Raw genomic sequence first — 60,948 nt, 5'->3', positions numbered from 1 at the left:
CGGCGCCTCGGCGAGGCCGGGCACACCGCGCTGCCTGGCTGCTACTGACCGAACCCTTCTCAAAGCCGAGTCCCGCAGCCCTGTGCGCATTAGAGACTCTTCATCACGGGGATGCCCCGCGGCGAGCAGCTCTTGGGGGTATGTGCAGGGGGGTGTGTGTGTGCATCACCCCCAATCCCGTGCCTCCCATTGGAGGAATAGCATGTGCCCCCCTTAGTGGAAAAAGATCTGGCGTTCTTCTTGGAGGTCAGCTTTCCCCTCCGCGTCACTCGTCCCGTGCCACGCTCTCCTCCAGGGCGGGCAGGGCCTCCAGGCTAAGCCCTCCGCCGGCCGCCCCGCTGCCGCCGTGCACGCTCGAGAAGGACACCATGGTGTGGAGAAGCATCAGAACCAGCACGCACAGTCTGATCCTGCTGCTGCCGAGGCGAGACCCTGCGGAGACCGGCAGCAAGGATGGGGAGTGGGGCTGGTGGTACTGGTGGTGGTGGTGGTGGTGGTGGTGGTAGAGGTGGTAGTGGTTCTGCCGCTGGTGATGGAGGTGGGGGTCATGGCGGTGGAAATGGAGGGACTCTGACGCTGTGGATTTGGGGGATGTGTTGTCGTTGCTGTCTGGGGGGTGGTCGCAGGAGTCCCATTGCACCTCGCAGCACTTGGCCTCCTCGTCAGGCAGCTGGTTCTCCAGCAGCCCTGTGGGAAAGAAGCAGAGGAAGAGGAGGGAGTCAGCGGGAGACCGCAGATGGGGCTGCAGAGGGACCGAGCCCCAGTGTCGGGCAGAGCCTGAGAACCGGGATGCCCAGAGACCCCCCGGGACCGGCCCCCAGTGCGGCTGTGAGCCTGCGCGGACCAGCGTGCAGGCAGAGACTGCAGCCCTGGCATGTGTTCAGGACACCCCAAACGCTGCTTGTAGCGGTTAAATGTCCTGGCCCTGCTTTAACCCCATCACCTTCAGCCCTGCTTTAGCTTTCAGTTAGAGGTAGGGCTTCCATTTCCCGCGCTAGGCTGTGGGCTGTTGCTGTGCCTCCATTAACCACTCACACCTCACCCCCAGACGGCCACGTTTTGGCAGTCAGGCAGCGCTTCACGTGTTTCCACGCTGTACCTCCTCCCCTTCCGCCCCAAAAACCCTTCAAAATCTGGCATATGGCTTGCAAAGCGTGACGGGGCTCATCAGCACCCACCCCTGCCCCGTCCCCGCGTGCGCCCCGGGGGGTGCAGGAGCCCAGCCCCGCTCCCCGGACCTCCTTACCCGTACAGATGAAGCCAGGCAAACCTCCATAGATCAGCTCGTCATTGTCCGGTAACACAAACGGGCACCTGGTCTGCACCTCCAGGCAGTATTGCTTGCATGGGATCCGGTGTCGGCACTGTTGTTGGGTCACGTTGAAATACTCGGAGCACAGCCAGGCCTTGTAGACAGCCTAGGAGAAGGCACCGAGAGGGACACGTCACCCTCCAAACGTCGGGGCAGCTGAAGCATTGCAAAGACACGGGGTGAAAGGGGAAGGGAGACCTCCTCGTAGCTCACACGAGATGTGTATCAGTATATCGGGGTCGCTTACTGAACTCACCGATCAATTAAAATAAACCGCTAAAGTGCTGGGACTGTGGAACTCGCCTAACAAACTAAACCCACCACAAAAATAAAGCTGATTAACCACATGGACTAACGTCCCCGACAGACAGACACTGCGACAGACCGCGGTGACTCTGCCAAGACCGGTGGCCCGAGAGCTTGGTCCATCACGCAAAAAATTCAAGCACCGCTTATCGCCTGTCCCAGAGCATCCTCCTCCTCCCCGAGACACCCCGCCGCTGCCCCGGGGCAGGGTAGGGATTTACGCCTCCTCTGGAGCGCTTTGGTCCCCATCAGCTCTGAACACGGGACAGCAAAACAGACTGGGGGTCCAAATTCATTGGGCATTTCCTAAGGTCTCTGCCTGCTGGAAAAGCTGCTGGCCAGAAGCAGGCGGGCACTGCTGGGATGCAGCGCACGCAGCCGCTGCAGCCGCAGGCTCGTCCCTCTCTGCCACCGAATAACACCTTCCTCACCTCCCCACCTGCCTGTTCTGGGGGAGATTCCCAATTCATGGAAACCTGGCCCTTTTCACTGCGCTGTTTCTTTTGGCTTCAAGGGGCAGACCCTGGGGGGAAGACGTTCATTTTACAGGCCTATTTTGACACTCCATGTACCGAACAGCAGCACCGGTACCCCTGTGCTCTCCGCTTGGTTAGAGCTGTGCCTGGCAACATTTCCAGAAGCAAAAGCAACCTGAGGGTTCACCCGCGACCGCAGATGCAAGGCTGTGCCACAACCCCTGCCTCTCCAGCCCTGGTCCCCTGTCCCCGGTCCCCCTCCCTCGGGTCCACCACCATGGACAACGGAGCTTTCATCTGCAGCTGAGATGACCGTCCTCAGCATCTGCAGCTGAGATGACCGTCCTCAGCAGAAGCCAGCTCCTGAAGAGAAAGAGGCAGTGGTTCCCTTCCACCCTCCGTGCGTTCGTGCCCATCGCAGCCGGCCGGGCACAGCCCAGATGGCTTCGGTTAGGACCCTATCTCCCGCATCTCCCTTTATCTCCCGAGCATCAGGCACGGGTGGAAATTGTTTGTCTTCGCTCTCTGTAAAAGGGAGGGAGATCTCTTGTTTCTCATGGTCAGCAGTCATTCCTCAGCCTGCAAGAACCCATGACGCCGCTGGGACGAGCAGAATCCTCCCTGGCGCTTCCAGCTCATCTATGAATGTATCTCGGCACTAGCGGCAGAGTGAAGGTCACGTTAATGACCACATCCAACTTCCTTTGAAACCAACTAGAAAGGACTCCCCGCGATTCAAAGGGAATGAATTTCCCTCCTCGGCATGCTTGGAGAAAACCCTCTGCTCCTCCTTCCAGCTGCAGTTTTATTTTCTGGAGGCTTTAAAAACATCGCTTCTTTGTTTCCCCATGTTCCCATAGATCCTTATCATCGTTTGTTTGGACCATGGTAGTGTCTCAGGATTAAAGCTGGTTGGGAAATTCTTGGCAAGTTATTTTAGTTTCTTTATTTTTTTCCTGGAAAATGCCAAATCATGAAACTCAGAATTTTCATGGAAGCATGTTAATTTTGGTGAAACTTTCATCACAAAAAGTTTAATCGGGACCAGAACACAATATAGGGAGCAAGCCTTTCAGAGCAGTCAATAGCCCTGTGGTCAGAGCTTTCAGCTGGGATGTGGGAAATGCAGTCCTGCTTTTTCTCCCTGGCCCATTAGATGTTAATTACTTAGACAAAGTGGAACGGCTCCAGAGAAGGGACTGAGCATGAGGACACAAGCGGGAGGGAGAGCTTCGAGGTCTGGATCTGCATCTGCCTGAGGTGACATCCCTGGGGCCGAGGAGGAGGAGGGAGATGGGCAGGGCGAGCACAGCCCCTGCTCCAGAGGTGCCACAACCCCAGCTCCAACCCACGTCCTCCCCACCGGCCTCCGCTCCCGCGGGGATGGCGTCGGGAGCAAGGGGACGGTGGGACAGCGAGGGGGACACAGAAGGGCTCCTCGGCGGGGTGGCACGTGGTGCTCCACAAGCACGATGAGCTTTTCTCCTTCGGGAAAGCATCTATCACTGCTCTCCACGGGACCTCAACAGGACGTGAAGGAGGGTCAGACATCTCAGTGGGCAGTGACACCTTACGACAGGTAGGACGGAGAACCAGAAGGTACCAAATGGGCTTCAAACCAGCCACCGACTGTCCGGGACTTAGCCAGATGCGACACATCCTTACTTCGGTCCGAGGACTCGGCAAGTCCCTGCCTCGACACGACACTGTTATTTACTCATGACTACAGACGCACGCGTAATTGGGAACAAAACAGAGAGGTCCCTGCCTCAAAGAGCTTGCAGCTGCAAAGACACGCTATGCGATAGCCTGAAACGTGGGGATGCCTCCAGGAGGGACGTACGAGGATGGCGACCGAGACACGCGGCCCCAGGAGAGCAGGCAGCCGCTCTGCAGGCAGCCGTCCCGCAGGCAGCAGCCCCCCACGCAGGAAGGGGCTCTGGCTCACCGGGCTGAAGGCAATGCCTTCCCCTTCTCCCTGTTAGAGGGCACAGGCATCCCACCGCAGCCCACCGGGCTGGGCAGGCAGCGGGCAGGCAGCGGGCAGGCAGACAGACTTGCCCCCAGCAAGCACTCCCATGGAAATTGCTATGAAACATGTTTTCCAAAGAGATTTTAGGTCTATTGGAGATTTAAGGCATTTGGAGTGGGGTAAATTTCCTTATTTTCAATCTTCTAAAAATTAGTTATTATTTTAATTATTAGTAATTACCTGAGTGAGTTATTTGGGCTGCCTTTATAGGCAACAGAGAGAGGGCATCCTGCGGACAACACATCCCTCTGAAGCACCAGGGTACCCCCAGCACCCCAGAGCGAGGGGGCTGGGGGTGCTGCTCTCTTTCCCTGTTGACTGCAGAGGATTTCTGACAGCAAGTGTCGATCAGCTGCTTGAATTTTAAATGGCTGAAGTTGGGTGGGATGAATTCCCCCCCAAGTAATAAAGTTTTCAGGATTAAACACTGGATGCATTAACTACACCACGAACAGCCTGCAAAATTAAACAAGAATTAAGATAAACACCAGAAAAAGATACCTTGCCACTCACTTTTTGTGATCATTTGGGCTTTTTCTACGCGTCTGCCAGTCACATAGCACCAACAGCGTCCTGCCACTTAAGCCTCTCTCTTGCACACGCTCTTCAGTGCTCCATAGCAATGAACGATAAATAGCAAAGAGGTGAAGCACATCGTTTAGACACAGCTCACAGCGTTATATTCGCTCACAAAAATTCTGCTGCAAATGCTGAGTGACAGCACATGCAACAGCAGGCCTCAGCATCCATCCACAAACAGGTCATGGATGGGAAAGGGGTCAAATCTGCAAGGTGATCCACAGCCAGCACCCTGCCCGGGGCCGGCAGCGGTGGGTGCTCCCCTCCCCGGGAGCTGCTCCACGCTTCCCCGGGTCCCGAATCCTTCGGCGGTGCCAAAGGGACACAGAAGGGCCACACGTGGACCCTCACAAGAGAAAAGCGATGTCTGCAGGGTGACTGCTCCCTAAGGACAAGGTCACGCGTCCTCCCGCCCAGCAGCCCCAGGGGACCTCCCCGAAGCCCAGCGCAGCCTGCGTGGACCCGGACGGGTACCGCCGGCGGCCCGGCCCCATCTGCCAGCCCGGACGGGGCGGCTGGAAGGCCCAGACGGGACCCACCAAGTCCATCCCTCCCGCTCACCCTGTTTTCCAGGCCCTCAGCTGGCTTAGCGTTAAACGTCTCCATCAGCGGGACTTTCTCGCGTTTCCCGAGGAGGTTGTTTAACGCTGAAAGCACTTATCTCGCTGCCTACAAGTTTTCCTTCATACTTGACCTACATTTTTCCATCCAAAAGTTCATTCCCTTCAATCATTCCGTAAACCATCCATCTCCCTCCTCTGTGTTTACACATTTCTAATATTTGCAGATGTATCACGCTCCCCGTTTAGTCATAACTTAGGCAAGCTCGACTGATTTACTCTCACATTTCCTGCGAATCTCCCTCCCAGCCCTTTAATCATCTCTGACTCTCCCCCGCGCTGCTTCCCAGGCCCCGGCCGCATTCACAGCTCCTGCCTGGGGACACGTGGAGCCCGGCGAGGAGGGGTGCTACACCGGGTCCCCTGCCAGGGGACTGTGGCTGTCACCTGCACTGTCCCAGCTCCGGCTTTGGGCCGCAGCAATGCGCGGTTCGGCCCCGCAGGGAGAAGGGGCAGCCGGCACCGGAGATTCCCAAAAGCTTGGTAGGAAGGAGCTTGGGCTCACAGCATCGTTTAGGTTGGAAAAGACCTTCAGGATCATCAAGGCCACCCGTTAACCCAGCGCTGCCAAGCGCACCACTAAACCACGTCCCTAAGCACCACATCTACCCATCTCATCCCACTCTCCTGCAGAAACACAGCTTGCACAAGCAGACTCTGCGTGAATCTGCACGTTTTTGCCCCCAAAATGTTTCTGTTGACTCCTATCAGGGAAGTCTGGCAGAGGGTTGGGGTCTCAGACAACGACATTCCCTTGAATTTAATGAAAATACTGAGTGAAAGGCTGCAAAGAGCTGGTGATGCCTCAGCCACCAGAGAGGGCAGAGTTGGGGCTCTCACCTAGAAACTGTGACCGGGCGCCAGGATTTCCCGGCTGCCTTCCCTTTTCCCTTTCCTTTCCAGGCACCCACCTGCCCAGAGGGAAGAACCGGGGCCGTGCGGCTGCCCTGGTACCAGCCGGCCCTCGCCTTGCCGAGCCGCGGGTCCTCCGGGAGTTGCGGCAGGCGTTCCCACAGCTGTGCATGATGGAAACTGCCCACGTCTCTTCAAAAATAAATACAGCGAAGACCCGCTGGTGCCGCAGGGTTGGCAGCTGCCCCGCTCCACCAGGCTGAGATTCGGGCAGATCTCTAGGAGATGCCGGCATCCTCCCGTCACGCGTCTGCAAAGATCAGTGTCACAGGCAAGGAGCAAACTCCCCGGGATGCTCAGGCAGCAGCCTTACGGCTTCAGTTTTTCAATATCTCTGAGCTTACCCCACGCAACCTGCTTTCTCTTGCCGTTATAAATTATATAAACACCATATATAAAGAATTTAGGACAAGCAGAAATTTATTCTCTGCTTAAATCAACGGGGAAAGCTCGCTGTTTTCCATCCCGGCCCTTTACGGTTTCCTCAGGAAGTGAGTTTGGTCGCAATCAGCATTTCTTCCATTCTGTTTTTGCTTTTGGCTGATCTCCAGCCTGGCCAAGTAAATATAAGTGACCTGAACTCTGAGAAGCTCTATTTCAGTGCCCTCTTCCTGCATTTTTAGCTCAGAGGACTGGCTAGGTGACTCCAAGAAAGCACAAGGAGTTGTGCTGCCTAGGAAAGCGGCCAACTTCAGACACCCAATTTATATATGAGGAGGAGGACAGGCTATCTATCTGCATCTGAATTTTGCAGGTGTGCCGAAATACCCCATCATAAAAGACATTAAAAAGAAACAAAATGAACTGGATTTCCAATAGCGCTCTAATTAAGCTACCTGTCTGCTCACGCTTCCACTGATATCTGAAAGCAGCAGTCAGACGGATGGCCTTTTCGCAGGCGCTTCTGTGCCAGATTGAGTTCCTTGCTGCCTGCACTTCTGCTGCCTGCACTTCTCCTGTTGCCTCCTGCCAGTACCAGGATAACATCCCCCATCAAACAGCTTTTCCAGAGTCCTTCAGCGTTCTTAGTATTTCTGCACAAAAGAACGTACTCATTTTTTAAAGTAATTTGGCTGTTTCAATGCCAATTTAGTTGCTGCCAGTGGTTTGTAAACACTGGCATTGCCTGTTGAACCACCCCAGCTAAATTTCGGGAGAACCAAGGGGCAGGGATGGAGGAGCATCCTTGGGATGCAGCACCTTTGCAGAGGACGCAGTGCCTGGGATAATCTGGATGCCCACCGGGACCGCCAGCTGTAATTAACCCAACGAGCTGCTGTATTCCCATTAGAGCAGGAATACTTGGGAGGTTTCCCCCAGGAAAATTCTGCTAATGGCACAGGGAGCCTGGCCCAGCTGCAACGACCCCGCCTCTGTAATTAGAGGCAGGGGCAGCTTCTCTGCAAGGGGGATTTGCAGACCGGAGGGGCATAACGAAGGCAGAGAGGGAAGCAGGAAACCTTCCCCTACAGAATAATCTCATTCTGCATAGAAAAAACAAGACTTGGTGCTCGCCCTCTGCTAACCTCAGGCCTGAGCATGGCGGGGGTTTCCCCCATCCGACTGCCCGGGGCACCCCCAGCACGGTGCTCCTGGCCGATCCCCCACCCGCGCTGCACCCACCAAGGGACGCCGAAGGAGAGCGGAGCTGCCGACCAGCAGCAATAAGAGTTTCCCCCAGGTGCAGGCGAATCAGATGCTTTGAGAAACCGAGTGTGAGTTTATAGCTTGGCAAAGCTGCCCGGGGCTGTATTTAATTGCAATAACATTGGGCTCTGCTGACTAATCTGAGGAAGCGCTGGGGTCAGCTCTGGAAGGAGACCCGGGAGCGTGCTCCGGCCGGCGGCTGGGGGGCCACGCTGGAAGCTGCTGGGCTCTGCCGTCACGCCTCTCCTCCTCCGTGCTCGACCTGGCTGCAGCGGCGCGGGGCTGGGGTGGTGCACGAGCATCCCGCGCTCCCCGCCAGCCCCACCGGCCTCGCTGCTCCCTCGGACCAGGCGCCCCTCCGTGCCAGGGAACCTGCCTGAAGCCCTCCTCCCAAAACCACCCCGTTCGCCTGCGCCCGCAGGGAGCTCACTCACGTCTTGCTCGTCGGGACGCCGTGTGTGCCCAGCCATCAGCTCCCGGGTGGGCCGAGAGGAGAAATCCCTGCCTGCCCCTGCCAGACCCCTGGCCGAGAGCTGCCCCCTCCCCTCCCGGAGCAGTTCCTGGGACTCACATTTCCATCATGGCCTGAGATGAGCATCTGGAGTGGCTGCGCCTCATTAATCTTGGACACAGGGAAATGAGTACTGCCAATGAGCCGCTCGGGCATCTCTCCAAGCTCTGGCACATCAGGATGCAGCGCGGGAAGGACGCGGGGGGGGGAGAGAAGAGCCCCCTTGGATGGCAGAGGATTAAGGGAATGCTAACGTCCACGGCTGGCCAGGAGGAGTCACAAACACAAGCTGCAATGTCCAATTACCATTGTATTCAATTACTGCCGCCTGCAATTCTGACATTAACAATGTTGAGCTTTTTAAACAGCTTTTTTTTTTTTTTTTTTTAATTAGCCTTGCTATAGGCTGTTCTAACATCATATCTGTAACAGCTGTTTTTTTGGTAACTTCTTTGATCGCTCTGGAGCTGCGTTATCCCCGCCTCGCCACATTCACATGCTCTCGTTTAGGGGGTAGGAAAAAACCAACCCAACCCCAAAACCCAACAACTGTGTGCAATTTTTTTTTATTGTTTTTTACTTTTTTTTTTTAATACATAACGTTGACTCGTGCCTGGCGATGACAGCGCTGGAGCCGCGGATCCTCCGTTTCACAACCAGGGGAGGCGAGGGCTGGGGCGCCTCTGCCCATTGTACCCCAGCACCGTAGGGCACGGAGGGGAGTCAGCATCCGCGGCTCCGGGCACCGTGACGGAGGCTGCCAGCAGGAACGGCGTGGGATGGGGCCGGGTGCTCGGTGGGAACGGGGCCGGCCGCACGCAGGCTGCGGAGTGCTGGGAACAGCACCAGTGCGAACCCCGGCCGCTTGCCAGAGCCGGTGTTCCTCAAACATGGCTGGAAATGCCGTGCCGTTGGACTGGCATCCCGGCTGCTGCCCACCAGGGCCGGCTGGCATGTGCCCGTGCCGGGCTCTCTGCTCCCCTGCAGCCTGCCCATCTCCAGGGTTTGCTTTCCCGTTAGTTTTCCCCCAGCCATCCCATGCACGACAGCAGTTTGCATCCCGGCTCGTCCCCCCAGCGCTGTGACCGCGCGGCGTGCCGGGGCACAACGGGCACCGGGGAGGCTGTGCCGGGTCCGGCGCCCATCAGGCTCGTCCTCAGGGAGGGTCCTGGGCAGGGGAACCCCCGGGCTCCCCAGCCACAGCTTCCCACCCACGTCTGGGACCAGATCCACGTCCCCTGACCTCACTGATGAAGTCACTCCCAAATTACTCGGAAGCAGCATAAATCAGAGCTACGCACTCACAACTCCTTAGTGACTTCATGAAGAAGCTCATAGTTTTTAGCATTTTAGTGTTAATTCCCAGTTCTTGGATTAAAAAGACTATCCGAATGACCCTTCTTTTATAGGAAAAAAAAAAAAGCCCCCCCAAATAAACCCCCCTCCAAGCTACTCAAAACAAGTCTGAGACACACACAACTCCCTAAGCACTCATCTCTCAAAACTAAGAGAAAACAGCTTTACAGCGTGACCTCCACGCACCTTACACGCTCAAGGCCCAGGTAACAATCCTACGGCACTAAAGTTCCTGATACCGGCTAGCTCGACGCACACCTTGGGAACACCTGGAGCGGGCAAAGGACGGGAGAACAAGCATCTCAACCTGCCTCTGCAAACACACGCACACCTTCAGCACCCATGGGTGCGCTGGGCCCGGGGCAGCCCCAGGCACTGGTTAGCAGCCCAGCTCCCAGCCCAGGGATGCTATCAGGGGATGGGCACCACATTTACAGGCTCATTTCTTTGCTAATCTGCTCATTGCAACCGAGGGCTGCTGCGTGCAGCGGCCAGGGAAAAGCCTGCTCTCATCCCAGCAGATGCAACTCTCGCCTTGGAACAAACCCAGGAGGAACAGCCCGTAATTGCGGATCGTACCGAAATGGGAAGCATCCCCGGGAATAGCGGTGCTCGCGGCCTCGCTTCGGACACCGGACAGCCCTCGGCAGCACCACGGCCGGGACTGCGCTTAGCAGACATGGCACTTGGCATCCCAGCGCGGCTGTGTGGCTGCATCTATCTATCACACAGCCAGCAAGAAAAAGAAATAATCCCACTAATTAACGTCACAGCTGGACAAATGGAAAGGCAGCGACCACTGCCAAGCCCCCTCGCTTTCCACAGCTGGTACCTGCGTGCCTGCATGTTGCAGGTCCCCCCATTTCCCTGCACCCCCATGCACCCTCCAGCAAAACACCCTCTACAGACCCTCGCTGGGCTGCAGGGTCAGAGCACCCAGTGCAGGAGCCGGCACTGCAGCCACAGCGACGCCGGGTGCAGGGGCAGAGGTGCGGGACCCCGGGCCACAGGGCAGGCAGTGCTGCCCGCTCCCTGCCCAGCGCTGCCCGGAGCCCCTTCCCTCCCACCGCAGCTCCCGCTTTGCCCGGTGCAGGTTTGCTGCGGTGGCCCCGTGGCCATCGGGACCCGGACGGGGCTTATCCCCGTGGTTCAGCTGCCTACCTGCAGCCACCCAGCCCTGCACGACCGCTCCTGCAGACCCCAGCCCACTGCAGCAGGCTTTTGATACTGTACCACTGCTTGAAAACATTACAATTCCCATGAAATCATATTTTCATTTAATTATCAAACTCCACCTTGGGGTTCTTCCTCCAAGGGAGGATGATGATGGGGCAGAAGGACTCTGCTCACTGCTGCCCACAGAGCCCAGCTCTTGCTCCAGTGTATGTGATGGCGGTGTGTTCGGTCCCCCCTGCACCCTGGGTCTGTCCCCTCTCTTCGCCCCGTGATTTCTTCTGGCAGCGACTACCCGCGCTTGGACAGCGTCTAGGACAATGTGGCCCCGGTCTTGGTGGGCTGCCTGCAGGCGCTGCTGTTAAACAAATGTATTGAAACCAAACAAAATGCACATGGAGCCTGCTCCTTCTGGAAGTGCCTCGGAAGGAAGGACTGGGCCCCATTGTGCTACAGGCTGCACAACACCAGCAGTAGATGGCCTCTGTCCTGAGAAACGCCTGATGCACACAGGCCCGCCAGCACAGGAAAGGCAGAAAGGACCAGCACCCCCACGCTGAGCCTGCCGAGCGAGAGGGGCAACAGTAAATCCAGACCGCTGCTTCTGCTTTCCTTTCAAGAAGGGTTTTGGCTGGGGTTTAGAGAGAAGACCAGCTCACCAGGAAGGCAAGGCCAGGGCAGGAGCATGAAGGTATGCCTAGGAAGGGCATGGACACCAGGAGAGCCGGCCAGGAGACTGGGACAAACCGCCAGTGGCCAGGGAGCGAGCAGCTTCTCCTCGGCATCTGGAGGGCTTTGTCCTTCTCCATCTCCCCTGTGACACCGCATGGCCAGGACCCAAGGGGAAAGGGTCGCAGGGGACCCTGCCGGCTCGCGAGGGTTGTGGCACACCAGCACAGGCATCATGGCCCCAGCCAAGGGGTGGGAAACACCAAAACAGACTGGCATCACCTGGCCCAGACACACCAAACCAGACTGGACAGTCCCCAGCATGGGTGCACCCACCCATGTCCTGCTCCTGCGAGTGAGCCACAGAGGAGCAGGGAGAGGGGACAGCTTGGTCACCCAGCCATCACTTTCTGGGGATGTGCCAAGTCCTCCCTCCCAAAAACACTCCGGTTACTGTGCAGCCAGGGATGCCTTTCGGCAGGTCCCCGGAGCCCCAGCCCTTCCCTCTCTCCTGCCGCAGGGGTGCGACGCTGCTGGGATGCTCCAGCGTGGAGCTCACCTTCCACCTCTGGGCAGGGGAGCCCGGCGCCCTGTGCTCGCGGCCAGGCTACGCCCCTGCACTGGGGCTAAGCCTTCGGCCTCCTGCAGAAGCTCCTGACACCACACTTTTTCATGGGAAGGCCCGTGGGAAGCAGACGAGGCAGAGTCCCATCACCGGTGTGCGGCCCTGTGGGGAGCATTTCTGCGCTGGCCCCTGGCAGAGCGGGGCTGGGAGCGTGGGATGCTGGAAGGGGTCACGGCAGCAACAAAACCCGAATAACCCAGTAACAGAGGATGAGCGACTCCAGCTACCCACCTACAGGCTGGTCAGGTGTCATGACAGGACAATGGTGAGAAATGAAGTTTCTCCCCAGCAGCCAGCCCGAGGCCACGGGAGGCTCGAGCAGCTCCAGCGACGCAGATGCTGGCTGCAGGAGTCACCGAATAGCCGCTCCCTCCCAGCCCCCAGCACACGGTCCTGCCTGCTGCCTGGCAGAGGCAGCCGAACTAAACACTAATGCCAAGAGATGGCGAGAGCAGAAAGAAGAGCAGCAGAAGGCAAGAAAAAGCCAAGCAGAGGCTGGGAGAGCAGCATTTCGCTCCAGTGCAGCACTTTTTAAGCAGCTACAACCACGGCTCAGCTATAAAAACAAGGAGAAAATGTGGATGTCGCTGGGGGAAGCATCCCATCCCAAGCGCTGCTCTCCCGCAGGCAGCGGGAACTCAGCTGCAGGATGAGGGGATCCAGAGGACCATTAACCAGCATCCTAAAAGTAACTCCTGGGGGCTTCAGAGCACCTCGGAAGGTGTTAGGGCTCAGCGAGGCTGGCAGGAGCGCTGCTCCCAAGCCGGGATTTCTTTGCAGTAGTTGCACTAGCCAGCACGGCTCCTGAAAGATGCGTGCCCATCACCTGCCGGCTAGCCCCCCGGTGAGGCTGCAGGTAACCGGTGGGTTAGTTAGCAGCCTAGTCTGCTATCAGCTCAATTAGTTAAAAAGTAATTAAAGACTGCTATGAAGCTGAAGATGAACACGATCAAGTCGGGACAGAGGGAAAGTCAGGTCCCTGCAATCTATTAGCATCGCTTGAGGAATTCACTCCCATTAGATACTGCTGCAGCCAGGAGCTTAGCAGGATTCAAAAGTAGATTAAACATTTATACGGATAATGAGAACATCCTGTTACATCAGATAGGATATAAAAAAATAAAGGCTAGACACTTCAGTGCCACGAGTCATAAATTACCCACCAGCTGATGGGGGCGAGGAAGAAGTTTCTCCAGCAGAGCGGGTCCATCTACCTTCCAAGCAAGCACTTAGGCTGGAGCATCGTTTCTGGGAGGGTGCAAGTGCCCAGCCCAGCAAGGGCTATGCTGCAGTGTCACGACAGGGCTGCCTTCGCAACTGATGCATGTGGAAGGGCCCGATCCTGCACATTGCCAGGAGCCCCTTGTTCTCACTCAAGTGCTGGAATGGTGCACAGCATCCTGCAAGGTCTCATTTTGCATGAACGGGAACACAGTGTGGTACAGGGTCTAAGGCACACCCCGTGGTGGCAGGGATCATGCTTGCTGCACGTCACTGCAGGGTGAGCAGCAGGATCTGGCCCGTCCCAGCTCCCTCCTGCAGCAACCAGCAGGGAGAGAGGAGCGTCCCGCCTTGGCAGCCCGGCTCCCAGGCACCTTTCGCGGTCAGAGGGAGGTGCACAGCCTCCTGCACCGACGCTAGGGTTGTTTAGGCAGCTGCAAGGGCCTGTTACACTTAATTTGTGTGCAGAGTTCCCTTAAGCGCAGCAAAAGATGATCTCCTAGATGCTTATCACCACTCCTGGCAGCTTCTGCTGATGGAGACAACGGGACTGGACATGGCTCATGTCAGATCTGAGAGCTGGAACCTCTTTCTTCATCCCCAGCTGAACACCGCTTGCAGAAATCTCCCCCTCCTTTCCAGGTGGGCTTTTAATGTACCCAGGGAGGAGGGGAAAAACCCAGGATAACTCTCGGTCTCTGCTGTGAGCAGCAGGCAGATGCTCCTGGCCACCACCGCTCCCCCTCAGGCAGCCTCAAGGGATGTGCTCCTGCAGGAAAGCCCCATCCCTGCTGCTCTGCCCTGGAGCAAGCCCAGGACAGGCTAGGGCTCTCCTCCCCTCTCCGCAAAGCTGCCGCAAGCACAGCTGCACGTCTGCTCCGTCCCTCTGTGCCAACCCTGCCTGCAGGCTGCCTCCCCTTCCCGGGCCAGCAGCCAGGATGCAGGCAAGCCCCGGGGGCTCCCCCGGCCGCTGCTGCCTGCCAGACCCTTGAAAACCTGACCCTGGAGGCTCGGGGCCGCGGGCCCAGCACCCCGTCACCCACAGAGCAAACGGGTGCAGGAGGCAAGGCAGCGAGTTGCAGGCAGGGTGCTGCCAGACAAGGGGGTGAGCAAAGGGGTCGGCATCTTTGGTAACACTAACACACAGACTTGAACTTCCAAAGCATGGCATGAAGGTTAATTACCCGCCGCAGAGTGGAAGTGCTTCCCCTGCATTTCCATAAGCTGGAGGCGTCCAGAGAGCTGCCCCGTGCCCAGGGCTCATCGCTGCCACAGGACCGTGCTCCGAGCCAGCCGTCTGCCCCAGCAGCTCCTGCTGTTCCCTGACAATCCCATCTTAACAGGAGGGCAATGAATGATGACAAACAAGTAACGCATCACGGCAAATAAATGCTGCTCTTGCATACATACACAGAGACTTCTGCCGACATTGCTTTGCCAGCTGTGCTGCAGAGGTAACTGGGGACACTGGGCAAAGTTCAAACGCCACTGAGTCAAACACCTCGATTACTGCAAGCACCTCCTCACATATATTTTCCACATCCCCAACCAGCTCGGTATTGGGCTGCAATGCTCCAAGCGCCTCCAGCCCCAGGAACGCCAGCAAGCAGGTTTGTTTTGTGGGCACGGCTGGGCTTAGGGCATGGGGCAGGGAAGCTCTGCAGCCCGCTTAAGAGAAACGCCCTCACACAGAGCTACTGGGGCCATTACAAAGACCCAAATAACTGAAGGTTGTATAGATCCAAACCACACACCCAGAATTCACCTAGATGCTAAGCAGCAGGCAGCAAAAATCACAGGACTTTGGTGTTGCACATGCCTTGCCTGCACAAGCGTCCCTCCTCAACAGGCAGGCAGATGCGCACCATGGCCACAGAGATTTCCAGTCCCCGCCAGTCCCGTGGGAAGCAGGGCTATGCTGCGGGGGGATGATGGATGCACTGGACAGGATACAAAATTTTGCCAAACACAAACAACAAACAGCATTTCTACAGATGGCGTTTCTGCAAGCAGAAAAACCCCAGGGATCAAATAAGGATCTGGAGACGGCATCCAGGAGCAAAAAACCCCGACAGCACTAGGCAGCCAGCACAGGGAGCCAGCAAAACACTGGTGCTTCTCCACGCCAGCAACACCTCTCCTGTCCCCTACCCGTGCCTGCTCCCACCAAGCAGCCCGAGCACTCGGGTGGGACCAGGAGGAGCAGGGGTGCCCGGACACCTCGGAGACCTCTGGGATGGAGGTGGGAGCGGGGACTGCAGGGAACATCTCAAACACACCCTCAGAGAGCTCCGCAAACTGAGCCAGCATCCGCGCACCCAGACATCCCCTCTCCCCACGCTGGGGGCTGCAGGCCCGTTAGCAACAGCTCCCACGTGGGCTGCCAGACCCTGCCTGCACCTCCCGCCCAGCCAGGGCTCGGGGGGCCGGGACTGCCCCAGGTGTGGGGAACACGCAGGGGAGGTGGCAGCTGTGGGTGAGGACTTCTCCCTGCCTCCAGGAGCATCTCCTGCCCTGGTCTGCAGAGGCAGGTCTGAGCAGCGGGCGAGCTGCCGAAGCAGCGGTTGGTAACGTGGCTGCCTGGGAACGTTCTGGCTAAAGGTTTTTTCCCCTTTTTGAAAATGCCAGCTCTTGGAAACTGAAGCATCTCATGGGAAGACAGTAGCTCAGAGATGCTTTCCTGGTCTAGAATGGAAATCCTAGTGAAACCAGGTGGAGGCCCCCCACAAGTGAGGCCAGAGGGGCCCCGGGGTGGGAGGAGGGGGCTTCCCCCCAGCAAAACCAGGACCTGCCCCTACCCGTCCCCAGCAGCCACCAGAACCAGGGGCTTCGGGGATGATGCTGGAGACCGTGCTGTGAGGAATAAAACATCCAGAGGAGAGCTCCTGTCTAACCTGAGGCTGGCGATAGCTGCTCTGTATCCTCGAGCATGAGGACTCATCTCTCTTTACAGCTTACTTCTTGGTTACGGGGTCTCTCCGCCATCCAGGTCCGTGGAAGATGACACTGAAGACCAGGAGCGGGTCAGGGAGAGACCCAGGTCTGGAGGGGGCTGAACTTTGCACTCATATTACATTAAATACAAAGATACGGCTCTTGCTCCCCGTGCACTGGTCAGCCCCCACCGCCCTTCCCAAACCGCATCTGTACAGAAACTTCCAAGAAAATCTCTGCTTGTCTCCTCTCCCTCCGGAACGGCCACCCCTTTGCCCTCCTGCAGCCTCCACCCACCAGAAGCGCTGCAGAAGCTGCTGTGCAGAGATAAGATGTCAGCCGAGCTGCCAAAGACATGCATCTTTGACTCCCGAGGGGATAAGCAGGGCAGGCAGCGCTTCATTCTCCAGCCGGGACCAGGAGCACCGGGATGCTCCAGCAGGCAGGGCTCTGGAAAACCAAAAGCTTGCCAGGTGATGCTGTTTCACGCTGCCTTTTTTAACACAACGGCCACATGAGTGGAGTCTGGGGGAGCCCACGCTGGCTGTGTGCACCCAGCACTGCTCTTCCCTCTGACACACCGGGATCACGGCAGGGAGAGAGGCCCCAGGGAGAAGCCAAGAGCAAAAAACAAGCAGGGAAGAGACGCGAGGCTGAACTGGTTGAGCCTCCCTAGGCTCTGCTCACAGGAGCTGGGGCTGCAGGCAGCGTGGACAGATGGCTACTTCTCGCCCAAGCAGCCTCCGTGTCTCATTCACAGATTTGCTGTCCCTGAGTCATTGCCCTTCAAACGACAGCGGAGCCGAGCATCCTCTGCGTGGAGCCAGGCATGAGTCACATCCTAATGGCATCCCGGTGACAGCAGGAATAGCCCCTGGCAGCCAGGTGTATCCTGCACTCCTGCCTCTGCTGCCTGCCTGCCTGCTGCCTCCCGCCCCGGCAGGCAGCTCTGGAGCTGGGCAGCGGAGGAAAAGCCCCGTGGGGCATCTGTGGGGCCAGGCCCGGGGCTGTGGGATGTTTTGATGAGACCCTGCTGCCTCCTGGGGCACGGAGGGGCTGGCGCTGCTGCGGCCTCGGGGCTCCCAGGTGCTGAGCCCTGCGGTGGTGCCTGGGGTCTCTGCCACGCGGAGAGGCCAGGCTGCGCGTGATCCCTGCTGTCCCTTTCCTGATGCAAAAGATGCCTGTCTCAGATGGGGACCACGTGAAGCCCTTTGCGTAGGCAGCTCCAGCGATGGCCTGGGTTCAAGCAGATGCCATGTGCATCCCCTTCTACCTCCTGGTGCCTGGCGATGGGGAGGGTGCTGCCTCCTCTCCCCCAGCAGCGCAAGGATGCTCGCACGGCTGGCAGGCAGCGTGACACCAGCAGCTCCCTTTGTCTGTGGGGACACCGCGTATCTCTGCCTGTTACAAAAAGCAGCATGGCATGCCGTCCCCGATCCTGGCCACCCCAGGCAGCCCGTAGCAATGGATGCATACAGCAAGGGGGGACCGGGGCGGGGCTGTGTCATTTTACCAGGTCACACATTTTGCCGATACCATCGCACACGCTGCTGAGCTCACTGACTCCCAGATGCTGCCTGCACCCAACAGAACCACACCACGCCGGACGCTTTCCAAAAGGCATTGCTAGCTGCTGAAGTATCACACCGCGCCTCTGCCTCCGGGGCCGAGCCTGCTTCTCCGAGGAGCCATTCCACCCCGGCGGTGAAGCCCCCGTGCCCATCGCGCTCCCAGGGATGGGCACACGCGGAGAGGAACCCGGGCTCGTGTGCATCCAGCACCGGCGGCGGCAGGCACAGCCGGGAGCACGCGGGCGCAGGAACAGGCGCTGGCGCCTGCGTCACTTGTAGCTACTTGGTGACAGTTTGATGGAGACAGATCTCTCGCCCTCCCTCGCACTCGTCCCTGCACCATTTGCCGACCTGCCTGTTGCTGCACAGAGACTTGCTGCCTTTATAAACTTCTATTTTTTTTCCTTAAGCACTAGTGACAGACATTAACAGGCGAGGACTAACAGACAACCAACCAGCCCAAAGCAGGCAGCCGAACACCACCGAAACCAGTGGTAAATCCCCCCCCATCCACACCACCACCCACAGCCCAGCCCGAGCGCTGCAGGGGGAGCACCCCATGGCCGCTGCCCCCACCCCAGGCTGCTTTGCCCCACGGCCACCGCGTCTGGCCACCAGCCCACCGCGCACCCCCAGGCACCTTGAGATGTCTCAGCCCCAAGCAAAGCTCAGGACGGTCCAAGCACCAGCTCAGCATCCCCCTTCCCTCCTGGCTCGCAGCGTTCCCACGCACCTCGGGCACCGCTGGAGCATTCCTGACACCTTGACACTTTCTTAATTACAGAGCAAACTCCTTTCATCAGCCAGCTTTTAGTTCTTCTGTTTTTCGATCTTTGAGCTCTGTTTTCAAGCATCTAGGTGGCACCCGACAAGGCGCAGGACTTGGGCTGTACCAGAGGCTGTGGCTGCAGTAACTGCACGCCTAAACACATGCATTCCTTTTGTTCGAATTCTTCATACAATTTAATCACATCTTTGTGCAGGGCTGAAAAAAAAATTACCTTTGCTTATACAGAATTGGTGTGTAACGCGGAGCTGCGTGCTTGGCTAAGCTCGTGCACATGGTCTTGCTAAAATTGCCAAATTACGTACTGTGCTGATCCACAGGAATTACTCTGGAATTTACTCTGGAAGTTTTTTCACCTCATGAAATGCCAGTAAAGCTCCACCTCACCGGCCAGGCTTGTTTCTGAGGAAAAGCTGCAGGTGCAGACACCAGGGCTGCCCGGGTGCTTGGGAGCAGCTTCTCCCCTCCCGGGCACCGCTGCTCCTGGTGCAGCACCCACAAGGCCACTAATGCTGCAAGAGGGGTCCGGGCGCCCAGCCCAGGCTGCAGCTTTACAGTCACCCATCAGCGGATTCACTGCAAGCTGCAATGTTAATCTAACTCCACCCTGGACTTCACATTAAAAAAAACAAAAAAAACCCAAAAAAGTGCAAGATTTTGGTGAAACCACCTTTGCTGTGGGTCCCAAGGGACCTCCCCTCTGCGCGTGGGTCCCCACGCAAGGAGCCATTCAGGCTCGGAGCCAGAGCGCACCAAGTTGAGCAGCATTTTGGATAAGCCCAGCGCAGACAAACTCAACTCGAGCTGCTTTTGTGGAGGTAAAACACTGCTTTGGTTCCCCCACGGGGCATCCCTGGCTCTGGGATGCCCCCAAGACACAGCCCTCCCAAAGCTCCTGGCCCGGCGTGCTCGGGTTTGCAGAAGATGCTCTGCAGGGAGCGATGCTCAGCAGAGACGCCGATCCCTGATGCCGTTTCTGGCTAAACAAGAGCAAGGAAACAGGACCCCCGGAGGGTGCGGAACCCAGGCACCGCAAATTTGCTCCCCAGCCGCTCGGCGTGGGCTGTGCCGCTCGGTATGGGCTGTGCCTGGCGCGATGCCGTGGCACCTTACAGCGGGGACCGGCCTCCATCTCTCACTGCATCGCCTGCGCACCCACAGCAGGGAAACACCAGTACGTTGCGAAAGCCTCGGGAGTGAAATCCTGCCCTGCCAGGCTCCCCCAGACGGGCTCTCTGGTAGGTAACGGGAAAACCAGAGGTGCAGAAACAGATCTGGCCAGGGCCGCAGCGGGATTCAACAGCCACTGGCCCCCGCGCGCAGAGAAACCCTGGTAATCTAATATAATTTGAGATGCTACAGGTCCTGTCCAGCCTCGCCTTCCCACCAGCGCTCTGTTACCAGCCCCGGCCCTGCAGCTCCTGGCTGTCAGTCCTCCTCTCTCCGCAGCTTTGTTTCTTGCAACCTAATGAGTCCTTAATTCAGCAGGCTTTGTCCCATAGATCTTGATTTACCCTAGTACTGGTGGGAGCGTGTACTTTAGGAGAGCTCTCCGTAGCGACTGTTGGCGAGGCAGAGAGCACAAACACAGCGCTCTGCCTTCAGAGAAGCAAACCTCTCATCTGGTGGGGGCTGCGCTGGAGCAATGCTGCTTTTTGCCTGTTCAGAAAGACGGAAAACAGGCACAACCCAGCCATGAGCATCCCGGAGGGCATCCCTTTGGAGGGATGGGGATTTCTTCCTGCACTAAGTCCTGCAGAGCCCAAACCGACGGCTCCCACGCCGCAAGGGCTGCCGCTGCCTCGCGCTTCCCGAGGGACGTTCAGCTGCAGCATCCCCGTCCCCGGGCCGTGACCTCCTCGAGCCCTTTCGAAGGATGCTACTGACGTGTCAGCACAACCGCTCGGTGCCCCAAGTCCATCGCGTCTTGCAGCGACAAAGGGTACAAGTGGCGCAGGAAGAGGGGAGATGGAGGCGGCAAGCAGCTGCTCCCGACCCGTTTAAAGAATTTTCCCTCTTACAAGCAGAAGAAACCAAGTGTTTTCCACCTCTTTTATGTACATCACCACTAACGAGCACCACGACCCCAGCAGCTGGCACTCAGGTCTTCTTAACTGACCGAGCTGAAACATATTTCAGAATTTGGATGGACCTTGCGGACCCGCTTCATCCTCCCCTGTTCGCATGGTGCCGGGGGACCTGCCCGCGAGGGGCTGTGAGCGCCAGCCTCCGCAAAACCCCATCAAATGCAAAATGCAAACAAACAATAAACCCGAGAAACGTATTTTCACGTTTCACTGTCTCTCAGCCATAGGGATTTTTGGTGTTAGTTGTAGCAGTAAGAAGTAAAACATTTTCAGAGTATGATTCGGAAGCTGTCAGTGCTGCACGGGATTAACAACAACGTACGCAGAAAGTGGGATCAGCCCGGGAATTATTTCCAAGCAGAAAATAAAAAGGCCTAGGAGAATAGTACAGCAATGAGTAATCTAAGCAGCTGAATTACACAGAGACCCCACCATTTCACGGCATTTCCATCTCCCGCAGCTGCCAGGAAGATTTTGGCCCAGCCTTCCCTGCGGGCTCCCCCGAGCTCCAGGCACGGACGGATCCAGGGTTTGGATACTGAGGATGCTGCTCGCCTCCCCACAGCACCTGCCTGTCCCCCGCCGAGCACAGCACCCCAAAACCAGGGCCAGCCCCTGGGATGATTTATCAACAGGGAACGACGGGACTCCTGTGTCCCTGTTCCTCCTGAAACCAACCCGCAAGCTCAGCTCTTTCCAAGTCTTTAACCCGGGGTCGAACCTGCTGCCGTAAGAAGGACCCGGCTGCTCCGGTGGGGCTTTTGTGGTTGTTTTAAAGCAGATGCAATAAAGAGCCCAAATCACCGGGGTGATTCGGCTGCCAAGGAGCTCCGTGTGTGCTGTTTATCGAGCCGCACTGCTCCTCGGGGATGAAATTACGGGGGGATACGTGGCTCTGCAGAGGGAGGCTGTGTGCAGGTGAGCTGGAGCTGCTTTGTTTCCCCGCCTTCATTTTTCCAGCCGCTATTATGGAATAGGAAGGATGCGAACGGGAGGCAGCCACGCGGTGCAGGAGCCCCGCTCCCACGGCGAGCACGGTCCCCTGCCCCGCGTGCTCGCCCAGCCCCAGAAATATTATTTAAATCCTGTTTACCCGGCTACAGGGCTCTCTGCAGCCAGAGTCCTGCTACAAGGATTTTGCAGGAGCCTCTCGCGCCGGCGGAGCTGCCTATTATGTTTTCCTCCACTCCTCTCCTATTTTGCTGTCATTTGCTCTCATATGTTGCTACCATCGAGCGGTAGCTCTCTGCTGTCGCTTACAAGCAGTCATTCACATAAGCGGCGTGCAGCCGCAAGTCACATCACAAAATGCAGTATTATTCAACATCTGGATAGGAATTACAAATTCAGCCCGCTTTAAAAATCCCGCCAGCCAGATTTTCCAACGCAAGGAGTAACCGCAGCCCCTGCTGAAGTCCAGGGGACTCAAAATCAGGCCAAAACTCGCTCGTCACCACCACACTGGATGAGTTTGGCGTTAGCCTCATTTCACAAATGGGGAACAGCCACCGAGCGGGTGAGGCTGAGACTCGCGGCTGTGCAAGTCTAAAGTAAGGCACCTAAATACGTATTGAAGCACCTTAAATAAGTGGCCTGATTTTCACGAGAGACTGAAACGAGTGGGAGCTGCGCGGGCTCGGGCCGGTGCGTGCAGACTCGGGCACCCGCACTGGAAATTTCCTCGCGGGCGGCCCGGGCGAGCACGTACAGGATGGCCCTGCTGCTGGCGCCCTCCTGTTGCTTCCCAAATGCCGCCAGCGAAATGGCAAAGCCGGTGCTCGCCGAGGCTCTGAGGACGCAGCCGCCAACGTGGCAGGGAGCAAGTGCGGAGGCACGCGCCTTGCCGCTGCTACCTTCAGCTCTGCGTCTTCTAAGCTCGTTTCCTGCTTTCTCATCAAGGATGTTAAGACCAGGGACGCTTAATGAAGACTCATCTAAGCACAGCTCTGTTTCTGGATGCTCTACAGTGCACGGGAACATCTCCTTGCCCAAGACTCAAAGGTAACGATTATTTTCTTATCTCTGTTTGCTTCTCTCTCCAGGTCTCTATACCGTCGAGCACAAGCAAGTCAGACTCAGCAGAGATGGGTGCTAAGCCTGAAGCGAGGGTGTCTGTAGGCTCTAGCGGACACGGCACAGGAAGACCCCGCTTCTGCCGGGCCCCCGGGAGCGGGAGCAGCGCAATGGCAGGCAGCGCTGAATCCCTTCATTCACCGCGGAAGCGGAGCAGCAGGACCAAACCACTCGGTGCAGGCTGGATACTATGTACCTTTGAAACCGCAGGGGGAATTTGGGCAAGCAGATTGTAATTACCTGGCCTGGCACCGGCCCAGAACGCCAGCACTAGCTCCTTTCCAAAAGCGGCTCCTGACAAAAGCGATGCAGGAACGCGGGCCTGAGAGCGGCGGCCAGGATCTCGCCGTCGTGCCCTTGATGAAAGGCACCACCTCGGCGTCCCCCGCGCTGCGCCCCAGTGCCGCTCCCGCGCTCTCCCAGAGGACGAGCGCCGCACCGAGAGCCACCCGTGCCACCACCGCAGCTCCAAGTGTCCCTCAAAACTCTCCCAGGAGAGCAGCAGCCAAGCCCCATCCTGTCACAGGGGAATGCTCTGCCATCGTCCCTCTGGGGACGGTGCTGTAACACACCCCGCTGCCTCTCCCCCAAGACACGGCTCCGAGAAAGGGAAAGCAGGCTTAATTACCGAGACCATTACGCTTCCCAGAGGCGATGTCCGGAGGGAGCGCACACAGGTGAGCCAGGCAGCTCGGAGCAAGCGGAGGCTGGAGAAGCCATGGCGCGGGGGCTCGGGAGAAAGCAGGGGAGCGCCCAGCGGAACCGCACCGGGCTCCGGACGGAGATGCGACCGTGGCTCTCGTTTTGGAGAGGAGATGACACTGTGCTGAGGCTCGATCTGACTGATGCTGGGGGGGGCAACCCATTCACTTTCGGAACACGGACCGTGCTCTGGGGCTGGGGACGGTTGGCGACGCTGGGGGGATCGCCAAGGGGGAGGCGCATCCCGGCACCCCGGCCCGTCTCCCTGGGGAGAAGGGGTGGAAGGGCTGGAGAACCGCCGCTGCGTGCGGGCAAGGGGCTCCGGCACCGTGGTTCATCTCAGGTCACCGCCTGTGTACACACCCCAGCTTATCGACGGCCGGGCAGAGCCCCGGGCTGCCCCAGCCCCGTGCAGCCCCCTTCCGCAGCAGCAGCGGGCCAGAGGCAGCGGTGAGGGGCCCCACACCTGCCCTGGCTCAGCCTGTGGGCACCGTACAGGGGTGCAGGTGAAGCTGGCGGGGAGCGGGGTGTCAGGAGGCCGCGTGTGCGCGGATGGGCGCGAAGGGCTGCGTGAGCGCACGCGCGCTCGGGCCGAGCCCCGCTCTGCCCTCTCGCTCCCACCACCCCGTCCCAGCTGCCCCGAGGGCTCGGACCCATCCGAGACGCAGAGACCCTCAGCCCGCGGGCCGGCGGGAGGGCCGCGGCACCCTCCCGCAGCCGGGAGCCCCGGGGCCGCGGGACGGCGCGCCGCTCGCCCCAGTCTGCCCGCCCGGCGGCGCGGGGGGACCCCGGAGCACCCCCTCCTACCTTGCAGTCCGTCAGGCAGGATCTGACCGAGTACTCTTCCGATTGCAAGTACTTCTCCAGCAAGAGGTCGAACTCCTCGTATTTTTCCTGAGCGTGTTGGTCCAGCCGCTGGTACGCCTGGACGCAGCTGCTACAGGCCTCCCCGCCCAGCGCCCCGGCCGCCGCCACCACCAAGTCCACCATCAGGTTGTCCACGCTGCAGTCCAGGCCGTCCGGGCCGGCCATCTCCCGCAGCAGGTCCCAGATCGTGTAAGTATCACAAAAGGAGAGGTTGAAGTTCCTAAAGTAAGCCTGCAGGAAGGTCCTCTTGGAGGAGGGAGAGGCGAAGAAGGGGGCGGCGGCGGGGGGCGAGCGGAGGGGCGCGCCGGCCGGGGAGCCCCGCGGCCGCTGCAGGGCGTGCAGCCGGGCGCAGGCCGAGTCCAGGTCGCCGCGGGCGGCGGGGCAGGGGCTGGCGGGGCCGGGGGCCCGGCTGAGGTTGCCGAGCAGGGCCTCGCAGCTGCCGCCCGCCGGCTCGGCCGCCAGCAGGGCCCGCGGCCCGCGGCTCCTCGGCCGCCCGGCGCCGCTCCGCTCCCGCGCCCGCAGCTTGGCCCCGGCGCAGAGCCACAGATGGTCGGAGAGGAGGACGGTGAAGAAGAGGAGCGAGGCCAGCGAGAGGCGCCATTTCTGCGCCCGCTCGGGGTCGGCCACCGGCTTGTCGCTGCGGCGCGGCGCGCAGCACACCGCCCCGCCGGCGGCGCCCCCGCGGGGGTACATCCAGGCGCCGCGGATCATGCTGCGGGGGCGGCCCGGGCCGCCGGCGGCGGCGGCGGCGGGGAGCGCCGCGCTGCCGCCGCCGTCACCTGCGGCCGCCGCGCCGCCCCGCCGCCGCCGCCGCCGCCATGCCCGCGCCCCCGCCTACAGGCCGCCGGCCGCCGCCGCCGCCGCCGCCGCGCTGCCTCGGCCCCGCCGCCGCTCCCCGCCCCGGCCCCGGCCCCGGCCCCGGCCGCGGCGCGCCGCCCGCCGCTCGGGGGCATGCCCCGGCCCCGCTCACTCGGCTTTCCGCTTCCCCGTCGGCTGCGCCAGCTCGCCGGCCCCGCCGCGCCCGCCGCCGCCGCCGCCGCCGCCGCCGGGCCCCATGCCCTCAGTCTGTCGCCATCTTCGGCCGCGCCGCCAACACCTTGAGGAGCCGCGCCGCCCTGCGCCTGCGCGCCCGCCGCCTCCCCCCGCCGCCCGTGCGGCGCCCGCCCGGCCCCGCCGCCCGGCCCGGGCACCGGCAGGTGCCGTGGTGCTGAAGGACAGCTCCGCCCGCCCGCCGCTGCCCGCGCCGGGGCCGGGGCCGGGGCCGGGGCCGGGGCCGGGGGCGCCGCGGGCAGCGCTGCCCCGGGCAGGGGGAGCGGGGTGCGGGTGCCCCCGCCCCGGAGCTCCGTCCGCCGCCCCGGAGCCCGGTCCCCAGCCCCGGAGCCCTATCCACGCCCTGGAGCCCTGTGCCGGGCCCGGAGCCCCGGCCCCATCCTCGGAGCCCCGTCCCCGTCCCTGGAGCCCTGTCCCCGGTCCTGCAGCCCCGTCCCCCCTCCTGGAGCCCTGTCCCTCGTCCTGGAGCCCGGTCGCCAGCCCCGGAGCCCTATCCGCGCCCTGGAGCCCTGTCCCGGGCCCGGAGCCCCGGCCCCCGCCCTGGAGCCCGGTCCCCTGCCCTGGAGTCTTGTCCCCCGTCCTGGAGCCCTGTCCTCTGCCCTGGAGCCCTGTCCCCTGCCCTGGAGCCCGATCCCCGCCCCGGAGCCCTGTCTACGACCTGGAGCCCTGTCCCGGGCCCGGAGCCCTGTCCCCGGTCCTGGAGCCCCGTCCATCGGCCCAGAGCCCCGTCCCCAGCCCCGGGGCCCTGTCCCCGGTCCTGGAGCCCCGTCCATCGGCCTGGAGCCCTGTCCCCCTCCCCAGAGCCCGTCCCGGAACCCTGGCCCTGGCCCGGATCCCGGTCCCCAGCCCCGGAGCCCTGTCTCCTCCCTGGAGCCCCGTCCCCAGCCTTGGAGCCCCATCCCTGGCCCGGAGCCCGGTCCCCCACCCCAGAGCACCGTGGGGCCCCGTGCACACTGCCACGCTCGTCCATGGTTTGTCCCATCCTCCTCCCGCACCACCACCCCCGGGGAGGGCCAAGGAGATGGGGCCAGGGTCCTGTTTAAAGCCGAGGGGCAGCGTGCTGGCCTTTGTGCCCATCAGGGGCAGGTCCCGCGCAGGGAGGGGCTGCGGGGGGCTCCGCCAGCACCAACGGGCACAGTGCCCTGGGGGTCGCACAGCTCTTGAACGTTGGACGTCCCCTGGGCACGCGCCGCCTGCTCGCCCTCGGCGCCGAAAAGAGCCCCCAAGAATTCCATTTCTGGGCGGCCGGGAGTGAATTCTGAACAGCAAAACTAAGAGGAAGCCCGCTTCCAGGGAATGGCCCTTCGTTGTGTCCCAAACCCCGCTGGCACCCTGTTAAAGTTTTCTTGGGCTCGTTAAACACGGGACTATTAGTTTACTGGGACTGAAAAACAGAGCTCTGCAACATGAGATCCTGCTGTAAGCAGAGCCTGCTCTGAGGCTCCTTGTCCATTCATGAGGCCATCCTCCCCCTTGGGCACTAACCTGGCTCTGGGAACCGGTTCAAGTGTTCCTGTTTCTGGGGTTTTCATCAAGCTCCGTCCCAAAGCGAACCGACTCCTTCATGCCGTGCTGAGAGCCCTTCAGCACCAGGGGTGCTGGAGCTGGCTGGGCTCCCTCAGGCTGGCCCAGGTGGGATCCCACGGGCACAGGGAAAGTCGCTGTAGGCTCTGTCCTTCTCCTGTTTGTCAGCCTGACCTGTGAGGAGAGCGAGCCCCGTGGGAGAGGGGAGCTCGCGGCGTTCGTGCGCGCACAGGAGGGCTGTCAGCTCGGCTGGTGCTCAGAGCACTGCTCTAACGTGAGCACCACACGTGGAAATCCTCCTGCCCACTCGCTCCTGATCCCAAATGCCCAGGCCCAGGCCAGCAGGTCAGGATTTTGCTTTGCTACGGCCACCACTCGGGCCACCGCTCCTGTTTGAAGCCACCCTCCCCTGAACGCGGGCCCTGCACAACAGGGCACGGGCCACTGACCTCTCTCTGCGACAGCAAGGGCAGGGCTGCTCGGCATCTTGGGGGCCGGGCAGCCGGAGCTGAACTCCCACGCCTGCTGCCATGCAGGGCGCCTGGAACAAAGAGCACGTTAATCACGAAGGCCAACATGTCTGAGCTGCAGATACTCCAACAGTTAGCGCTGCTCCAGCTGAGGCACTGAGGTGAGAAAATATCTGGTGTAGAGCCAGGGGAGGTTTTACAGCCGGAACGAACAAATGTCGAACATCACTGAAAGTGATATAAGGAAAACTGCAGCCCAGGCTGGAGACTGAACGTCTCTGAGCCATGGCACAGACACCCACGGCTGCCAGAGCTCAGGGGCACCTTCCCTCTGGCTCTTCCACCCCGACCCCTCCTGTGTGCCCATGGCCCAGCGTGAGAGGAGATGCCGAATAGCTGAGAGCACTGTTCCTGCAGGTCCGGGGTTTCTCTGGTAGGGTTACTTTCCCAGGACTGCCAGTCCTGCCTTGTACACGCAGGATCACACCAAGGGTTGGGGCACCGTAGCCATTATTCTGGAAATAAATACTAACTGTGCTCCCTCTGTGTTTGCAATGATATGGCACCGATACCTCAGGCACAAACGGCTCCCTGTCTCACGTGTGGTGCGGGAGCAGTGCGTCCCGCAGCTCCAGCGACCGCGCTGTGCAGGCAGAGCTCACCGGGGAGCGAGCAACGGGTGGGACGCACGAGGCTGTGACCGCAGCAACTCCTTGCTGCTGGGAACGGAGCCCCAGCCTGCCTGGCAGAGCCGAGCATCCTGCTTTCTGATGGGAAACCGAGGCACCAAGCACACAGGGAGAAATTCAAGCAGTCGGAGCATACTCAGTACAGGCTCTGGGCATGCTGGCAGGGACCTCGGCTCCCTAAGCCGTGCTGCCCAGCCAAGAGGTAGCAGCAGCCTCAGGACTCCAGTTCAGTCGTCATCCGGAGGCTTTCACCTCCCCACGCCAAGGTCCTGCCATTTCAGCCCAGAGGGGTTTAAGTTTTGTGCTGTGCAAATCCCAAAATGGCTCAGGGAGAGCGCTGCAGGCAGGAGGCTAGTGGTATAGTGCATTGTCAGGCCTGAAAAGAGCTAACGGAGACAGTAACAGAGCCCCTCAAACCCTTGCGTACCCCGTTACATCTCTGACACTGAGCCCCGCTGTCCCTGGCTGCTGGAGGCAGCTCCCTCCCTCTAGTGCTGTGCATGCCGGTGCTGGGAGGCTCAGCACAGGACGGGACGCGATGTCCCACACCCCCAGCAGTGGGTTTACTGGCCCCTGCTAAAGGCTAGCTGCCTCCCAGATATGCCCAGCACTTTACGTCCTATTTGTGCCAGCAGAGTGGATCTTCTCTTCCTTCTGTCTTCAGTGGGTAGCTGCTCTTTAAGCCTCTTTCAAGCCTTTTCTCTCTTATTTCTTGCATTTCTCCCCAAAGAGATGTTCCCATCCTGTTTCAGCTTTTTCCCCAGCCAGAGGACTCTGCTTTCTTCCCACCCCTGCACTCCTGGTCCTTCCGTGGGTGCTCATGGGCTGAATGCAACGAGAAGGCCAGGCCACTCGGGGAGGGCTTCCCGGGGAGCCCACCCCCGCGGGCACACCCTGAGAGACCGCGGCCAGCCCCAGCATCCCTGCGTGCTCATGCAGGGCTTTGACGGGAGCGCTGGGAGCAGCTCTCACCGCAGAGCCCGTACCCTGCCCAGCATCGCCCAGCTGAGACAGGGCTGCACAAACACGGCCCTGTTTGGTGAAGGGCTCCGTTTCCAGGCCGCAGCGCTATTTCCACCCGGGAGTTTCCCCTTGCTGAGAAAACATTAACTGCTCCTCCCACTCCCTGCTCTTGCATTGCAAAAACAGCGGTTTACACGTGGCCCTTCATGAGAGAACGGGTTCATTTGCTCAGCCCTCCGTGGGTTTCTCTCCATTTACTGCTGCTGGTATTCAAAGGGCAATGGGGTTTATTGATGTTTTTCTTACACCAAGCAGAGATGCGTGGGCTGGGTCCCAGGACCGGGAGAGGCAGCTCTGGGCCAGCCTCTGCCCCGCTGCTCAGGAGGCTTCCCAGGGGAACGCCGGCACCTGTGGGGATTTGGAGAGAGGTTCCATCATTCCCTGATGCTAATCAGCTAGCTGGCTGACGAGGCAGCCCCCCGGGTGGGGATAAGCCGGCGAGGAAGTCCCCACCAGCATAAGGCCAGCGTTTTCTTACCGTGTGCTGCAGCTGGCAAGGCTTAGCCTGCTCTTTGCGAAGGGCTCTCCACAATGCGCTTTTAGGGGATCTTGGTGCTCTGCTGGGAAAGGCAAATTATTAACCGCAACAGGAGGGGTTCCTGGCACCAGAAGAAGGGACAGGGAGGGGGACCCCAAGCTCCAAGCAGCTACCAGAGGCACCAGGGCACACACGTCCCCGGGCACGGTCAAAGCACCTTGAAGAGATCCCAGGGGCTGGCACGCTGGGGTGGCAGGAGGGACGGTTGCATCAGGCCTGTGCGTGCACCCGCGTCACCCTGCTGATGCGTGGCGTTTGGCAGGCACACGCAGCACTGCGACGTGGCCACCTCTGCAGCCAGCCGGCGTTTGGGCAGGGCCACTCCAGCCTGGCCCCGGGTACCCAGGGTACAGGGAAACCTTTGCTTTCTGTGATTAAAGTCAGCTGGAGAAGGGACAGAGCCTGGCTGGCAGCTTTGGGGCCTGAGCCACTCCTTACCCGGCTGCAGGGCCAACGTCTGGCTCAGAGTCATTGAAATCCCACCCTGAAGCACAGCCCCTCTGCTCCCACTGCAGACTGGCAGCGGGAGACGCTTTACCCATCGCAGGAGCGTTACACGCGCTGAGCTGGGATGAGCCTCGCGTCGTGACCGTGCACCTTGTTTGCGGTGCAGTGACAGACCTCGCAAGCCCTGCTGCTCACCAGCTCCCAGCTGGGAGGGCGGTGAGGCACCCTGCAGCTGAGGTGGGCACTGCTGGGTTTCAGGGAAGCTCCCAAGGGATGTCCCCAGTGCAGGACAGTTTGCTGCAGCCAGAATGCAGCTGAGGTTGCTTCATAAAGCGAGAGGCCCAGAGAGCTCTGCAGCCACAGCAGCCCTTGCTCTGGTAGCAAGTAAATCAAGCACAATCAGATATAACAGCCAGAAGGTGGGGAAGAAGTTGATGTACATCCTGGCCCTTCCTGCAGGGAGGCTGGGAAAGGCAGGGAAGCCATGCCTTGGTGCCCAGGGCTTGCTCACTTTGGTGCCAGTCCTCAGCAGTCCCCTGCCTGACATCACCCATGGGACCCGCTTGTCCTTGCCTGGCGCCAGGCTGCAAGGGGATGGCTGCCCGCAGGGAGAGGGGCTCAGGGAGCCCCTCTCTAGGGGGGACCCCATGATCTCGCCCTGCCGGCGCTGCCCATACTGTTCCCATTCACAAATCCTCATCCCCGGGCTGGCTCCATGCCCTCCCGACCTCGGTGGCCCTCGCGCGGCGCCACTTGGCCGCGTTTCTAGACATACCCGGGATGATGTCAACAGCATCCAGCCCTGCTTCTATACGGCTCTCCTGGGAATGCCTTCAGACCACAGAGCCGAGTTGCTGGCCAGACCTGCTGGGCTCCCGACTCCTTGGGCAAGGGCTCCTATTGCTTCAGCTCCCAAACAATGGGTGGTGGCGGGGGCTCTCAGCTAGCCTCCAGGGCACGGGCTCGTTTTCCCATCTGATCCCATGGCTGGTGCTGCCACGTCACCTCCTGGCGCAGCCCCGTGCCCCAGGACCCACGGTGCACAGCCCAGGAGGAAGCTGCCTCGCACCCCTTCTTGGGAACGGCCACATTCGCATCCCACTCCTCCCGGGGAAGAGGGGAGCGGCTGGGTGCAGGATGCAGCCGGCCATGAGGGAGCCAATGGGGCTGGGCTCCCAGCACCACCAGTGCTCCCAGAATGGGGGCTGTAATGGTGGCACCTTAACAAGAGCCTGTGCCAGTGGTGAGAGGGGCTCACCAGCTCCCTGAGACTTCCTATACTCATGTCATGCCAGAGCAGTGCTGCAGCAGGCTGGGGAGGAGGGTATGGCTGAGCTCCCCAGCTCCCTCTTACCTGCCTCATTCCCTGCCCTCTTGCTGGATCTTTTTCTTGCATTATTGATGAGGGAGGATTTAATTTTGGTTTTCATCCTATATTTGCAGGAGAAAGGCCATTCTGACCCATTCTGGACAGAGCCTCTCCCTTCTGCCTGCCCCACGGCTTTGCTGGGAGCCCCTTGGTCCCAGCTGCACAGGATGGTCCTCTCTGCCCAGCCTGTCCCAGCCACTCGCTCTGCAGCCCGGGCATCGCGGGGTGAAGCAGCCAGCCTGGCCCCAGACCAGTCTGTCCAGGAGGAGGGAGTGGGGATGGACAGAGAACAGGGACCTCATTGCCCTCCTGGTGCTACTGCCCTTGGAGTAGGTGCCTCCTGTAGGTTCTCCCTGTGTGAACCCCAATCTGTGCCCATCCCGCACCGGGTCCTGCTGCCCTGCACCCCAGTACGGGCCAGGGATCCCCACCTCAGAGGGAAGCAGGGCTGGAGTGGGAGGCAGCACCCTCAGCGCTCCCTGCAGATCTCCACCCCATGCCTTTCCCATTCCTTCCCTGATGTTTCTCACCACCTCCTGGGTGCACATGCTTCACCAGGGTTCCTACGCTTACCTGGTGTGAGAGGCCTCCGATTCCTGCCCTGGTTCAGGCTCCATCAGCCCATGCTCCTCCACATGCTCCCCCCTGGCCCTCTCCCCTTGCCCCCCACCCTCAGCTGCAGCCAGGCCCTGGATCCGAGGGCCCGGGAGAGCGGTGGCAGAGGTGGCACGGCGTGCCACGCTGGCAGGGCAGCTGCCCAGCCGGGGTAGCCTCTGCGGCTGCCCAGCCGAGCTCCCCCGGCCCGGGCTGGCTGCAGCCCCATGCTGCTCCCAGCTGTGAGCGCTCAGAGCAAGGGAGGGGAGCAGGGAGAGGGTTTTACAGCCCACAAAAGCAGATGTTGCTAATTGAGCCTTTGAGCTGCATGCCAAGCCATGGCATGGAGGCTCTGCCCGGGTTTCAGAACCACTGCCAGGTCGCTGGCTTTGAAGACGGTGGGGGTGGGAGAGGGGGCTGGTGAGGGGGAGGCCGTGCATGCATATCAGATTCGACACACAGCCCGGAGCCAGGCTGATAGACCTGTGTCTGAGCACCAGGGCTGCTGGGGCTGGGAAGCTCATCCCGCTGGAGCAAAGGAGCCCTGGAGTGAGGGTCCTCGCGTCTGCTCCTCAGCCACGGCTGGGCCAGGACAGGTTATTGCCTCGGCGCAGGGGGGAAGGTGGTACCTACAGACACTGCTGGCTACTCTTCCCTTTTATTTTTTTCGATGGTTAAAGATGAAGAAGGCCTCGTCAGCAATGGCAGGTCCTGGAACTGCCTAGGAAGGAGATAGGGTCTGAACACCTGACTTGATCAGAGCATCCTTCCCATCAGCATGGATGCTTGCCAGCAGCCACAGCCTCTGGCCGGCTGGCTTTCTGATCACAGAGCCACCCCTTGCTCCCCAAACCCTCCCATCTCCCTTGCCTCACCTTTCTGGCTACGCTTGCTTAGAGCCCGGGTTTATCTCACTAGTGCCCAACTCTGGCCAGGCTGCTTTCGGTCCGTCACTGTCCCAGCAGGGCGAGCTGAGCCATGGGGTGACCTGGGTGCAGTCTCGCTGTGACAGCAGTGTCACCAGGTGCTCGCTGATGCACTGGGCCAGGTTCTGCATTCGTCTGCAAAAAGCTCTCACCGTAGCATCTCCCCACTTGCTTCGGGCACGTCGTCTTTACCTCAAGCAGGTCAGATACCAGCACGGTATCTGTCCCCCTGTCCTGGTTTCAGCTGGGATAGAGTTAATTTTCTTCCTGGTAGCGGGTATAGTGCTGTGGTTTGGGTTTGGGACGGGAATAACGTTGATAGCACCCTGATGGTTTAGTCATTGCTCAGCAGCGCTCACACCAGTCAAGGAGTTTTCAGCTTCCCCTGCTCTGCCCGTGCACAAGCAGCTGGGAGGGGGCACGGCCAGGACAGTGGCCCAGACTGGCCCAAGGGCTACTCCATACCCTATGGCATCGTGCCCAGTATGGAAACTGGGGGAGCTGGCCAGGGGGGCAGCGATTGCTGCTCAAGGATGGGCTGGGCATCAGTTGGCGGGTGGTGAGCAACTGCATTGTGCATCACTTTATCATTACTATTAGTATTATTTTCTTTTCCTCTGCTGTCCTATTAGACTGTCTTTATCTCAGCCCATGGGTTTTACGCTTTTTCCGATTTTCTCCCCCATCCCACGGCGAGGGGGGATGAGCGAGCAGCTGTGGGGTGCTCAGTTGCCGCCTGGGGTTAAACCACAACACCCCCTTTTTGGGCCCGCCGAGCCGGGCAGCCCAGCGGGGAGGCGCTTGCGTGTTTACGCCAGTCTCTGCAAAAATGGGAGGGGGAAATAAAAGTTTCAGCACACCTCCTGCCCCTGCAAGCGGCGGGCGAGCGGGTCCTGCGGGGCAGCGGGCCGGGATGGGGCCCGCTCCGCTACCCTGCCTGCAGCCCTGCCTGCAGCCCTGCCCTGCCTGCAGCCCTGCCCGCCGCGGGCAGCGCGAGCCATCCCCGCCGCTCTGCTGCCCCCGCGCGGCCCCGCACCGCCCCGCATCGTGCGGGGCTCCGCACACGCGTGTGCATCCCCTGGGCACGGCCGTGCCCGCAGCTGGCCGGGGGCTCCGGGCCCACGCTGCGTGTGCGGGGCCGTGCACCGCACCCAGGCCACGCACCGCACCGTGCGCTGCGCCCGGGCCCACACACCGCACCATGCACCACGCCATCCACTGCACCCGGGCCATGCACCACGCCATGCACCGCACCCACACCATGCACCGCACCACGCACACTCCTCACACACATGTGCACACCCGTGTGCGGGCAGAGGTGCCGCGGTCCCCTCCCTCCCTGCCCAGCCACTCAGCCAGTGCGCACTCACTAACACGTCCGCGCTATTTTCTGGTTTTTCCCTTCGCCTGCCTCCCACAGGTTTGTGCCCGACTCCCCCTCAGTGTGCCCAGGGAGCCCGGCTCCCCTGGGGTGGCAGGTCCCTCCGCATCCCCCTGTGTCCCCAGGCTGCCCATCCTCTGCCCTGGCTGCTCTGCAAAGGGCCAGAGCCTTCACCCCACTCTGCAGTAGTTTTTTTGGCTCCAATTTAATAAAAGACAAGGGATGCTGGGGAAACAGTCCCAGGAGGAAAACTAGGAACAAGGCTTTCCTGCAGCACAGAAATTCATCAGGAGTCGGGCTGAGGGATGGGGAAGGCTGTGGCGAAAACAAGCTCTGTGCAGGGAGGGAAAGGGGGGACGAGCGGGGAGGGGAGCCCAGGGTGCTGCGAGGGGGAAGGGAGGGCAGGAGGAGAGCACCCTCACCTCTCAGGAGAGCCCCCAGGCTGGCCAGCCATGCACCCAGGCAGGGAAGGATTCGCCTCTGCAGCATGCATTGTGCACAGGAGCAGCTCACCCTTCCCACCCACCCGCAGCCCCCGGCAGCAGGCGCTCCCACTAAAACCACCAACCGCTGCTGAAACCCGCAGCCATCGCCCCGGGGCAGCAAGGAGGGATGCAGTGCGGTGGGAGAGTGGGGGCCAAACCAGCCCAGAGCACCCAGTCCAGCTGGCGGGCAGTGCGGTGAAGGGCCTGGGTCTCCCTCGGTGCAGCCGTGGAGGCGGTGACGGAGCCTCCCTCATGCCCACAGCCCCAGCAGGGACAGGGCCGGTGTCACCTCAATGGGGCTGGAGCAGAGCTAAGGGCTGTGGGAGCGGAGCCCGCTGCCCCAGAGCCCTGCCAGGGAGCAGGAGGGCGGCTGCTCCCCAGGGACAGGCAAGCTGGGAGCCAGAGGTGACCCCAGCACAGGCAGTGCCCTCACCCACGGGGTGCAGCCCCCCGGGGCAGGCAGAGCTGGGTGCTCGCAGCGCAGCTCACCCCATCAGCAGCCCCAGCCAAGGCGAGCACCGAGCCAGGTCCAGGGTCCATCCAGGCAGGAGCAAAGGGGTGCAGGGCTGGAGGCACTGCTGCACCGTGGCCCCAAAGCCCCTGGGAGCAAAGCCAGGGCTGGAGACAAGCCACGATGGGCACCCATTGGCCCACCCCAGAGACAAGTTACCTGCACGGCTGAGGTCCATGCTGGAGGCAGGGTCAGAGACTAGCATGCCCACGCCGAGGTGAGGAAAGAGCTGAGGGCTCTAGGCTGAGCTTAAATGGAGCCGTGGGCAGGTGTGGGGAGCCCCAGGTGAGGCTGCTGAGGGCCTGACAGCCCCGCAGTGCCCCCAGGGCCTGACAGCCCCCTCCCTTGCTCCACTCCCACCCTCACTCTTGTTCTCCTTTCCCCGTCCACGTGCCTGCGCAGTGGCTGCTGCCTCCCTCTGCCCACCCCTCGGCAGTGGCGAAAAAAAAAGCCCCCTCCCAAAAAGCGGGAGACAGAGATAAGTTGGAGGTCAAAAAAGATTGGAGGCTGAAAACAGTAGGAGGCCAAAAAAAAAGCGGGAGGCTGGGAAAAAAGTGGTGGCCAAGAAAAAAAGTGGTGGCCAAGAAAAAAAGCAGTGGCCAAAAAAACTGGAGGCTGAGAAAATTGTAAAGGGAAATGGAACCTGAGGCTGAAAGGGTCTGACAAAGAGTGGGAGGCTGGAAAAGGGGGGGGAGGCTGAGTAAAGAAGGTAGAGGCCAAAAAAGATCAGAGATGGAGAAAACGAGGAAGGCTGAAAAAGAAACGGAGGCTAAAAATGAGAAGGAGGCTGGAAAGGATGTGGAGTCAAAAAGATTGGAGACAGAGAAAAAGCAGAGGCTGAAAAGGAGTGTGAGCAGAAAAAAGGGTGGGAGGGCAGAAAAAATAGAGGGGGGGTGAAAAGGGGTGGGAGGCCAAAAGGGGTGGGAGGCTGGAGGGCAAGTAGAGGCCAGAAAAAAGTGGAGGCCAAAAAGGGGTGGGAGGCCAATAGAATTGTACGGTGAAATGGAGTCTGAGACTGAAAGAGTCTGAGGAAGAGCAGAGGCCACGGAAGAACGGGAGGCTGAAAAGCGGGAGTGTAAAGAAAAAGTGGAGACCACTAAAAAGAGTGGAGGCTAATGAAAAGCTGCGGCCAAAAAGGGGTAGAAGGCCAAGGGGGAGTGGGAAAAAATGCGAAGGGCACAGATCGGGATGCTGAATAAATAGCGGAACCCCCCAAAAATGTGGAGGTTGACAGGGAGTGGGAGGCTGAAAAGTGGGACGTGGGTCTTGGTGGGGCAGGGCTCACTCCTTGCCCTGCCTGCCCTGCCTGCCCTGCCTTGCCCTGCCTTGCCCTGCCTGCCCGGCCGTGGCCCCACGGCACCCTGTCATGGAGCCGGGCGTGCACTAGAGGACAGCCGAGCTCCACGCAAGTGGCCCGGGCAGGAGCCCCTGCAGACCCTGCCCTGCCTGCCAGCACCCTGCCCTGCCTGCCTGCACCCTGCCCTGCCTGCCAGCACCCTGTAGCCCCCAAACACCCTGCCCGTGAGCACCCCGCAGCCCCGAGCATCCCTGCCGGTCCTGAACGCCCTGCCAGCCCCAAGCATCCCTGCCAGCCCTCAGCATCCCTGCCAGCCCTTAGCATCCCTGCCAGCCCCGAGCACTCTTCCAGCCCCGAGCAGCCCCAAGCATCCCTGGCAGCATCCCCAAGCATCCCTGGCAGCATCCCCACAGCCCCGAGCATCCCCCAGCCTCCCGCAGGGCTCGCAGGCCTCCTGGACCTGGAGGCTGATGAACCTGGGGCCACTTGCTAAAACCCTGCTGAGCAAGTCATGGCAAAGGTGAAATTGTGGGGGGATTTGGTACTTCTGCTTGTGCGTGAGGTTTAGAGATCCTTGTGCTTTATTTAAATCCAGAACCGGGAGCGTTACTTCGGGGGAAGCAGTTGCGAAGGTTCCCACTCACGGCTCTGCCCCGGAGCTGATGCGGTTGCATAGTAAATATGGGAAATGTTTCCTTTCTGTGCAGTTTCAGGTCAGATGGGGTGGGGACCTCTGCAGGCTGGGGAGCTGCAGCAGGCCCTGCTGCCAGGAGCTGCTGCTTGCATTGAAATTAAGGAAGAAGAAAAGGATATGGGAAACCCCAGCTGTGGTGGTGTGGCGGGCATGCAGCCCGCAGCGGGGGTCCTCCAGCCAGCCCTCGCTGAGCTGCAGCCTGTCCCCGCAGAGGTGGCTCGCAGCTTGCCCTGGGAGCTGGCTCTGCTGTCCCGATCCCGGCTAGAGCCAGAAAGTGTTTCCTGATGTTTAACCTCCACTTCACCCCATCCCCGACGTGGACGCGGGCAGCCGTGTCCTCCCACACCAACACGAGCCCGTCCTCGTTCCGCACACCCACTGCGTCCTCCCTCCTCCGCTGCTCTTGTCCCCAGGCTGCGCAGGGGACGGGTCCCTTGCCCCGCTTGCACTGACCTCTGGCATCTCCTTCCAGGGTGGCCTGCTCATCCGCTCCCTCCTGCAAGGAAAGAGCAGAGGCCGGACCCGCTGGGCGGGCATCCCTTTAGGATGGCTCCTCGGGGCTGGGACATACCTTCCCGCGCAGCCCGTCCCCTCGCCGGGGCAGGCAGCACCGCCTCAGCGCCCGGACCCATCACACAGCTGGGTGTCCCCAGCCCACGCTGCCACCCGCGCTGGGGGCTCAGGACTCCCACGTGGCCCAGCCCGAGGCCGCTCTGTCCGGCCACTGCCCTGCCCGCAGGCACGGGGCCACGGGCATGCGGCCGCCCGGGCAGCGCATCCTCGTCAGCTCGGCGCGGGGACCACCGCGGGGCGGGCAGGGCGGGGGGGCTGGGGTGCATGGATGCTGCTCGGGGTGAGCGGAGCAGCTGTGTTTACTTTCCATCTGCTGGAGGGAACAACATGGGATTTTTTCTTTTTTTATTTCATTTTATTTTGTTGAGGCTTTGTGTGTCCTTCACAAGCCAGAAACCATCGCATAAACATCCTGCCGTTTTGCCAGGAGGAGAGAGCACAGCGATGCCGTGCACGGAGAGAGCACGGTCCTGCCTCCCGCTCTGCAGGGCTGCGCCTCTTGCACACCCCACACCTCCACACACTCTCCCACACCCACCCACCACAGGGCCGGGTGGCCCAGGAGGGTGCTGACATCCCCCCCAGCTCAGGGTGGTCTCTGTGGCAGCGGGGCCGGGCTGGTGAAGTGTGCGCAGGTGACCTCACGGGTCCCCAGGAAAGCACGAGACAGCGGGGCAGCAGCCTGCTGCTGACGCCAGCCCCCAGCACCGACAGCCGAAGACCCTGCAAAAAGAGGTTTGGGCTTTCCTTGTGGGCAGAGGCTGCCAGGGGCTGCCCAGGGTGGCTGGAGGGAGAGGAGATGGTGTTGGGACATTTTTGGGCTGGGGAGCCGTGGGTTGGGATGCCCCGGGGAAAGCCACCAACGTGGTCTGAGGATATGAGCCGGCTGCGGCCCGCGGGCAGCGGAGGCTCAGCAGGAGGGCGCGTGGGAGGCAGAGCGCAGGGGAAGGCTCAAAGAGCCAGGCGAGAGCAGCACCCGGACTTGGGGCACAGTCAGACTGTGGGGTTTGCTCCAAGCATCCCACAAGGCTTTCCTTTCCTATGCTTCAAGCAGGGGCACCGGCACCCTCGCGGTGGGGACTGCGGCTGCATTAACCATCAGGGTGCCCCAGGCAGTATCCACCAGTCCTGGGATTTGAATCCCAATGAGCAGGGACTCCTCCTTAAGCAGTTTCCCCCAGTCCCTAGATAGGAGAGGGGTCTGAGGGGGAGTTTGGAGGTCATCAGGAACATCCATCGGGAGCACCTTGGGTATGCAGGGCTGATGCCTCCTTGCTGCCCTCCCGATGCCCCGCTAGCCTCCCCTCCGCAGCGGAGCCAGGGCAGCAGCCCCGCATCGCCTCCGGCGTGCCCGCTCCCTGTTGCTCCCGGGGCAGGGGACACAGGGGACGTGGGGGACGCGGGGCAGGCGGCTGCAGCGCTGGTGGCAGACAGCTCCAGAAGAATGCAGTCAATTGCTTCATAAAGATTTCTGAACCCTTGTGTTGTGCCGGGGTAGGAGGCAAAGGGAAGGCCCTCAGCACACACCGCTGCCTCTGCCAAGGCTTAATCAGCAGGTTTGTTCCAAGTTGTGGCCAGCCTGATTAATCCAGGCTGTCTCTGCTGGGATGCTGATTTCAGAGCCTGCTGCTGAGAGCAAATTTCTGGCTATTATGCACAGAAAATTGTTCAGGTTCTGGCTGAATTATCAGTGTCCAGGGAAACGGAGCAATACCTCAGTGGGACCGATGCTAATGGCTTGCAGTGGTGCCTTTGTGGGTGTCAGAAGGGCGCAGGGGGCCTGGGACAAACCCCGAGGCTTGGAAGCAAATCGGTCCTGTCGGCTGGGAGAGACGGGACCTGCTGCTAGCCCAGAGTGTCATCGTCTCCAGTGAGGAAGAGAGGAAGCATCTGACTTTGAAGGAAACATTACCCTCCCGACCCCAGCACTCGGGCCAACTGTTGACTCATTTAACATCATCCCCTTCTTGGCCAGGGAAACTTGGAAGAGCGCGGTCAGGCAATGCCGTAGCCCAGCTGCCTTCACTCCTCGCAGCCCGGAGAGGGGCAGGGGCCGTGCATGCTGCCCGGAGGCTGGGCGGGGATGGGGCTTTGCTGAATTTGCTGTCTGCTGCCTGTCCTGTGTCCTGGGAGCGGTGCTCTCTGGAGCGGTCACGGCAATGCCAGCGCTGTGGGTGATGCCGCAGCCGTGGTAGCAGAGCATCCTCGGTTCGGGCAGGTGGCATCGGGAGCATCCTCGGCCAGTACCTGGGGGCAGCCCCACGGCTGGGGGCCGGGACGAGGGCTGCGGGGCTGCCCAGCTGCCCGTGGGGCCGTCCAGCCGCCAGCGGGGCCGGGAGCGCAGCCCCAGCGCCCGGGTGAGGCTCGGCGGCGGCGGCGGCTTTGCTTTGTTTACTCTGCAACTTTGGCTATGGCTGGAGTTTGTTAAGGGGTCAGGCTGATTGGGTTGTTTTCCTGTACTTTACAATTTCCTATGTGGTACTTTAATAGACGTTAGGGCGCCTACAGCTACAGAGAGGCACTTTATTTTATTTTAGAAATGGGGGTAAATAAAGAAATAAATGCACCCAGGCATCACCTCCCCCTCCCTGGCCGCTTTGCTCACTCGCTATCTCTCCGCAGTCCCTCACCGGCTTCCTCTGGCTTGGGGGAACCTTGTTTAAACCAACCACAATATATTTTTAACAAGGGCTGTTAATTAGCCCCGGCCCCAGTCCGCTGCGCATGGCTTCCTCGAAGCCGGGCCGGGGCTCTTTGGAGCAGCATGGAGGCTCAGCGGTGGCTCTTCCCTTGGTGCAAACACCAAGATCCTGATAAGCACCAAGTAAGCAGCTTTAAGCTCTTCCCTAGAGGAGGCTCGTCTGGGAAGGCTTTTGCTGGGATCGGGCAGAGGAGCCCGGGAGGAATGAGGAGGACCCAGGCATGATGCTGGTGCACCCCTGGGGCACGCGGTGCTCTCCCCTCCGTCACAGCATGTTTAATCTGGGATGGCTGCGACCTGGCAGGCGCCAGCCCCACGCCCTGCCTCAGCCCTCGGTCCTGCTGCCCGCAGGGACGAAGCCATCGCTGGGTCCGCAGCTCCAGCAGCACCTCCGAGCCGGGCGGAGGTGATGCTGCTGTGACGGATGGACTTTCCTAGCCAAACGAAAACCATTGCTGCTCCAGTCACGCTGGTACAAACTGCGGCGATGAGCTGGAGGGAGACAAATCCCGGGGAGCTGCACACCCCACCTCACATTGCCCACTGCCACCACTCAGGTGGGTGGCTTCTTCCCCCAAAGGTGAGGAAGGGCTTGGGCACAGGGCCGCCCTGCACCCAGGGTGGCCGTGTGGCCAGAGGGCAGGTCCCCCATCGCCACTGGGGTGATGTGCCTGCCATGGCACAGTGGGTGCCCAGGCGGTGGTGGCACCAGCTCACCCGGGGCGTGGGCAGCTGCCGCCGGCACTTGTTTTTGCGCTGGTGTGTTGATAAGGTGCCAGCGGTGCCTTTCTCTGGGCCTTTCCCTGCTCTCCCAAGCCCCGAGGGCAAACATTCCTGGCATATTTGTCATGTTCGGCTCAATACAGCATCCTTCAGAAAAGAAAAAAATCAAATAAAAGAAAATCCGGTTCTTCCACTGCTCCCTTTAGCGTTCTTTTACACTTAAGCTTTTTAATTCCAGCTCTGAATAACACTCTTTATGGGGAGGCCTGAAAAGCTGCAGCCGGTGCAGGGCTGGAGGGTGAGCGCAGCCGGCGGCAGGGCTGCCGGGGTGCGGGGGCAGCCCCGGCTGTCGCCCCCGCTCCTGGCACCCACCGGGACCCTGCTGCCATCCAGCCCTGCTGTGTGGGGAGGAAGGAGCTGGAGGTGCCATGGGGCTGCTGCTGGGCTGCGCGGGGCAGGTGCCCCAGGGCTTGCGGGTGACAGGGACATGGGAAGGGTGGCCTTAAACTAGACCTGGGGAGCAGGGACTGATAAGTAAAAGGGTTTCACATGTGCATTTTTATTGAGGTAAGCCAAAAGGCACCTGGATCCCAAGGATGCCCTGTCACCCCTGCTGCCCGTGCCCAGCCACTCGCAGGTGGTGCGTGGTGCGCTCCAGCGCAGCCGCTCTCCTCTTCACCTTACCCCCTTGCCTTTTCACTTTTCCATCCTACTCCTCTCTCCCTCCCTCACTGCTGCCCTCCTTTTGTGCCCTGAAAATGCCATCCTGCACATTTATAAATGTTGCTTTTCGAGGCTGGGGCTTTGGCAGCAGGTGAGCTTCCATGGCTCGGAGCATCAGACAGTGGCATCTCAAAGTCCCGTAATAAATCACCCTTTCTGGCTGCCGGTTCCCTGGCAGCCCGTGCATGCAGCCCGCTTGCCCTGCCCTGCCGCGCGGGCGCTGCCCGTGCCGCGGCTTGCCGGGAGCCAGGGCTGCCTGCTCCCTTTCAAAGGACACCTGGGTACGGGGGCGAGCAGCACGCGGCTTCAGAGAGCTCTCCGAGCTTGGGAAAAAGCCTCCGAGGCTCTTCCCCAGCTGTTTGCCTCCCCAAGACTCGTGGATTAGGCCATGCCGCTGGCACGCTGCCTCGCCGCTGTGCTCGGTACCACCTCTGCAGCGGACATGCACAAGCCCGGGCACTGCCGGGAGCTGCCTTGGGGGCAGGATGGGCTGGGGACTGCGGCACACGGGATGGGGGTCTGGGAGAGGGCGCTGGGGCCGGGCAGGCGAGGGGGGCAGCGGGGGCAGCCGGGAAGGGGCACGGGCAGAGCCCCGCTCCCTGCGTGCAGCTGGCCGTGACGTGCTGCCGGGCCCCAGTGATGCTCACTTCTTTCCCACTGCCTCCCCCTTGCCCTCCCTGAGGAAAGTGATGTTTTTGGAGAAGAATGAAAGGAAAGCCAGGGAACGCTCGCTGTGCTAATTCTGTCAGGGAGCCAAGACATATGAAGCGCCTCTTTGGTTTTTTGAGCCATTATCCTCCATGATTTAGCTTTTTGTACCTCTGTGCATGTAAAACTAGTCATTATATCCTCCCTTATCTGTAGGGAGCGCGCTGCGTCGTCTCCACGCTGCCCTGCGCTCCCACTCCTCTCGTCTCACCCACCTCCCGGGCAGCACCGGCTGCGTCGCACTGGGCATCCGAGCCCAGCTCCCCCTGCCCTCGCTGAGTAGCGAAGGCAGAAAGATGCAGAGCATCCCTAAAATCGGTCCTGAGCACGGGCGTTTGCTCACAGCAGTTTCTAGCCCGAGTGTTGCGGCTGTTTCCCCATAGCCATTGCCTGCAGCACCCTGCAGCTCCCAGGGAGGGGTCCCCCTCGCCCCAGCTCTAGCCCAAACTGCCCCATCGGGTAACTTAGATCAGCCTCTGGGCTGGTCCATCCTGCGCCGGCTGCCTGCGGCTCCATCAGCCTGTCCCCAAAATGCCCGCTGCCCCGCTCACCCTGGCTGCAGGGCAACCAAAGGCACCGCTAAAGCTGCTCTTCAGCCGGGGAGGGTGCAGGGGCTCTGCCACCACCAGCTCCTGCACGGCGCAGGGCGAGGGGAGCAGGGCCACCCACCCTGTCCTTGGCCCGGGGCTGCCCCAGCCGCCCTCTGCCCTTGCTGCTCTGAAGGGAATTTACCCCACCCCGGGTTTTATGACTGTTTAAACACATGAAGCTCCCACATGCTCCACCCGCCCGAGCCCAAAGCTGTGCAGAGGAAGGGTGGCCGCATCCTGGCCGTGCCTCTGGTCCTGCGCTCCTGCACACCCAGCGCACCCCGTTTCCTGCAGCCTGGCCCCGCACGGGCTCTGCAACATCATTCAACACCAGCTCTTGGCAGCAGCAAGGAGTGGCCAGTGTCCTGGTCCTGCTTTGCAATTTTGCCTCCCGAGGCTTCCTTTGATGGGGGAAGCTTCCTTTGATGGGGGAACCTCCCAGCTTCCCCACACACTGCAATTCCCCGCAGCTGATTTCACGTGCGTGCGTGCACGCGCGCGTCCCCCTGCCCCTAGCAGAGGAGATGAGGATGGGGCTGGCAAAGGCTCTGCAATGGCCCGAGAGTGTCCCCCTCCTTTGGTTGCCCCCACACTTGGCTCTCCATCACAGAGGCTCCTTCTGCAGCACCTTTCCGAGCCAAGGCTCCCTGAGACCCCGCTTATCTCTTTGCAGGGCTGGCAGATTTTACGAGGGGCTTTTCTTTAAGACGCAGAGCAAATCTGTTGCTTATGTGGAGGCTGGTGCGCGGCAGGTACAGCCTGTGCTGGTAGCACAGATCCAGGGTCTTCTCCACAATGCTACCAGTGTAAAATGCGGCGTTGGAAATAGCTGACAGATATAAACATGCCTGGGTTTGCTGCCTGAAGGATCCAAGCAATGTTCCTGCATTTAGCAGCCCTCACATCCATCCTTCAGAAGGGGCTCAAGACCTCCACGTGCGCGGAGGTCGGGGCAGCGAGCAAGCTGGAGTGCTCCGTGCATCCCCATGCAGAGTTCAGCTGCGGGGTTTCGGCCGGGGAAGCCACAGCAGGATAAACAAGGCTGCGCTCCTCGGGCCGCCCGCACGCCCAGCTCCGGAGAGCACCGCAGAGGCCCCCTCCCCGCATCCCTCCTCCAGCTGCAGCTGCCTCCGGTTTGCAGAGGGTCCGGTCGGTAAACACTGCTGGCGGTCCGTAAACAGGCTGGGCTAAACAGGACGTGAGCATCCGTCTCTGGGAGTGGGGAGCCGGGCTGGGTGCCAGCGGTGCTGGGGGGTGCTGAGCCCCCACTGGGTCGCAGGGCAGAGCACCCAGCCACAGCATCCTGCTCCTGCAATCCTGCACCCTCCGAGTCCCCCCGCACAGGGGGATGTGCAGATGCTCCACGTTGGCTGTACACGCAGCCAGGACAATTTGCCTCCGTTTTCTCACAAAGAGAGGCTGGAAAGCAGCAGCTGCAAAAGCTGCTGGTGAAAAAACAAGAAACGTATGACTTAAATTTGATTTTCATATCTGTCTGAAGGTGCTTTGTACATGCTTGGAGCTGGTGATCCTGTGCGAGTGCTAATGGGAGCTGCTGCGATTCTGGGAGAATTCGGTGGCAGTTATACAGGACTTTTTGTCCCAAAGACAACAAGCAGCGGCTCAGTGCCGATGGAGAAGCCCCGTAACTTGCTCTCAAGCTACTTGGAAGAAGCCGCGAAACCCACTCGGTATTGCGATGGCTGGGAAGAGCTGAAGCCCCTGCCCAGGGCAATGCCAGGCTCATGCAAAGCCTGGACAAAAATTAGCCTGCTTGTTTAATGAGCTTCCCACACGATGAGGACATGAGCAGAGCTGGGGTTTCCAAGCCATGGAGGGGGAGCCGGCAGCAGGGGTGGGTGCAGGGGGGTCCAGGTGCTGCTGGGGCAGGGCTGGCCCCGGCGAGCGGCAGGGCTGCACCCCGCACACCCCGCATCTCCACAAGGCAACTTCTTTTCTTATCAGAAACGACCTGGCAAAGCCCCAAGCGCCGGCGAACTGCTTCAGCTCAAATAAACGAGCTGACAGCTCCATGAGACAGGGGTCTCCTGGCAGAGGGCGGTGGGGGGACAAGCCAGCCACTCGGGTTTTGGCCGCTCCTCGGGAACATCTTTGCCTGAAGGCTTTAATGGCAAACACAAATGTGTGTGACTAGGTGTAAGCCAAGGAGCCTGTGCCAGGTCTTGCTACCTACTTAATACCTGGGGCCTGTTCAATTATGACGACTCCCTCCTGGGTAATGAATATTTTTAGCACTCTGCTATAGCGATTTTAATGCCCGGAGAGGCCAGTTCCTGGCCGGCCTCAGAAGGCGGTGCTGGGGCTGCTTATGTTATTCCAAGGATGTCTTCCCCTATACAGATCCCAAGGGACCTACAGAATATCCTGATCTCTTTCTCTTTTGTTTTTTTTTTTTTTTTAAACTTTCTCTGATGTAAGCGGAAATAAATCTGCTGCTTTGGAAGCGGGGGAAACTGCTGGTCCCCTCGCTGCTTTGGCACCGGGCTCAGAGCTTGGACAAAGGGCAGATCTGTCCCTCCTCGCCCCCTCCGGAGGCTGGGGCTGAAGAAAAGGTCCGTGCTGCGAGCAGAAAGGGGGGTTCGCCCCTATCCTTTGGTCTGTGCGAGGGGCTCCATCTGGAAGCACTAAGGACAGAGGGGAAACTGAGTTTCTAATATTGTGTTTGGCTGCAATCTTGTTGTAGCGACTGCTGTTAATGCAAATCCCGTGTTGATTTTCTCCAGCTCACTTAGCTCGGTCGCAAGGCAAAAAGCAGGATTTCGCTCCAGCTGGAGCCAGGAGCCAGGGCTGCGGAGGAGGAGGGGGGCCATCGGGGGGGCATCGGGGCATCGAAGCCGCCTCTGGCTTCACCCACGCGGTGCCCCGGCGTCGCCTCGTACCCCCCGGACATCGCTCTGGTGTGTTTGCTGGGCTCGGGAAAGGATATTCCCAAAATCGCTGGCAGTTGCTGCGTCAGGGTATAAATACCCACCCTGTACCCCAAGAAAGGGACGGGACGGCTCGAGCTGCGGGCTGCACCCGAGGCCGGGTTTCTGAGCTGCATCCCACCCAGCAGGCACCTGCTCCCTTCAGAGGGTTCTGCTTTATTTATCGCCCTTAGAGAACCTTTTTTTTTCTTGCAGGCTTAAGTAGAAATATGGGACGGTTGATGAGTCCTGAAGAGCAGCGTTGAGAATGAGCGTGGGCAGCTCGCCACAAGCACCCGCAGCCATTCAAGGCAGAATCTGCTTTTCCAAAAGCTCAGTCACCTGTTGATTAATACCACGGCTCTGTGAGGTTTCCTCATGGCTGCGAGCCTCCCAGGTGATATCTCCTCGAGTCGCTTGAGTTACTCTCCTCTAATTCCTTGGCAGAGGTGAGCCGAGCCGATGCCGCTGGCGGCTCTGCGCAGAGGGATGTTGGCCGCTGGCCGGGGTCGGGGGGATGCACTGCTGCCACGTGGGTGATAACCTGAGGATGCTTTTGGGTGGGAGGTGTCTGGGTGTGACCGAGCATCCATCCAGACCGCGCTGAGGAGGGCACACGCGGCAGTCCCGGGGTCACTTCTCGCCTTGGACTGAGCTCTGGAGAACTTCAACCAGGAATGAGAAAAATTCATCTGACATGGGGAGGGAGCACCAACACCTCTCTTCAACCGTGGTCTGGAGCTATGGATTGTGGGTGAGGGTTTTCCTGCTCTCAAAGGGACCCGTGCTGTGTGTAGCTGCCCCGCAGCCTCCCCTCCCTGTACTGAGGGTAGGGGCAGGGTCAGCAGGTGACAATTTGAGCAAAAACTGATCCCATTCCAGGTTCTTGAAGTCATTTCGCTTTTGTAATGTGCTAATTCCTGGGCCCAGAGAATAATTGATTCCAGATCCTAGAGCATTTTTGCAGGAGGGCGACGGATCTTGGCAGCCCTTCCCACCTCCAGCGCGAGCGGCGCGGGGAACCTGCAGCTGCGGTGGGACCACATCACGGCTCCTGCTGCGGGAAGGATGGCAGCGGGGAGGGCATCGGCTTCCCCCGCCGCTGCCGCGCTCGGTCCTGCCTGTGGCAGAGCCAGAGCTGCCGTGGGTGGCATTGTGCATGCCACGCCACCCGATCTGCCCACTGCGACTGTGGGGTGCAGCCCCCTCCCCATCCTACCCATGCTCCGTGGCTGCTGCACGTGTCCCCCGCCGCGGGGGACATCTGCTCATGCTTTTCTCTTCCCCCCAGCTCTCCAGGCCGGAGGTGCAGCTTCAATCTTTCCAAGAGTTCAGGAAGGTCAAAGACTTTTTCCAATGGTTCCCATCTTCCCCAGATTGCATCAATACAAGAGACCCTGAATTATCCGATGCGTCCGACCCTGTGGTTAGCTCATTCCTTGGCCAGGATGTTTCCATCCTGGTTGGATTTATTCACCCATCTGCTGCTCTTGCAGCACACAGATCCCGGGGGGCTGCCTTCGGATCTGACCTCCTGGACATCCCCGGCCAGAGCATCTGTGGTGTGGGGGGGTCCCCTGCCAACGCATCAGTGCCAGGGGGTCCTAACAGCCCCTAAAGCCTGGCTCTGCCCCCCCAGCAGGGCTGAGTGTGGAGCCAGCGGAGGTGCACAGGGTTGCGCATCCCACAGCATCAACTGCGGCTTGTCCCCTCCACATCCCCAGGGATGTCCCGTCCCCCATGCAGGGATGAACGGCCGTGGCTGGGAAAAGGAGGATGGGACTGACTGTGTGACAACATCCACACCTGCAGCCCCACGGCTCCTGGGTGGCTGCAGAACACCACCGCGTCTCTCCTGAACCTTCCCTCTGTGCGACCCGGCAGCAGGGACGTGCCTTTCCCCAGCTCGCCAGCACCTGGGGCCAACATCTGGGTGTTTTCCTGGCTCCAAGGGGCAGGGAGAGGTGGGTGCCCCACTGCAGCACCTACCTGCTCTCCTCAAGCGAGGCGGTGTGCACCCGCAGCGCATCCTCCCCGGGCTGCAGGCTGCGACCTGGCCACCGTGCCCCAGTCCAGGGGTGATGGGGTGGGGGGACAGAGCCCAAGGGCAGCCTCTGTGCAGCCAGGAGCTTTTCTGGTGAAGATTGCACTCGAAGAGAGTCAGCTTACGTTTATTTTTTCCTCTAATAAAAAACTAATAAAGGAGAAAATGAAAAAATAATTTTCTGGAATTTGGCTGTGTCTGCCCAGTTTCCTTTGTCCGATCCGCAGGGGCGCAGATGTGCCGGCGTGTGAGACGCAGGTCACTGTGGCGTGGGTGCTGCAGTGCAGGGCATTGCGTCCCCTTCCCCTTCTCCTTTTCCCCTTTCCCCCTGCCCAGGCTCTCCCTCCTGCAGAGGGACAGGGTCAGCACATGGTCCTGTGCCAGACCCCAGCGCCGCAGGGTCCCCATCCCACCTGCAGTCCCTCTTCCCTGGCTGCCCGCTCTGGTGCCTCCTGCCCATGCTGCCCGCGCTGCCTGCCCTCACTGCAGCCACCGGCACCCATTGCGAGGGACAAACCTCCCTTGCGCCTCCCTTGTTGTTGTTTTGGGCTTTGTCTCTCTCTAAGAAAACCGCCCCGTGTAAATCTCTGCAAAAGGCCCATCCTGCATTATTTATGCTCACAGTGGGACCCTTCGCGCTCTTTTATCCTGCCTGTTTAATACGAACCAGAGATTTTTTTGGCTTAAAAAAGTCTGCTGTGTTCCTGCTCCTTCCCCCACCCAACTCCGCTCCTTGGAAGTTCAGATAAGGGGAAGATTTATACCGGCGAGGAGGGAGGCAGTGAGCAGGGGGTTAAGAGAGAGTCGCTTTTGGGGGTTCTTTGAAGATAAATTTAACTTGTTCTTATCTGGGCTTCATGCACTCAAGAAAATGTTAAGGCTGGGGAGGCTGGCTGCGGCTGGGGAAGGTGGGGGCTGGTTTTAATCTTTAGCCTGTTCCATTTCAGGTTCATTATAGCGACATTCATCACTCCGGCCAGGTAAATAACTCCGGTCCTCGCTATTGCCCAGTGCGGCAGCGGGAGTGCTCCGGGGATGCTGGCAGATGAACGTGGGCTCTCCCGGCCCGGGCGGTTAATGGGGTGGTGCCGGAGAAGCCGTAAGCACTCGCAGGATGCGCTTTTATTTCATATCTCATCTATTACAGGGTGGCGGGTGGGATGCGGGGTGCACGGTGCTCGCGGCCCCGTGGGGCACTAATCGAACGCACACCCCTGTGTCCGCTGACAGCGGCCGGGAGCACGGCCTGGCCCCGCAGCTGGGGCTAATGAGCGCCGGGGCTCATTAGTGACCCACGCGCTCACGGCGCAGGACGGCCGGGCTCGCCCAAGCTTGGCGCCAGGGGTTATTAACGCGCTGCCAGCTGGGGTGACGCAGGAGGTGCGGGGGGATCCCGTCGGCCGGAGAGGGGTTTTACAGACCAGCTTACTGGGAGCTTTGCACTTGCCTTCTCCGAAGCCGTGAGGTTGCCTTTGCCTGCAGGTTCTCTGCCTGGACCTTGGCGCTTCTCCTGGTGCAGAAGTGCCCCAACAGCCATGCTCGTGCAGAGACCTGAGCAGCCCCAGGTGATGTCCCCGGCGATACCCGGGGCAAGCCATGCTCACCACCCTTAGCAGCCAGCAGCACGTCTGGGCAGAGGCTCCAAATGCTTTTTTGTTTTTTTCTTTTTCACACAGTTTCTTGTGGTAGGAAATTTCTGGCTAGAAGGTTGAAGGTTTTAGCAAAGGAGGGACATGCGCGAGCAAGGAAGGGACAAGGAAAAGAGGGCATGAATGTGCATAGGAAACGTTTACTGCCTCGCTGCCTGCCCTCTAGGAAAAGGTAGACAGAGGTTTGCTTTTCTCCAGGTCCAGCAGGTTGCATCCCTTCCCAGGAGCCTGCCTGGCACCCAGGGACCACCCCGAGCCCAGCGCCGCGGGGTCCGGGGGCCCCAGCCCGGGCAGTCCCCCTGCGCAGCATCGCGGCTGTGCCTGGGGCGGCTGCGTGTCACTGCAAAGGCCACTTCCCCCAGCTCGGCGGGATGGTTTGGTGCCTGACCCGTGACCTCCGTGTCAGCAGGTATTAACGATCCCCTCATGCCTGGCTGGGGAGTGAGCGCCCAAGCCGCCAAGGAATTCACTGCCTTTCTGGAGGCAAAGAGCATCCCCGCGCTGCCGCACCGGGGACGGGCACCCGCAGCTCCTGGAGCGCTCTGCTCCCAGCCCCTTTGAGCCAAGGGCTGGCTCCTATCTCTGATCTCCATCACTAATTTATGTCCTGGGGCTTCGGCTGCCAGGGCTGCTTTAATTCATCGGCAGAAGGAGGGCAGGTCCCTTCAGCCCAGCCGTATATCTGCCTGGGGTTATCTAGGAATTCAGCCCCGCTATCACGGCCCTATAAAGGGCTGAGGATCGTGGCGGCTGTGCCCTCTCCTGCCAGGGTCGCTCTCATCGCCCCGATGCACTCCAGGCTCCTCATCTCCTTTTCCGGGGTCGCTGGCTGTTAACCTGGTGCAGGGGAGTGGGGCACAGCTTCTGGGGCAGGAGCACGTGCTTCTGCACTGGGGACACTGGGAGGGAAAGGGTCCCGACAGTGCTGGGGCTGGGCGAGGGTCCTGGTGGTTTTGCTCCCCAACTGGGGTTTTCGATGCTGTCTTCATTGCCTCTTTGGCACAAGGGCTATTTAACGATGCTCCAACCAGCAACAAATGGTTAAAACCAGCCACAAGTGTTTCAAATCTAAATAGAAAGGACAAATGGTGAAAAGAAAAGCCAGGGTAGAAAGGGATGAAATAAATGACTTTCCTAAGACCATACCAGCAGGTCTAGAAGGCGAATCGGTATCTTATCCGCAGAGCAATGATGTTTTCCATGTGCTTTGTGCTCTCTCCGTGCAGAGGGCTGGGTGGAAAGCACATAGGAAACCATTTCCTCTCCTTCTCACTCCCCCTCAAAGGTAAATGCTGTGCAGAGCAGAAGCGATTCATCAGGCTGAGGACCTGTATTTATGTTTCAATCAACTGGAAATGAGTAAGTACCTGGGTAACAGGAGTGGGTATTTTGCATCTGGCTGTTGAAAGGTCCGGCACCCTGGGGGTCTCTTTGCTTCTCCTGATATATTGAGGCTGCGTGTTCAGATGCTGTCCGGTGTCAGCCCCTCTCCACCTGGGAAGGAGATGGGGGCACCTTCCTGGAGCTGGTGTTGGCTTGCCGGAGCATTGCCCCGGGTGGGAGAGCAAAGGCGTCCCCCCGCTCTTGCTCCCAGCACTCCTCTCATTAGGGCAGCGTGTGTCCTTAGGAGTTGAACCCCTGGTGAGGCAGGAAAAGTGCCGTGTCCCAACATCTAACGCGCTCACCAGTGACCTTGTTTTCCAAATCCTTTCCTACAACGCTGCCCTGCCTGAGGGGGCTGGCGTGCTGGGGACCCCCGACGGGGGCTGCGGGTCCGGGATCCACGGCACTCAAGGACACGTTCCTCCGCAGGAGCCCTCTCCGGCTCACCAGCATCCTCCAAGCCTGGCCCCACACTCTAACCGGGATGAGACATGACCACCCCAGTGCACACAAATGTCCCAGGCAGGATCTCGGCAGCAGATTTTGGTGGTGGTGGCAGAGCTCGGGCAGGGTGCAGGCAAGGATGCTGAGAGCCACAATGCTTTGGGAAAGGCAGAGTCCTTGAGCGCCAGCGGGGAGGACATGGGAAGCCCGAGCCCGGTCGGAGAGCAGCTAGCATGGCACGGCTGCAGCCGCAGCTCCGCCGGCAGAGAAGGGATGCGACGGCAAAGGGAAGGCAAGGCAGAGGGCAGGAGCCTGTGGGGACATGAGCTAAAAAGGCTCCTTTCAGCATCGAGAAACCCAGCTTGCCTGAAGGCAAGAGAAAGGAGCAGAAAATATGGTAGGTCAGTTGTAAGATGTGGCTTAGGGGGGGATACGGTGAGACTGAGGCAAGGGTAGGGAACAAAGTCCTCTCGCAGATCAGAGGGAGAGGGCTGCAAGGGAATTTGTGCATGCACAAGAAACCCACAGGCAATAAAAGAAAGAATGAAGGAGGGAAGGACATTGCAGAGGAGAGAGAGGATTTCTCTGCACCAGACTCTTCGGAGCGAAGGTACGTGCGGCGGCGACGCCAGCCAGCCCAGCCGCGGGCAGGGGCGAGGGAGCTGCCGCCGCCGAAGAGGGCTCCCGAAATCACCGGCACATCAGAGAGCACCAAGGACGGCCAGCCTCCTCCAAGACTCCAGAAGGATGAAGTAGCTCAGCTGCTAGACTAAATAGCTCGGGCTGGGAACTGGCCAAGGAAAAAAAATTTCTATTAAAAATGCCAATTCATCAACTTTGTCATGAACAGATCAGCACTGTTTTATTTTTTCACTGAAAAAAAAAAAAGAAAAACTCTCCAAATTACTGCATGTTTAGTTCTCTTCTGTTTCAAAAATCCTGAAATTAAAGTTAATGATAGGAAAACATAGTTAAAAATAAATGGCCGTCATGACTGAAACAAAAGCTTATGAAAATACGGGGAGAGCACATTTTGATCATCCTGAGGTCATCTTTGCAATTGTTTTCCCTTCCCCCACTCTTTTTTTTTTTTTTTTTTTTTGAGATATGATGTCCTCGCTGCCCAGTTCTACAGCTGTGGCTGGGTTTGGCTGGAGAGGGGTGAGAGGAGCCCTGGGCCAGGGGAAGCGGCCAAGCCCCCGCGGATGGTGAGGATGGGGCTGGGGTCCGGGGGGTCCGGGATCCTCCTGCAAGGAGCCGTCAGGGGAAGCTCTGCCCCACCGGTGCTGCTGAAGCAGCAGCAGCAAAGCGCTGCAAGGAAGGAGGGTGGCGGGCACTCACGAAGGATGGAGGCTGGCACCTCGCATCGGGTGGATCAAGCCGAGGGGCGGTAATTTCAACTGCGCCTCTTGACTCACATCAAGCCAACATTGAAGCCCTTTGGTATTCTGCCCCCATGACTTTTCAGAAAGGGATTATGAAGTCTTTGAGGCGTTACTAGGTGCTAAAGTTATAATGAATAACGTTTTAATTAAACTCGTGGTCCCTAAAAAAATACCTCAGTGAAAGACTGGAGAAAATACTGCAGAGGAAATATCTCCCGTACAAAGAGTGAGGCTGTGTGAAACCAGTAATGGGTCTAGCAGAAGTTCTCTCCATTGGATACAAAGTGAGAAAAGATGTCTTAATTGCTAATCCAGAGAAATTCGGAGCAATAGCCGAAATGTCCCCTCCCCAGCGCGAAGCGGATCTGCAGAGGATTCTCGGAAAGATTAATCATGGGACAAATTCATTATAAACATATAGGCGAACCCAAAGACTTGAGGCGCTTCACAAGGCTCCTCTGGAAAAGGGATTTTTAGTGGAGGGGAGGAAGCTGAAAGAGGCGTTTGAGCAGCTCGGAGCAGCGACTGCTCCAGGGGCGACCACGCTGGTGGCGGTGCAGGGCTGCCCTGAAGCAAGGCCAACAATGGCATTTCCCGGCTGCCGCGGCATTGCTGTTGCAGCGTGGGGACCGTGCTGCCCTGCGTGGGAGAGACCCTGCTCTCCATCCCAGGGGCTCGGGGCAGCAAAAGAGAAGCCAGCAGGGTTCAGGACTTGGGGAGGGGGTGGATGCAGAGCTGGCTGTGCCATCGCTCAGAAGACCTCGGGGTGACCACAGGGCTGTGAAACATCCCTTACGAGACAAAAGTCCCTCGTCTCTGCTGTCCTGTGCAAGGGAGAGCACGTCCCTGCAGGACTCAGGCTGCTGGGACAGCAGCGTGCCACGCGTGTGCACCTCGGCTGGGTGCAGCACCGGCCTCCACCCTGAGATGCTGGGGAAGGGGGCTGTGCTGGGGGAGAGGGCAGCGGGGAGAGGGGCAGGGAAACTCCGGTGGGGAACCTGCCAGGGCATAGGGACATGAGCCCAGCGGTCCTGCACAGCATTAAGGGACATTTCTCTTGCAAGCCCACCCACCTTTGGCAGCAACCCATCCCGTTTGCTGGGATTTCAGCCTCTCCAGGGAGCTGAGGGTGCAGCTATGGGTGCCTGGCAGCAGTTGCAACCCAGGGTTGCAGATTGAGGAGCACCTCAAGTGCCATGATCCCGTGGCAGGGCAGCAGGCAGTGCTGGCAGGGGTCTGACACTGCGGGCAGGATCCTGCCTCACCGAGCCACTCGCTTGGCAGCGATGACCAGACACTGAAGCAAAGCCGGGCTGGGGTCTTGTTTTCCCATCTTCACAGTGCTGCAGGGGGGAGGCCAGGGAAGCCTCCAGTGCCCTGAACCGTGTCTGGAAGCACTTGTGCAGCCCCGGCTGGGAGGGGACAGCCGGGCGCCCGAGAGGATGCGCGGGGCTGGGGAGGGAAGGGGCGATGAGCAGAGCAGCATGTGTGGTGGGGACGCACGATTTAACGCAGCCGTCCTTCCTGCGCCGCTGCTGACAAGGCCCTGACCCGGGCAGGAGACGCGCGCGGCGGAGACCCGGTGTTGGGGAGATTCACACGGCTGCAAAGCCGATTAAACCACCCCACGCGGATGCATGAGCTTGGTGACCAGGGAAGCGGCCGTGCGCTGGCCCCAGGCAGGCACCCGCACAGCGCTCACGCAGGACCAGGCTTATTTTGGTGCAGGGCTGTGAGACGTGGACGCCACCAGACTTTGCTCCTGAACTGGGTGGATGCAGCGAGGGGGACGCACAGTCCCTCTTGTTCCCACGGCTCCTGGGACTCCAGTGCCCTGGAAAAACGCCCCTTGCTCAGGCACCTGCGTTGATCCCCTGGTGATGCTGCTGCAGTACTCGTACTGCTTGACAAGCAAAGCATGAAGCCAGGATCTGGCCCCTCCAGGGCGGCTGATGAGCTTTGCGGGCTCGCACTTGCCTGACACGAGCCCTACGCAATCGCCTGGTGCCGAGCAAGCGAGGAGCTGCGGCCTGGGCAGCACCTTGCCACGGGGCAGCAACGGGGAGAGCTCACCCATGAGCTGTGTACACGGGGGGCATCCTGCAGTCCCCAGCCACGGGCATGTGGCAGCAGCCGCTTTCTCTGCCCTCTCAGAGGTCCCAGCTGTTTTCTTCGCCATTGCAATTTGGAAAAGCAGCTTGTTTCGTGGGGCTGACGTCTACAGCCAGACGCTCAGAGCTGCAACCCCTGCTCCCAGCAGGACAGGGTGTGCAAGAGCCCTTTGTGTAAGGCACGGCAGGAGAAGGTCCCCATGGGGTGTCCCAGGAGAGGACCTGATTGAGTCGGGGTGGCATGCCCCCGCATTGAGGTGGCTCTGGGCGCAGGCCAGTCCCTGCAGCGTTGTGCCAAGTGCTGCCCTCGTGCACTGACCCGGGGAGGCCGAAAGGAGCAGGCAAAGGTCTCAATCAAAGATAGGTCACTCTTGTAAACACATCTGAAGCCACCCCACCACTCCCCTTCCCACAGAGCATCTGCTAGGTAATGTCTTTCAGGTGTCCCAAAGTGCATGAGGGGGATGTTCAAAGGGAGGGCGAGGGCTCCCTGTGCAAGGGGTGCAGGGGCGCTGGTGGGGGGATGCAGGAGGCTGCAGCATCTGGATGGGAACAAGGGTGATGTTAAACAAGTCCATCCTCCGTGGGACTGCCACACACACAGTCCTCCCCACCTCGCACCAGGCAGATGTTGAGGTTGAAACATCCTTTTTATCAGTCCTGGCATGGAAAAGTTTGGGTGGAGAAAGAGAAAGTTTAAAAATGAAAATTTTGTGAGGAGTCCTTATTTTTCCCTATTTCACTCCAAGAAACCATTTCTTGTTGTCATCCCCCCCCCAATTTTGATGAAAGACTCTGAAAACACAGTTTTCCATCTTTCTTACATGTGGGGGAGGTGTTGGCCGTTTTATGACCAGTCCCACCCCCCCAGTTTACCTCACCCCTTTTATTTGACTGAGTCACCAGTGCCCATGGAAGCCCTGCCAGCACCGAGGCGGAAACGGTGCGATGGCGTTATCATCGCTTAACGAGTTACCCCACGTCGGCAGGGCCATGAGCTGGCGGAGCCTGCGGCGAGCATGAGGTAAAGGAGGAGATGAAAGAGATTTCATTGCCTGGGATGGAAGCGAACATGTTTCGCCCTGGCCACAAACGCTCAGATGCTGTGGCTGGGCTGGCCTGGGGTAAACATAAGGAAAGAGCCCACAGCAAGGGGTATCCAGCACTGCCGAAGGCACAACATGGATAACCAGGATGGGCATGGGGTGCTGCTGGCCGGTGCTGGTCCCACTTGGTCGGCGGAGACTTTGGCTGCTCCGGCATCCCAGAGCGATTGGGGCTGATCTCAGAGCAAACACCTGCAGGGCTCGGCACAAGGAAAACAAAGGCGAGGTGTGGGTTGGAGGGAGAGGGGCTCGGCGGGTCACCCGGCCTCCTTATCTCCCGCGACTGTTTGCTCCAAGATTAAGTCAGAGCCTGCAAGATGCAAAAGTCCAAGGAAAGCCAGCCTGGAGGGGGCTGGGTCGGGGTGATCAGGGGACTCTCCTCCTTCCCACCGCAGGATTGCTGGGCACCGCCACCCAGGGCTGGCGTTTAAAGTCCAGGCAGACTGCTGGCGTGATTTACGACTCATTATTGTTTGGTGCAAGAGTTGGTTAATGAGCAATGAGGGGTTGGGCAGGCTGCGGGGGCAATGTGAGGAGGGGGCAGGCTGGGCGCACCCGTGGGAGCCCACGGGGAAAGGGCTTCTCCCCTGAGCAATCCCTGGCATCTGCCTGGGCAGGGGGAGCAGGCAGGCAACCCCTGGGTGGGCAGGGCTGAGGCCATCCCCAGGGGACAGGGCACGGGCACAGCGGCGGGGTGGGCAGGCTGGCAGGGGATCCTCCCCTCCCCAAATCTGGCTGAAACCAGCCAGGATATGGTCAAACCTGGGTGAAAGGGAACCAGCTCTGCTTAGCTGCTGGTTTCCAACCAGTCAGCAATTTCTGCCTGGCGAGGGGGTCTCACCCCAAACCTGGGTGCTGGGGGGGGGGGGAGGATGGGGCAAAGGGGGTCCCTGCACCCCTGGCCCCGGGTCTCACCTGCCGCGAGTTGCCTCTGACCTGCCCTTCCCGACTCGGGCACAGAGCAGCATAAACATTAACAGATAAAAAAATACATAACTAAACCCCTGCTGAAACTAAAGTACTCCCCGAGGTGAGGGAGGGGAAAGCAAAGGCAAGCAAGGTTAACCTCTTGGCAATGCCTTGGGGAGCGCAGGGCACAGCCGTGCCTCTGTACTGCTCCCCCCACCTTGAGGGCACCCCAAAACCCTGCCAATGCCCAGGGCAGGAGAGGGGTCAGGCAGCCCCTGCCCGACCCCAGCCCTCCTGCGGGACCATGTGTCCCACCGCCTGCGTGGCTGGGGGGCCCCCGGGGCTCCCTCCCACCCCCCGTGGGTTTCTCTAAGGGCATTTCTGAAGCTTTGATTCATGCCTTCCAGCCCTGTCCCAGCAGGGTGGCGAGGTGGGGCCGGGCTCCGTGGGCAGTCAGGCAGATGGGCTCTGCCTGCTTGAGGCAGAGACGACCATAAATCATTGCTTGAGGAGAGATCTGCAGCCCAGAGCTCTCTGCAAAGCCGGGGCCGCTGCAATGTGCTGCCCACAGGTCACCAGCTGCGGGCAAAGGGCACTGCCCGGGGTCTTCGTGTTTGCTCTGGGAAGTGGGTCTGCAATAACAGCTTCTGCTCGACTCGGGCCACGTGTGCCTTCGCACACCCCCGGCATCCCACCCGCCAGGGAAACAGGCAGCGTATCTGTGTATATAGCGTAGAAGTGATGGCAGCCCCAAACCTCCCATCCTGCGCACGGTGGTTGTACTCACATCGTGAAGTTCTTCCAGCACCCCTGGGCGCAGATGCCACAGGCAGCTCCCCTCTCCCTGTTGCAGGAGCCATGCACCGGCCAGGGGAGAGCTCTCCTGCTCTGAGAGCTGCCTGCATGGGATGCTCTCCTGCCTGCTGAGCCAGGCCCATGGGGAGCGAGCTGTTTGTAGAGAGGCTGAGTGAGCACACCTGCCTTTCCCTTGAAACTGCAATTTCATTAAAGTGGTATTCAACTGAAAGGTCAGCACAAAACCCCCCGGCTGAGCTCACCGCTCGGGCCCCCCTGAGAGCCACCCCTGCAGAACATCACTGCCGTGGGGTGTGCGCAGCCCACCTCCTTCCCGCCCCTGCCCACCTGCAAGGGCTCCTCTGCTCAGGGTGGGACAGGCAGGACAGCCCGCCCAGCCTCCGCACGCTGCCAGGGCTGGAGGCATGGCCGCACCGCCGCCCCAAAGCTGGGGCTGGAGACAAGCCACGATGGGCACCCACGGGCCCACCCCAGAGACAAGTTACCTGCACTGCATGGCTGAGGTCCATCCCAGAGACAGAGCCAGAGACAGGCATGCCCACACAGAGACTAGGAAGGGGCTGAGGGCCCTAGGCTGAGCTTAAATAGAGCCGTGGGCAGGTGTGGGGAGCCCCAGGTGAGGCTGCTGAGGGCATTAAAGCCCTGCAGTGGCCCCAGGGCTCTGACAACAGCTTAACTTAACTATGCCTTTCAGCTGTAGTATCCCCAGCTCTACAGCAAGGCCCAAAAAGCCTATCTGAGCCGCCAGCATGATGATGGTGACACCAGAGCTGCATCCACCTGCTTGCACACTCCTCTGCAGGTGACTGGTCCTGGGAGAGGGACCCCGGTGAAGCCCGTATCCCGCGGTCCAAGCGAGCTGGAGAAGGCAGCCGGCTCTGCCTCTCCAAATCTCTTATGTTTTCTCTGTTTTCTCTCGATTTAGGGAAATGAGAAAGAAGTGGTGGAGAAGGAATGGAGGGTCCAAATCTAATTTAAGTCAGCGCATTAGGCCAGGGGTTTATGTAGCACAAGGACTGTTGGCTGCAAATGAGGCCTCAGGGAAGGCACTCAGCATGGGATATCGGGAAGAGCTGCTATTCCCGAGGCCTGGGTACAATACGCTGTAATTAATATCTGTGAGGAATTAGGGAGGATTTGGAGAGAAAATGGCCTTAGCTTAAGTTAAACAGCAACATGATCTCAGTTTTGTTAGACTGAATGGATGGATTCTTCCTTGCAGCAGCAGGGCTCGGTGGCTACCAGCAACTGTCCCCTCTATCCCCGCTCACCCAGGCAGCGTGGGGGCCGTGCACCGCCCCCCCCAGTCCTGCACCCACAGCCCGAGGCATCATCCACAGCATCAGGGCTCTGGGAAAGGCTCAGAGCTCGTCATGCAGATGCTTCAGCTCTGCTTAGTCGACAGTCTTGAGACCTCTCTGATGGGGGCAGAGGAATCCTCTCTTCCTCCCCAGGGATCAGATATCAGGGGAATTAAGCAAGAAACAGGATCCAAATCCTCCAGTTCCTCTCTAAGCCGCCTCTTGCACAAGCGGGTGCCTCCAGGTCGATCCCGTGGGTGCAGCACCCCTCTGCCTGACCCGTCCCATCCCCAGCTGCGGGTGTCACCCCCCACCCACGTCCCTGCCTGAGCTGGCAGCTTGTGCAAAATGCCCGGGTGCGGGAGAGTGGCTCTTCTCCGGGGTCAGAGAGCTGGTGCTGCTTTTGGGGTCCTTTGGGCTGCTTTGCAATCATGGGGTTATTGTCAGCAGAAAGCCCGGACTGCAGGTCCAGTGGCGGGAGAGGAGGAGGAGGAGGAAGGTGGGCACTGGGGCTGCTTTGCCCAGCAGAAGCACCGCGTTTGCCCCCCATCCACCCCTGGCCCCGCTGCCCTTTGGGGATCACTGTGAATCACTTGGCTGCAGAACTGGCCCTGGGGCGGGAGGAGAGGCGTGTGTCCCAGCCCTCGCTCCTGCCTGCGCTCCCCAGGGCATCACGACCCCAGTTCCTGCAAAATGGGGCTGTTGGACCAATTTCCCCATCTTGCCCCTTGCTCGCGCCCATGTGCTCTCCCTGCAGCCTGGCAGCCCCTCTCCCAGGAGATCTGGAGCCAGCTCTTCCTCCTCTCGATGCTGCTGCTTCTTCACCTGCTTCTTCCTCACCTCCTCCTCTTTGCCACACGCCGCTGCACACCACAGCGGTGCTTTGCATCCCACCCTGCGCAGGTTGGCCCGAGCTCTCCTTCCCTCTGCCAAAGTCAACACGGCACCAGCGACGTGCTCAGCCAAGTTCTGGTGCTGACAGTCCCCCAGCCTCTAATCGACAGGTAGGAAATAAATAATGTCAGAAAGATAAACAGAGTAAATACGGCCTTGGCTATTTCATTTCAGAAAATATTTGCAGAAGAGGTGCGCCCATCCCGCCTGGCGTGAGTCAGCGGTCAGGCAGGGTGCGGCTGGCGGGGGGACGGTGGCAGGACCCTGCCCGTGCTCGCGGGGGCTCCCCAAAGCCGGTGCTGGGGGTGCAGCACCTGGCTTTCCACAGCACTTCTCCTCTGTGCCCGCAAAGGGGCACCTGGTGCTTCCTGCCCCCTGGGCCGTCCATTTGCACCAAAGCCCTTGGGCAGGGCTGGGTGGTGGGCACCCAGGGGTCCATGCAAGGGGAGAGCTGCCCGCTCCTGCAGACCCCGCTCCTTCTCTCTGTGGGCCACCCTACTCCA

General features: G+C 60.1%; 1 protein-coding gene across 1 annotated transcript; it reads right to left on the bottom strand.

Annotated features, from left to right (window-relative positions):
- Positions 1 to 265: 265 nt before the first annotated feature.
- NALF2 (NALCN channel auxiliary factor 2) lies at positions 266 to 25,171 on the bottom strand (the record flags this gene model as incomplete). Its single annotated transcript, XM_082323177.1, has 3 exons — positions 266 to 687; positions 1,247 to 1,418; positions 24,401 to 25,171. The coding sequence occupies 3 exons, from the start codon at positions 25,169 to 25,171 to the stop codon at positions 266 to 268; spliced, it is 1,365 nt and encodes a 454-aa protein (XP_082179303.1).
- Between the last annotated feature and the right edge of the window lie 35,777 nt (positions 25,172 to 60,948).

This window comes from Platalea leucorodia (assembly GCF_965183815.1).
Source record: "Platalea leucorodia genome assembly, chromosome: 10".
Taxonomy (NCBI): Eukaryota; Metazoa; Chordata; class Aves; order Pelecaniformes; family Threskiornithidae; genus Platalea; species Platalea leucorodia.
This window is presented reverse-complemented; position numbering and strand designations above follow the sequence as displayed.